The following is a 72,089-nucleotide window of genomic DNA, read 5'->3' on the forward strand; positions in this document are numbered from 1 at the left end:
TATCTGTTGTCTACATCTATCTATCTATCTACTATCTATCATCTACATATATCTATTAATCTTCTATCTATCACCTATCATCTCATTTGTTTATCAATCATCTATCATCTTTATCATCTATCATCTATCTATCTAACTTCCATCTATCTATCTACTATCCATCATCTACCTATATCTATTAATCATCTATCTATATTTATCAATCATCTATCATCTCTATCTACTATCTATCTACCATCTCTCTATGTATCTATGTATGTATGTATCTATCATCTTCATCATCTATCTATTAATCATCTTTATTATCTATATGCCATCTATCTATCTATCTATCTATCTATCTATCTATCTATCTATCCATTTATCTATCATCAATCATCTATTTACTTATTTGAAACAGGGTCACTCTATGTGGTCTCACTGGCTGGAACCCATGATATAGACCAACTTAGCCTCAAATTCACAGAGACCCATCATGTTTTGCCCCTGAGTGCTGGAGTTAAAGGGCATGCTACCATGCCCAGCATACTTCTTATTCACAGATAGTGGTGTCTGGTATGGATTGGAGAGCCAGTTCATGCTATCTGAAGGGGTGGATTCATTGTCAGTTTACCATTGCCTTATGAATTCTGCAGTTCTCTTAATTATCTCATTTAATCATAGTAGTAAGTGAAAAATAATGTCCTCGTTTAAGATAAAATGGAACTGAGGTTTGAAGGTTTAATGTGTCCAAAGGGCCACGCTGGCCTTCTCCTGTCTGAGTGGTTACTGTTTTCTGAAGATACTGGGTCACTGCCTGCTTTCCTCATTAACTACTTTCTCACACTACGAGGCAGGTATTTTACCTCCAGTCTTAGACTGGAAGCTCCAGAAGCCAAATCATCACAGTGGAGTTGTGGAGGTTGTGACTGGATAGCTGTCTTCTAGTTAGGCATCTCTCTACCGAGGAGTGCATGCTCTTCCCCTCCAGCCTGAGCCTTCTTCTCACCAAGGCACTTGTCTCTGCACTCTGAAAAGTCTGGAAGGCACAAAGCCTCGGTTAAAGGCGTGGTGGTTGAATGGGTGACTAGGATGTTCATGCAGGTGTAAAAAAAGATATCCTATAGCTTTATTGCGCTGTTCAACTGAATTTCATTCAATCCACTGAGTTTGAGGAGTGACTGTTTTATGTGAATTCTGCATGTTACCAAATGTCCAGCATTTTCTTTTATTTCTTAAAGAGTACCAGTTTTCTTCAGGACAACACTTTACTTAGGTGGAAAAAAAAAAGAGCATTTCCCATCTGTCCTTGAGCCAGGCAGTCATGTGACTATATTCTGGATGCCTCGTCCAGGGACTGTCCTTCCCCTTCTGCATGGCTTTTACTTAAACATGATGTCTGGAACTCCAACAGCCGTCTTGGCCCACGGAAGATCCTTGCAAAGAGAAATGTGAAGAACAGTACAAATGCAAGGTAGAGGGTACCTAGGTCCCCACTGACACAAAAGGGGCTAGCCTTGTCCTACCTGACAACATCCTGTGAAATACACTTTGATCTTATTTCAGCTTCTATTTTCTTGTGGGCTTTGTTGCACCCTCTAATTAATGAGGCAGGAAAGCCAAACAAAAGCCACATATGGGTCTCCAGAAGAGAAAAACACACAGATCACTAGTTGGGCCTGAGTATGATTTAATCTACTGGAAATATAATCTGAATGGGGAACATTCGAGAAAAGGCTAAAGTTAATCCTGAGAAGAGGAAGTGATCAGGTGGAGGAGGAAGGAAGGGGAAGAGGAAGGCCTGATAGGAAAAACCTAGATACCGGGAAGTTAATCGTGCAGTAGCAGCCGAGGACCAGGGGTAATGGACACTGTTGATCCAAGATGGCTTCCTTGGAGTTTTCAGCACATACTGAGCCACCATCAGGCATGGGCCTTGCCCCGTGTGACCTGATCTGAAACACACAGCAAGGTAGCGTGGGCCATTTGGGATCCTGTCTGCTAGCATCCTCTAGCCACTCTCTATAAGCATATCACTTCAGTGGGGATATTTTAAGCCATAGAAAATATTGTTTTATACTTGTGTGTTTGGTGATAACCGAATGGAAGATGGCTTTTTATAGAATGCAGGTTCATGTTTTCAGGCTCAGGATAAACAGCTTTCTTTGGTTCAGGTAGGAGAAGGAGTGAGGAGGAGAAGCCTCTGGAACTTTCTGGGTTATAGTCTAAGCATTTGCTGGTTGATCCATTGTAACAGCGGTTCTCAACCTTCCTAAAGCTGCAACCCTTTAATACAGTTTCTTGTGTTGTGATGACCCCCCCCCAAAGCCATAAAGTTGTGTCATTGCTACGTCATAACTGTAACTTTGCTACTGTTATGAATATGTAGATATGTGTAGATATGTGTAGATATGTGCTATGCAGGACACATGACTCCTATGAAAGGGCCATTGGATCTCCCCACAAGGGATTGCGACTTGCAGGTTGAGAAGCACTGCGTTATAGGGACCACGCTGGCTCCAACACTCAATGCAGGTGGCAGAAGGGCAGGAGGCAGAGAGATGAGCTGAAGAGAGGGGCCCCGTGCCAGAGGCTGATGAAGCCCATTTCCCAGCTGACCACGAGCCTTTCTCCTTCTAGGCTGAGTCCCAGAAGTGTTCTGTGTGGTCATATGGCCTCATCTCCCCACTGTGGTGATACTAGTTTTTGCATTTCAGATGTCACAGCTGCAAATCGAAAGCAGCTTCGGACCCATAGTCACTGCCTGGAGGGAGCTCTTGCAGAGGTTTGCCCTCAACGAAGGTGCCTTTCTGTGAAGGAAGCAAGTCTTGGAACTAAAGCATGGGATTTACTGCAGGGCAGGTGGCATTAAGCACTGATTCTGACAGTTCTCTCTGGCAAGAAGAATTTGTACTAGCCTTTTGTAAGGCGAGAGGCGTGCCTCTGTAATCAGGAGAGTGGGATTTGGTGTTGGCATTGTGACAGCTTCCGTTTGACTTCTGAGTGAGTTTGGGTAAATTTCCTAACCAACCAGAGCTCAGTTTCTATCTACATAATGGGAGCTACAGTTTTACCTCTTTGGCAGGGCAATGGTTTTGGAAATGTGGCTGCACAGACTGCTCACGTTAGAAATGGCTCCTGTACTGCTAAGGTCTGTTAAATGCACAGTGCTAGGTGTCCTGCCAGGAGATCCTGAACACAAATATTTATGAAATGGACAAGGGGACACAAGTCTGTACTAATGAAAGAATATATAAACAAACCGACTGTGTATACATGCATGTGGGAGTGTGTTTTTTCATGAGTGCCTGTGTGTGTATATTTGTGTGTGTGTGTGTGTGTGTGTGTGTGTGTGTGTGTGTGCACTTGGTTGCACACACGTCAGTCAACTCTAGAAGCCATTCCTCCAAAGTTGTCCACCTGATTTTCTGAGACAAGGTCTCTCTGTAGGGCTCCTGATTAGCCTAGTCTAGCTCCACAGGTGACCCCTGTGCTCACAAGCTTTCTGAGAGACCAGTTCAGTTGGGAAGAGGCAGTTATAAGAGATACTATGGAAGGGGTATCAGGGTTCAGGATCAAGAACTGAGAGAAATTATTTTTGTCCCCAGAGATTGCAGTGCTATAGATGTTAGCTTGCTCAGAAACTCGGTGGGCAAGCACATGAAAGGCAGAACACAGGGCCATCCCCCTTCTCTGAGCCCTTAGTGGAGAGGAGAGGGGAGCCAGACCGAACGGAGCCTGCTTCAACTCCAAAGAAGGCTGAAGTACTGTGCTGTGATGTCTTGTGTGTTCAGTGGCAAAACAACCTGAGGACAGACAAAGGAGGTCCCTTTTCCAGTAGCAAAACCCCTCATGACTCCCAGGCCTCAGGAAGGGAGGTGAGTGTTCACAGGATGATGGAAACTTGTTAATGAATGAGTGAAGGTGTGGCTGGAGGCAAACACGGCGCCCGGAGCTCTGCTGGAAATTATCGACAGCTATATTGCTTATTCCTGTAGTGGTTAGGAAATGAAATGCCTCAGTCTAATCAGGTAATTGCATTAAGAAACTACGAGGGACATGCAGCTGCCTCTCTGGAACAGGCAAGCAGTCAACTGTGCTGCAAGCAGGCTAACTGTCAGGAGGAGTTTGACTCAAATTTCTTTTTAGTTCAGCTAACATACTTCCGCCCTCTTGCAGATGCAAGCAAAAGTCTTTAAAAAAAAATAAGGGCAACTAACAGTCAAAATAAAACAGCATGTCTGTAATATGTGGTTCATGTTTCCAGAACAAAATTCAGCAAAATTCATATTTATTTATTTTTTTGAGCAGGGAGGTTAGAGGGTGGGATGTGGGTTTGGGCAACATTGAGCCCCAAAGTAAGCAGCGGATGCTTACTTCAGAATGAGCAAGTTCTCCAAAGGCTTAGGCAGGCAGCTCTGTGCCCAGGGTTCAGGGGTCAAGTACTTCATTCCACTCCAAGCAAATGGGCAGCCAGAGATAGGACAATGACAATTAGCAGGAGCTTTGAAATAAAAATCTAAGGAGTTCCCATTTGAAGTATTAGCCAGAGGAAAGTAGCGACCCCAAAGGAGGGGAACACACATAACAGAAAAATGGCCAGTGTGTGTTAGAGTTGTCCCTGAGATGTTTTGAGTTCTGTGGGTCTTTCCAGTGCCATTTTTAAATATGCACATCCAGAAGGACACAGCCACACAGTAGACCCAGTTAGTGAGCCATCTTTGTCAGATTCGTGACTGGTCCATTTGGCCACCAAATTTCTCAGCAAGTGTTGCTTTCATGCCACATCTCAGTCACAATGTTGTGAGAGTTTGGTTCTCTTGGCTGAGGCCAAGTGACCTCCTTCCTGCCCTGGGGATCTTGGCACAGTGGGTCTGAGTTGCTGGGACTTTGACGTCCCTCTCCTTGGCCTCCCTCCCTCCTGGGCTCTTACAAGCAGAGCTACGCAGTACAAATACATTACTGTACTGTGCATCTCAGTCCTCAAAGTTTGCAAAATTACTTCCGTTTGGGAGGTAACCTTGCTCTTTCCCCCTCAGCCTTGAATTTGCCCACCAGGCTTGCCATAAAGAGTAAACTTAACAATAAACTATTTCCATGTGGCTGGGCCCTGGGACCCCAACACAGACTGTACCACCAGGCCAGGCGTCGCACTGTTCTTGTTTGCAGGCTGGTATTTTGTGAGAGGAGTTAATCTGATGTCAGGGGAAGGTGACAGGAGACGGAAGCCGCCTCCCAGCCTCTGAGCGTGGTGTCATGATGCCTGTCCTGACCTGCGGCCTGCATTGTCTCACTTCAGTCCCTCGCGATGTGTGGATGCAGAGCGAAGTGCTGACTCAGCCAGGGCAGGTGTTATGAGTGCTTGGTAATATTCTCTGACTGCTTTGAAGATGAAAAGCACTAAGTACAATAATTATCAGTATAAAACCTCACACACCTCCTTGGAAAACTAAGGACAAACAGGCAGGAAATATAAACGCTTACGACAGGAGGCCAAGAGCCAAGGTGGCTTGTGAAATGTGAGGACGCAGTGTCATCTCTGTGACACTATGAGAGCCCAGGGATTCCTGGCATCTTTGGAGACCTGTGTTCTTCAGCACCAATGGGATTCTGGGTAGTGGGTACCTGAGGAGGACCACTTCCTGTGTAAGAGGGATGCAGTCAGAGCATGTGTCCCTCGGGTGCTGTGGAAGAAGTACCCATTCAGAGTTTGTCCTGGCTGCCTCCATCACCTCCCCCACCTCTGTCATAGTAACAGGGAGTCGGGTGCTAATGGGGACCTTTGGAACACTCAGATGCTCTCAATCCTCATTGTGACCACTGATGGTGACTCCTTGCATGGGTCCTAGAATGAGGCATAGCTTCTCTGGCTGTTTGATGGTGTTTACAAATGCAAGCCCTCTTATCCTGGCCACCTCTAACCTTTTCTGGGTGTCCTGGGGTCATTAAGCTTGTGCTGCAATTGGCCATTGGCTCATGCAGAGCAGGTGGTTCATTTTGTGGCTACCTCTGAGAGATGATAGACAAGGTGTCTACGTCAGCATTAAAGCTCTTTCTGTTTACGGCACCAGTGGACCCCGCGAGGGTCTAGTCTCCCAATATCCCAAAGGAAGATGGTAAAATTGAAAGTCCCCTCAGACACATCCTCTATCAAAGAAGGCTCTGAAGACACAACGCCATTCTGAACTAGGTCTAACTGGCTCCATCAAGAACAAAGAAAAGACTGTAAGTCTTGTGTGGGAGACGCTGGAGCCATGTGGCCTCCGCAAGGCACTTGGCATCTGGTGAGCACCGGCATCCCCTCTCTCTCTTCTTCCTAACTGCAGGGTCACTGTCACCAGCTGCCTGGCCCTCCTGCTGCCGCCATTTCCCTGTCACAACGCACAGTACCTTCATTCCAGAAACCTAAATAAACCCCATCCTCCTTAAATTGCTCTGCTCAAGCATTTTCTCACAGAAAGAGGAAGAGTAACTTGGGCACATTCTGATGGGGCACTGAGCCTGGAGCTAAAGACAGAAGCAGAAACAGCAAGAGTTGAGAAGTATCCTTGGTGGCAGAGCCAGGCCTTCTGGGAAATCTGCTCATTCCTAGGAGCCCATGAATTCTGAGGGAGAGCATCAGGGACTGAAGAGGGACATCATGTGAGTGGCAGCCGGTGTCACACACAGAAGGGGTCTCTGGAACCTGGGTATCAGAGAACAGAGCGGTAAGGACCAGGTGACCGTAAAGCTGGTTAAGAATGGAGGGGTCAAGGCGAAAGCTGGGCCCATGGATGCCAGTATTCACCAGGAGGAGAGTAAGCAGAGAGATGCAGAACAAGACAAACTGGAAGTGGGTCCTGAAGCCCAGACAGAGACCCAGAAGAGCAGGATCAGCAACACAGCTGGGGTGGGCAACAACATCTGGAGTATGTGTCACCAGAAAGGGCTCTGGATATCTTGAGGAGCAGAGCCTTCTGTGTGCGGCAGAGATAGAATCATGTGTGAAAGGAATCCACTTCCCGTCTCTCCTGGCAGGAAGTGAATGGGAACTGTCAGTAGTTACAAGGTCAGTTGTGACCAAACCTAGCCATTGATATATGAAAGAAATGGAGGCCTCATTCCAGCCTGGTCCCCAAGCCTTCCCTGTACTTTCTCTCCTTCCATCTTGGTGCAGAACAACATAGGGACTTTTATATATGGAAGAGCATCAAGATAGACAAAGCCCAAGTCTCTGATATGGTCAGAAAGACACGTGGGGGGGGGGTACCACACAATGACCCACCTAGATATGTGAATTCCTTTGATAAATCAGTTCATGTTATTTAAGCAGCCAGAGTGTAGCTGTGGTGAACAGGGTTCATCTAAGGTTAAGATCAATGACATCTTGAGATCTTCCTGGTCCGAGCAGCAGTGGAAGCCCTCTCATATTTGGCCACGACCTCGAGAGAGATGTCTGGTATATTACTCGGTCAACTGTGTTGAATTTTTACCGATAAAATTAGTTATGGGGATTTGCATGATCCCACTAGCTATAAAGCATTTAATGTGTTTGCAAGCACTGTGGAGCCTGCAGGAGAGAGTGCTAAGTGAGCACCGTCTAGCCGATGCCTTGGGGTTGGGGTGTGTGGCGACTGAAGGTGGAGAGGCCTGGCCTGTAAAGGAGCCATCTGATTCAGGAGATAGTTCATCAGCTAGGTCCTTCATGGCCTCAGTTGATGACTGTGAAGATAGCACAAGAAGCCATAAGCAGCATGGTCACTTGTGACCTGATTTTAACAAAACCTAACACTTTCCATGTGTACTTGAGTGTGTGCATGTGTTTGTGTGTGAGCTTGCTGTGGAGGCCAGAGGTCACAGTATCTTCCTCAGTCTCTCTCCACCTTATGTTTTGTGGCAGGATCTACCACTGAGTCTAAAACTGGCTGCCGACCACGCCCCACAGGTTGTCCTTTCTGTGGAGCACTGGAGTTTCGGGCACAGGCTGAAGAGCTTGCACTTTTACCTGTGGGTTCTGGGGCATCCAACCCATGCAGCAGGCACCTGGTTTCTGGAACTATCTCCCCAAACTCCAGCAAGCCTTTTAAATCAAGAGCATTCATAAAGTTCCCAAATGTCTTGGCTCAGCACTCGGGAGCATGATAAATTATGAGGCAGGCACGGTCTTGGTTAATTCTCCACAGCAGACTTTGAAGTCGAGTGAGACCCATTCACAGAGCTTCAGTCCCTGGGAAGTTGTGAGGACCAAGTGACTCTCACTAACTACCATACTGAAAGGACAGGAACAAGTGACTTCAGGACAGTCAGGGACAGCTCCTAAGAGTGACACATCTGATCTCAGCCTGTTGTTCTAGTTTCTAAAGGGTGGAGTGACTTTAGCCATAGATAATTTGCTTTCCTAAGCTAGGCTTCTTCGAGCAGTGGGAGGAGGAACGTGCCTCTCTGTCTTAAGGGTGAGCTCCTTTCTTGGTGAATTATGTTTCTGAGCGATGCTGCTATGCTGCTCTCCATCCGAATTTCAAAGCCCTCCCCCCCCCATTTTAATGGAAGTTCTATTTGTGTTTCTAAATTTATAGATTTTTTGATGTCTTGTAAGTTCACTGCACTTTTTTTCTTTGCTTCCACTAAACATTTTTTAAACACAGAGACCGTGTTTAGCCAAAGGCAAAAAGGGACCATGCTCCCTTCTCAACTTAAGAGTTTTCTGAGAACTCGAATGGGACCCTCTGTTAGGTCAAAACAAAATGAATTATCCACTATATATTCCACAGCTAACTTGCCACTTCTGATGGACCTGAAAGCCTGCATCATTAGACAGTCAGAAAGAAGACGGGCTAGAGAGAGTTGGAATCATGGGGAGGCAGTTTCCACACTTCTTCTAAATCTAGGGGTCTCTTGACAACTGATGCTCTTGTCATGCGGGTGTTTCCCTCTTCAGCTCAGGACAGCAGTCTGAAGCTGTGCTTGGGCCCAAACGGTTAAGCCAGAAAGTCTTGGCTGTGAGGTTCAGCTCTGCACCGTGTGATCCACACTGCTGTCGGCACAATTCTCACACCATTTTATCAGAAGTGACGGAGACAGCCAACATGATATTCCTTTGAAAGCTCATAGGTAACTTGACCTATGGTCATCATCCTCCTGCCTCACCAGCGCCAGTCTCCTAAGAATCTAGACAGTTCAGCTACAGGGATAAAATGTGGATGTAGATCCTTGCTCTTTGCTAGTCAAAACACATGCCAGCCCTGCTGCCCTGTAAGAGAGCTTACAGCAAGCGGGCAGAGACACCACGGCCAAGCTCAGCAGCACTTTGTGCTTGGTGTGGCTTAACTACTCCGAGGTCATCCTAACATGCTGACAGAGCCTATAGGACGCTGGCTTTCATGGCCACCTTCCATGTCCAGGCTTGTTGTGGCTGGGTCTCTGTGACACAGAAGGGATGCCCAGCACATGCCTGGCATAGGCAGGAGCTGGCCGCTCATTTCCTAGAAGCCCATTCTGGCTTCCCTAGACTCCAGGACACTGATATGAGAACAGCTGGAAGTCATGTGCTAACCAAAAAGACCAAAATTCAACTCAACTAAGTGACCTCATATGTGATTCCTATGCTAACACACTTGAAGCCATCTTTCTCAGAAAGTTATAAGGAAGGATGACTTAGCAACATCACCTGCTCTCTGGTGAAGAAGGCATCGGAGAATTAAGTTAGGATGGCGGGCACCCTCTAGACCCACTTGGATGTCCCTCTGGACAGGTGGGGAAGATCCCGAGGAGGATAATAAGGCCCAAGGTGCAGTGTGTGTCACCGGCTGACATCAGACCTGACAGAGGACGTTAGCATGGCATGGTGGGAGGGGACCTACACTCTGATTTGTTACCCAGCCTCTGAGGGGGCCCAGCTTTGTGACCAGGTGAACCAGCCCTTCTCTGAGCCTCTCCTTCCTCATTTGCGCTTTGAATGCAAGTGCATCAGGTCTCTGCTCTCTTCTCCGAGAGAACAGCATCTGGTCAGAATGGCCATGCCTACAGGGGCCTCAGCACACACAGACACACACTTACATGCATGTACATGTATGCTCTTACCCCAGGACATACACCCACATAGGCAGTGTTCCTAAATTCATGGATGTGCATACATGTATACAGATAGACAGGAGCATGCACATGCACTGACATGTACAGATACTCAGTCCTCAGTACTCTCTTGCACACACACACACACACACACACACACACACACACACGACTTCTTACATGCATGTGCAGATCTGCATGCCCATGCCTCTTGTCTTGTATGTATGCTCGTGCCCACACATGTACACAAAATCTTCTCACAGACACAGAACACAAAGACCTCAAGGCCAGCATCTCACATTTCATTTATACACTTTCAGAAAGCAGTAGCAGACAAGGCAGGAGCTAAGAATCAATGTTGTGTTTCCGTGCCAACCTGAGGCTCCCCCAGCCTCTGGGTTGGCCTCCTTGTTTGCCTCACAAGGCCTGAGACTCCATCTTCACCTAGATACTTCTCCCAGGGAAGGCATGCAATAACAGAAAAGGAGCTAAAGGAATGAAGTTTATCATAAAAGAAAAGGCAAGAAAAAAATGAAGGGGAAAAGCCTGTTCACTCCCATTTGCAAGAAAAACGAACTCAGAAAAGGGTGCATGCAAGTACTTCTGAATATCTGTATAAAGGATGGCGCGCTCTTGTTTACTCTCACTGGAGCCCGTGTTGCCTTCCTAGGATTCCTGGTATCATACTCACCAGTAACGGGGCTCATCAGATGAAAATCAGGGATCCAGAGGGTGAGCACACGCACACACACAGACACGACTGTGGGCAAGGCATTGCTGTGTGGGGCTCCCTGCATCAGGACCTTTTCCAGACCTTCATCTCTCTTGACCTGCTTCCACAGCTTCAGGAAAGAGCTAAAAAGGTCTTGGAGTGGGTGGGAGAGGGGTTTTCACACCACGGTGGACAGCTGGGAAAAGTCACACTGATAGCTCCCAGCCCTATTCCTGCTCAGGTCAGGGATAGCTAGGGACTGGCTACATCCCATGTGGGCCACCATGGAGCTGTCCCCATAGTGTCACCCTGATGTCCTCAGCAGAACTGTCATGTCAAACACTTGCCTTCTTTGACTTTATCTGCACATTTGCGTAAGTGACAGAGCCCCGTTTAATCAATATGGAGACTAAGGCTTGGAGGCTCATTTGCCTAAGTTCACCACAGCTGAGAGCAGGGACTTGCCTTACATCATCTATGCCCAAATATAGTTTGTTAGCTATGGTGGCAGGGAGAGAAAAATAATATCTAAAGACAGTAGATAATAATAGATGATAATGGATTTTCACAGAATGCCCTGAGCCATTTTAAGTGGATTTAATGTATCAGTTTGCTTGATTCTTATAGTCTTATGAGACAGGTATTTTTATTACCCCCCCCCCCCGTGAGCAATTGTGGAAATGAAGCCCCCAGAGTTAATGGCTTGCCAGAAGCCACATAGCCAGGGAAGGCAAAAGGGAACATTTTGGTCTACCTGCCCAGCTGTCCAGAGCCTGACCTTCTCATCTCTGCCAGAACTTCCAGGTGCAGTGACCCATGAACAGCACCCCACTACGGATGTCCGTGCAAGGCTTTACAGTCACCCCACTGAAGACCATTATTCAGATAAGTATCCAGTGTATTCCATAACCAGAAAGACATCTTAGGGACAGAATTGGTCACAGGTCCTCAAAAACAGAACTTTTTCGAGGCATGCCCAAGGTTCACCACGTCTGCTGTTTTAAAGATGAAAAGGGTATCCTAGCCCCATGGTGGTGAAAAGTGACAGAGTTAGCTTAGGATGTGAGGTATGGAGTGACGTTAATGGCTGGAGAAGCTGTGGACATGAGTCCGGGAGTCTCTGGGATGTCATAGCAGGCTCCCCCGCCCTGGCCATAAGGAGTGCAGGTGGAAGACTGGCAGGCCTACACTGGACTCTAAGAGGAAGGAGGCCACCTGTTCCCATCAATGGGACCATATAGTCATCTGTTTCATAGGGACAGATGAAACCTTGTTTTGGACCACTTGAATGCAGGTGCTGAGGGGAACTCACTACAGAAGCGGCAGGTGTCTCCCTGCCCCCACTCCTCCTTGCTCCAGAACTGGGCATCCATGCAAAGCAATGGCAGGCGTTCGGGGCTGCTGTGGGTCCGTGTCAGCCTCATACCCCACGCCCAACTTCCTGCAGCCTTCCCAGACTTTAGCATGCTCTCAGGACATATGCTGAAGAGTCTTGCGGTTCTAGGACAGCATACAGGTTTGCCCTCCTGGGGCTGGTCCCACACTTTGTGCGGTCCCATGGACACTTAACTGCTTTGGCCTTGGGATTCCCTCAAAGCAATGCATCTCAGCATAGGGTACAGGTATGCAAAGCAGCATGGGTTAAACTGGAAGGTTTGCTGGGACATGTCAGAAACGCAGGCTATGCTTGAAAAGGTTCTTGAATATAGCCCTACTGAGGCCAAGCCTGGACAGGACTCTCTAAAACTCAGTGACTCAGGAAGCCATTGGTATGGAGACTAACTGGGTGGGTTTGCTGTCATCCCTAAGAGCCACCATCCATGTTGGCACAGAGGCAGCTGCCTTTCCCACCTTCTCAGCTCAAGTGGTTCCTTTGTTGTCTTTTCAGTTCAAGACTACAACTGCCCAGGACATTCTTTCATCCTGAGTCCAGGTGCCAATACTGTAATAGATTGCACATTTATTATAGAGGGTTGATTTAGTGTGCCTTGATCCTAGACACTCCCTTGTTAAGGGCCAGGGGCTTCTAGAACATTCTAGCCCAGCTGTAGGAGAGTGAGTGAAGCATCCGTTCCAGAGTGACATGCCCAGCTCTGTAGAACACCTTAGTGACCAGTGGGAGTGACTGCCTGCCTTTTGTGCTTTGAATTGGAGATGCTGACAGAGAGCTTTGTCTCTTGTGAGATATAGTCTGCAGAGAAGAGGTGGGGGATGAATGCCTGAATTCTTTGGAAGCCATGTTTGAGTTCATATAAGATTACAGCAATCACACAGGCAATTCTGGAGTGACAAAATCAAGAACGAAATCTCCCCATTCACAAACTGGTGAGCAGCAAAGAGGCCTAAGTCAGGCTTTTCATAGTCCAGGCCTTCTGTGACAGGGTGATATGCAGTTTTCACTGAGCGTTGGAGCCTCTGGAGTACAAACCTATCTTGGCTTGATGGCCTGAGCCAGGGAGAGGAAGGTTTTACAGTAAACAAACCCAAGTCTGAAAAGACAAAAATACAATTTCTAAAACAAGTAAGTGTACCTCCATCTTGGCCTTTGCTCACCAATGTCCCCTGGCATGATTGCTGATATGAAAACACCTATTTCACTGTAACAGGAGAGGACACTGATGGCTTCCAGCTCCTCTACTTCATTGCATTACTCTTAGAACACTTTGTCAAGAAATAAAATGTGTGTGTGTGTATCTCTGTGTGTGCATGAGCGCATGAGTGTGTATTTGCATGTGTGTGCATACGTGTGTGGAGAGAGGAGAAAGAGAGACAGGATGAACAAGGAGGGGTGGGGAGAGGAGAGGAGAAAGAGAAGAAGAAAAAGAAAAGAAAAGGAAAAATCCTTTGCTGTTCAGTTTCTTCTCCTGCCTGACCCAATTATCAGATTTTGCATTTAAGTTTGAGACAGAAGATCAAACAGCAAGAGGCACTTTGTACTTCTGCCAGGAGAACATATGATATCTCTCAGTGACTCTCCTGCATGCCAGGAATACGGAACCATGCCTCTCAGCTGGGCCTACATATGGTGCGATGTGTAAAAAAAAAATAATAATAAAAGAAAAGAAAAGACGAAGAAGAGAAAGAAGGAAAGAAAAAGAGCAAAATCCGTAAGCGATTGTACTCATGGACCACGGCCAGGATTTTTAGCACGTTCTTACAGAAGAAGAAAAGGCAAAAGGCACAATCTAATTATAACTCACCACAAATAAGTCAAAAGCTGAATGAGGACTAAAGGAAGGACCACGGCCTGTGTCACGCTGACTTTGTAAAATTGATCATGTTAAGGGTTGTTTTTATGCGGTACAAAGCGTGTTACAAAGTATGGATCGGATCTGTTCTGGCAATGTCTTGCATGGATGGGAAAGGCTGGGTGCTGAAGCTGAGCTTCTCCCTTCTTGGGTTTAAGGCAATCCTGAGGGCGTTTCCGGAAGAGCACTCTGTGTGAGCGATGGAGTGGAATGGGCTTTCTTGTCTTATGAAGGCGTTACAGCCAAATGAACGAAAGGGATGCCTCGAGAGGGCCACTTCCCAGAGTCAGGGAGTCACAGCAAGGCTAGCAGGGTAGGCACATGATGAAGGGGTCCCACCCTCTGCCATGACAAGAGTGGGAGCACTGTGGCACCCTTTACGAACAACAGCAGAATTCCGTTAGGCTCAAAGCACACCCAGTCCCTTTAGGGTTTTAAAAAAACTGAGTCCCCTTCTTCTAAGCACACAGGTGTGGCCAAGCCTGCTTTGTTTTGACACTGACTGTTGGGTGCTTTCAGGTGGCCTTCCTAGCTCTCCTCCAGGTCCTGGTTCAGGTCCTCCCTTCACCTCTGGCCCTCCACCTGAAGGAGGCTCGCTTCCTTCATGACATTCCCACACCGGTCAGCGGTCCTGCTGCGCCTTCCGTGGCTCAACGCGTGGGCCCTGTTCTTTATGTCCCGGAGCACGTGCAGTCCTCCCACTAAGGGCAGGGCCCATTTTCCTGACCATTACAAGTCCACAGCCAGCTCACAAAAAGTCCTGAGTGCTTGTGGAAGGATGTGGACAACTGGCCAATTGGAATGGAGATAATCTGCATCGTTATTGCAATTTCTCTGTGTGTTCAGGTTATGTCAAAATGTAAAGAGAAAACCAGAGATTGAAAGACTTAGGTAATTCTGGGTCCCAGGACCAGATCAGCCGCAGACTGGCTTCTGGTAAAGTGAGGGGCGTGTGTGTGTGTGTGTGTGTGTGTGTGTGTGTGTGTGTGTGTGTTATGCATACACACCATCTGTGTTATCATATATATATTTATGTGCCTATTCAATCACTGCAATGTCATAAGATTACATAAACAGTGTTTATCACAACTGATTACACCGGGACATGGGCTCAGAGAGATTAAATAGTATATCAAAATAAAAGTCTTAGGCCAGTGAGATGGTGCAGTGGGCAAAGGGCTCTGTCACCAAGCCTGATAACCTGAGTTTGGTCTCTGGGCCCCACATGGAGAAAGAACCAACTCATGCAAGTTGTCCTCTGACCTTCATATAGATTCACACCACGGTGTATGTGCTCCTATCCCATACACAGAAGTAAAGAAGTCAATAAAAAGTTTAAAAGTAAAAATACGAGTATGTGCTTGTATGGTCTGTGTTGAGCTAACCCACAGCTGGAATATACATAAAAATATAAATATACATAGTGCTGAGGCCATAGAGCTGGGAAGAAATGCGACATTGGCTCTGCTCTTCACAGCAAAGGAACTTTTGTTAGAAAACATTATAGCTGCCAATCAAAACCGAGGCCTTGGAAGAGGAAGCATGGAACTTGACATTCCTTAACTTCACGTAATTGATTTCTGAATAACAAATAAACAATAAGATGAGCGTGGCGAAAGGCTGAGATTTGGAAGTGTGTTAATGTCAGGAGGCTTGAAATCATAATAACGTTGTTTTCCTAAATTTGTCTTAAGATGGAGCTGGAGAGATGACTCAGCGGTTAAGAGCGTTTGCTGCTCTTGTAGAGAATTAAGGGTTTAGTTCCAAGGGGTTCTGACTCCCCTCTTCTGGTTTCTTCAGGCACTGCTTGCACACAGTGCCCAGATGTGCATGTAGGCAAAACACTCATTTACATAAAGATAAATCTTATGAAAAGTTTATTTTAATCCAGACGCAGTGGCTCGTGCCTGTGATCCCAGCACTCGGAGATAGAGGCAGGCAGATATCTGTGAGTTCAAGGACAGCCTGGTCTACAAAGGACTGCCAAAGCTACACAGAGAAACCATGTATCAACATTTCTCCCCCCCCCCCCCCAAAAAAAAAGGTTTGCTTTAAGAGAGTATATTGTCTTAGTTATTATTCAGTTGCTATGAAGAGACACCGTGACCAATACAACTTGGGGCTTTGCTCACAGTTTCAGGGCGTGAGTCTACGATCATCACAGCAGGCAGCAGGCAGGCGGGCAGACAAGCATGGTGCTGGAGCAGGAGCTAAGAGCTTACATCCTGGTCCACAGGCAGCAAAAAGGGGGCGGGGTGGGTCTGCTGTGGACTTTTGAAACCTCAAAGCTCAGCCCCCCCCCCCCCCCACTGACACACTTCCTCCAACCAGACCACACCCCCTTATATTTTCCAAATGCTTCACCCACTGGGAGCCAAACATTCAAATATATAAGCCCATGGGAACTATACTCATTCAGACGGCCCAACCATCTACCCAACCCTGATGCAGAAGCTGCTTATATCATATATCAGAAGGTAGAGCTCAGTCAGCAAAGGAGCAGGAGACGAGAAGATCAGAGCCGGCAGCAGGGCGGGGAGGTGTACCTCTTCCCTGAGGCCCAAGATTGCAGCAATCAAACCTCAAGCATAACGACACGCTGTGTGGTTCACCAGTGCTTTGTGAAGGGTTTCTGTGGCTGCCCAGATGAGGCAGGCCCTGAGCCGACGGTCTCCCATGAAAAGGCCACGCCTGGGACAGCATCAATGACCCTTAGCATGCTTGCAACTGGCACTTACAAACCTTACTTACGATGGCTTAGGACGTTTTCTCCTGAGCTCATTAACAATCTACCACGGAGTGTCATGTGACACCTCCATACCCACTGCCTGGCTCTTCCTGTGGCTCCTTCACGGTAACAGTTCATTCTCACTGGAAAAACCAGAGATTTCATGGTCCACCGCTTAGACTCAGGTATGACCTGCTGACTTAGCCCAATGTTGACCCCATGGGGGGTCGGGGATTCGTGTGTGTGTGTGTGTGTGTGTGTGTGTGTGTGTGTGTAGGGAGATGTCCATTTGGTTTCGGACCCCACATCAGTATTCACAAAACATCTCCCTATTTCACCATAATTAAATAAATAGAAGTTCTTACTAGGCTCTGTGCCAAGAGGCCTTTGGGAGTGAGATCGATTCTATTTGCTGGCCCCATTTGACCCTCTTTATTCTCTCCATAAAGATGGTTGTCACACGCATTGCCCCAAAACCAAACAAATGAAACACCCAAAGCAGATGCATGTTCCTCAAAAATGCTAGGAAAGTGAGTTAGCTCTGTTTGCTTCCTGGTGACATCAGCTGTGTGTCCTCTCACCCAGACACTGGCTTCTTGACAGGCTTCCATGGCAAATCTATCATGGAAATAAAACACTACCCTCGGTCAGTCTTGTGTAAAGCAGATGTTTATGCATTTGGCTTATTTATTATAGACTGCAGACTTCAGTGGCTAGTCAAGACATGACTTTGTACTTAACAGGGAAAGTGGTATGGGATTTTGTATTGATCAGCTCTGCAGAATGAGAATCGCCTTCCTGATGGTGGAGAGCAGACCGGAGCTACGGCATCTTTCACCGACCCTCCCCTTGCTGCCTCATGTAGCTGAAAAGATTAAACCTGTGGGTCGAAGAGCCTGGGGCTACCTTTGACCCACTTCACTTGTACCGACTTTTCTGGATCCTGTCATTAAATGGGACTTTGCATCAGTTCTCATCTCCTGAGTTCTAGCCTCAGACTTCCTGACTTAGATTTCTGAAAGATCGTCAAACCTTGCCTTTTCCATGAGAATCCTCCAAACTAGTACAGCTCAGACTGAGCCCTGGTGTGGACAGATTTACTAGCTGGCTGGACAAAGGTCCCTCGTAAGGCTTTCTTCTGAGGTTCCTTTGCGTGGATCAGCCCAGAGGGAGGTCACACATGTGGCATCTTCCATTCACATCCTCATGTTCCAGAAAGATATTCCCACCCTGGCACATGTAACCATAGAGTGCACACGTTGGTGAAAAAGACAGACAGATGGCCAATATCTGCAGTTTTCAAGCTCCCTGGCCTGGCCTGGCCTGGCCACCTCACAGAATCTCTCTGGAAACTGCACCCAGCATGTGGGAGTATTTGTGCCTGGATTTTTACAGCAGCATGAGAGGCTGGGATATTTTTAACCAGCCTTTCATTTTCTCTAGAAGGTTTCCATGTAACCAATGCCTTGCTGCAGAGTCTACCTAGTCTTTCCCAAGTTTCTGGACAATGGTGCTCTGTAACTCCTCTTGCAAATTCTGAGTACTAGTTTACTTAAACAAGAGAACAGTGATGGGCTCCCTTCCTGTCTCTGACAATTCAGACTGGTGGCTGTAGAAATCTGTCTCCTGGTTATGTCATGGCTGTTGAACTCTCAGTACCTGTGGTTGCCAGCCTTGAGAACTGCACATAATTGAGAGCCAGTGGTTCTGTCATGGTGGGTGAGGGGATCACAGGTCCCGATCCTCTGTGAGCATGTAGATATGGCTGGCAGATGCTGTGGCATTGTAGCCACTCTAAGTTGCCCAGGCTTCTGTAAATGACCACAGTTAAAATTACCTGCTCGCAAGGCCAGGCAAGGGTGGAATGGTTCCCTTGGTCGGTCACTGATGCCCTTCCTAGGGTGGATCAGCATTTGTTCATACTCCCAAGAGAAATCTGTAAGACCAACCCAATCCCAAAAGTCATCACCACTCAGAGGGCAGGGCTGTGTTAGCACTGTAAGTATCTAAGGGACATTTTTCTCTTTGCCAGGATTGCCAAGTTTACATATGAGTTATAGCAGGCATCCCATACAAACGCAGAATGGAATGTACCTGATACCAGGCTGTGGATGTATGCCCAGTGAGGGGCTGGAGAGATGGCTCAGTAAGTAAACTGCTTGTTGTAGAAGCCTGAAGACTTGAATTCAATCCCCAGGATCTACACAGAAGGCCAAGTGTGCTGGTATACACATGTGATCCTAGCACTGGAGACATGCAGATTGAAAGCTGGCTGGCCATCTAGCCTGGCCTACTTAGTGCCGTGTCCCAGGCAGAGAATCTGCCTCAAAAATCAAGCTGTGGTATCTCTGGAAGAGTGACATCAAAAGTTGACCTCTGGCCTTCATGTGCATACACACACACACATGTGAATCTATGTGAATATTCACCCTTCTGCACACACACAAAATACTTCCAGGGAGGGGAAACCAGTGCTGAGTTCACCCATGTCTATGTGGGCTCCTAGTGTTCATATGTCTTCATTGTCTCTAGATTCTGAAGACTTGGGGTCCCAGCCTATATTATTCTAGGAATTACTGCAAAGATCTTTGCTTCCTTGTGATTGTGGTACTTTTAGGACAAGCTCCTCTCCTGTTCTGGTTCATTGTCTTCCATTTTGTTGTTGTTCTTGGAAAATCCAAGAGCAAAGAGATGGACTAATTAGTGGTGCTTCTTGTTTTTATGCCTGGTGTTTTAGCCACGTAGAGCATTGCATAAGCAAGGTTGCTCAAGAGGCAGAGGCAGGCCTAGAAGCCCCCTCATGCTGGCTGACCTGGGGTGCCGATGAAGCAGAGTCCACATTAGCTCAAGATGTGCCCAAGCTCTGCCAAGGAGCACTTCTGAAACTGGGGCAGACTTTGCATGAAACCTCATTTTCAAACTGAAACCATGAATAGAAAAAAGGTGGTTCAGTGTGGTTTTTACTCAAAACCAGGTGAAGCTTTGTGGTTCAGCCAAGTTTTGACTTGAAGACAGAGAGGGCTCACTGTGTGTGGCTGGGTCTCATTTTACCTTTCATGTTCCATTTGGTTCTATTTCCCAGACCTGAAATATGAGGGTCAAATGACGGGCACAACATGAAAAAATGTGGTTGGCCTGAGATGGGGTGCAGATAAAGACAACTTCAGCTTTCTAGGGCCATGCTGCCCTTTCTGGGTTTCTGTCTTCTCTTCTCTCGATACTCTTTTTGGAAGGATCTTTCAAACAGCAAGACTTTAAAAATTATTATTAAAGGAAGAGAGCTATTAACACCATACAAAAATGGCAAAGGTGACCGGACTCTTGTTTATGCTAGTAAACCCATTAGCAAATCTGTTTTTGTAACTCCGTTGTTGAATCTGTAGAGGAAAATATGTTAAAGCAATGGACGGCGACATTACACACGCACAGATTTCCATGCTTTAAGTGTCAGTTGTGTGCTGAGCACGTGAACTTAGCACAGTCTTAGAGTGAATCATGATATTTTACAGACAAGAGAGTTGTTAGTAGTGTGATGGCTTGCCCGAACACTAAGAGAGAAGGCACGCAAGTGTAATACAGGCTAACTCTCCTTATCTGAGACACTTGGAAGAAAAAGTGTTTTGGATTTCAGGAGTCTTTATATTTAGAGGGTTTGTGTTTACATAATAAAGTATCTAGGACTGGCATAAGACCCAAATCTAAGTCTGACTTTCATGTATATTTTCCTTGTACATATATATGCTAATAGAAATTTTATTTTTGTTCTAGTATCATTTTTAATTGCTGTGAAAAAATACCCCGACCAAAGGTGACTTTGAAGAGAAAAAGGTTTCTTCAGCTCACAATTCCAAGTTATAGTCCATCATTTTGAGAAGTCCAAGGCAGGAACCCAAGACGCTACTCATAGCATATCCACAGTCAAGAGAAAAGCCAGAAAGTAGGCATTCTTGCTGTTCCCAGTCATGTAGCTTCTGTTCTGTCTTACATAGTTCAGGACCCTCGATCTAGCGAATGGTCCTACCTACAATGGCTGACATCAATTCACAGCCAAGACAACCCCACACAGACATGCTCAGAGGCTCAGACAATTTCTTAATTGAGGCTCACTTCTCAGTTGATTGATTACATCCTGTCTACAATAAATAGATTACTAGTCGGTCAGTGGTAGAGGAAAATGTCTCCAGGTTTTGCCCTCATTCCTTCTGTTTGCTAAATTTCTATCTTATAGAAACTGTTCAACTTGTCAAGCATAACACAAGATACACCTCGAGCCATGACACATGGGTAAGAATTTCTGGGTGCCCTGTGCTCCCATACAGGCAGCTGTATGGGGAAATGGGGGTAAGGAGAAAAGAGGGGAAAGGAGGAGGAACGAAGGAGATTAAAGAAGGGGAGGGGAGAGGAGAGATGGTTTCCATTTTTGAAAGGCAGGTGAGTGGAGGTGAGGGAGACTGTAAACATTTTTTGTAATGTAGCGACATTTGGGGCTCTGAAGAAAGAGTCCTGGAACTCAGGGAGAAGAAGGATGGTCCTGGAAGAGACACGGGTAATGAAAGCAGAGATGTGCTGGAGTGGAGAGTTTATAGTGAAAAATTGTAGGAGGGAATTTTTGTAAGATAGTTTTGGCCTAAATCACAGAGGAATTGAGTGTTTCAAAAGTATAAATGGCCAAGTTTTCTATTAATATTTATTTTAGCTTTCAAAATGAAGTAAAATATTGGAAAAGTTATAGGATCCATGTGTTGCTGATTGATCCCAAAGATCAATCATTCATCATTCCCAAGGATGGAGATTTGGTTGACAAGAGGGCAACTGGCAGGAATGTTACTATTTTTCAATAATCTCCAATTGGTTCTTTGAACAGCTACTGATTTTGTGTGTACACTAAAGAAGCTGTCTCTAGAACACATTCCTAAAGGATAATCTTTGCTTTTGAGCTGAGGATATAAGCCAGTAGCCAATTTCCCAAGATGTCAATTTGGTCAAATCATTGAACCCCATCCTATTAGTCAAAGTTCCAATCTGATGGTTCATTGTCCCCAAGTTATTGCCAGCAAGCCCTAAATAGACTTTGAGCCATTATTACAACCCACACACTGGAGAGCGAGATAGTTAGGTACTTGTTGTGGGTTTGAGTATATGTAACTTCACACTTGAAACACGCTGACTTGGCAGGGCCATAAACCTGTAACTAGATAGCCTGGGGTCAGTGTCCTCATGTGACCCAGAGTTGTGTAAGAGATGCTGCCAATCCCTCATTGACACCTGTAGATCCAAGAGAAAATACCCAGCATCTTCATGGACTAGGGAATGCCCTCCCGCCAGTGCATTTTCTGTGAAAACTTTCTCCTGCAGGGACTTACTGTGTGAGGGTACTTCTCCACTGATTTCCTACACAATTCAAAAGTAAGTGGTTCATGTGGGCAGAGGAATAGGAATGCGAAAGAAATGGGCATCTCTTTCCCTTTGACTACCCTTAAGCATAGAACACAAGACTAGCCGTGAACTGTCCTTATTTATACTTTTTCCGGAGGGAAAAATATTGACAAATTTAAGCATTCCTGTTTGTTTTTTTTTTTAAACGTGAGTAACAAGATGCCTGGCAAGCATTAGTATTTTGAAAGAAGACTGGTTATTTTCTTGTACATGTATGGTGTTTTGCCTGCAGGTGAAACTGTGTATCACATTTGTATGATGCCTACTGAAGGCAGGAGAAGGTGTCAGATCTCTGGAACTGGAGTTACAGACAAGTGGGAGCAACCATGTGGGCACTGGTAAGGAAACCTGGGCCCTCTGGAAGAGCAGCCAGTGCTCCTTGCCACTGAGCCATCTCTCCAGCCCATGAGCATTATTTTTTTCCTTATCATTTATCTGCCACAGTTTCACTTCTTTCATAATTGTGTTTCCCAAATGGAAAGCACTGTTTTTCTTTTCTTTTTTTCCTAGCCCTTGCGGCTCACTTGTGAGCCAGATCCGGGCAACAAAATCCCAGCATTTATGAACAGTCATAGAAGTAGCTTAAGGGATAGACGGAGATTCTGTCAGTTCCGATAAACTGTGAGCTGTGCTATTATTTAAATCTCTGTCTACTCGAAAGCTCATTTTTCTTGTACAGAGACATGTTCTCCTGAGCCACCTGGATGCAAAATTAAAAAGAAAGAAAGAAATATTTCAGTGATCTCAGACTCTCTCTTGCCAGAATTCTCAGACAGAACAGGACTTTTGTCTGAGCTGGGCCAGCAGGCTCCTATGTCTTCTGGGAGACAGATTACCATTGTCTGTACTGAGGAGGGTCAGGATTGCGTCCTCCTGGACTGAGCCTGAAGTTCTGAAATCTTCAGCCACGCATGGATAACTGGAACTGCTGAGGGTCAGGACAGCTGCAAATATTCTGGGATGTCTCCCATGACCCTTCAGCCCCAGGGATGACAGAAGATCCCAGAGTCTCTGCTTCAAGACACACTCCAAGCTTTATTTAAACATTGGGGAATCCTCTTGGGTCTTTCCTTGAAGTCAGTGTCTTACTAGTCAATACAATTTGTTGTTGTTGTTGTTTGTATAGGTTGATAACTCAGAGGTGAGTGGCAAGCATTCTGTGTAATTATAATTCCAAACCACCCTTATTCAAAAACACCTTTATTATGTTTAGTCAAGTGATTTATTGGTGCAGGACACAGGCATATCTGTGGCTTGGAGGTGATGGTTTATTTCAGACAGATCTGGACAAACAGATGCTAACATCTAGCCACCAGACAACATCCAGTCCTTCCTGGAGGTGGACATACTGCTCATTGGATGGCTGCCTTCCTTGCTTGTATGTTATATACCTGTTCCTTAATATTTTTATTACATTCCCTGAAGACATATGGAATAATGGGCCCCTTCATAAGAGGGATTTGTTCTCAGATATGTGCTCTCAGGAAATCTCATTCTTGTGGGCGTGGCACAGGGTATAGTTACAAAGGCCAAGACAGATTTGGCATTGCTGGGTGATGTACAACCTCAAGAGACCACCATCACACACACATGATCTGCTGTTGACAGAAACAGAGTTGGGAAGCACATGACCCTCTATCACCTGGCTTCTGGTCCCTTCTGTTGTGAAGTTCATTTGATCATAGTGTGATGATGTGTTTTTGTGACACAAGAACATGAGATTGGGAAAGGCAGGCTAAATTGCTATTTGCAACCTTTGCTTCTCTTTCCTTTGAAACCACAGAGACTGAGCAGAGACTGCTAGTCATACCTCTTAGTGCTCTTGGGACTCTGGGGCCGGGCTACCTCATCCGGAGCCCAGTTCTGCCTCTATCCATCCCTAGGCTAGGGTTCTGCTTGTGCTAGGAAGGGCTGACAGCACTTACTCAGTAGCTGTTAGCTGTGCTGACTCAGCACAACATAGTGTGTGCTCTGCAGGGAGAGGGAGCATCTAAGGGCCTGCAGCATCACTCTGACCTTGGCATTGCTGCTGCTGAGAAGCTCTGGGCCTCTCTGGACAGCACTCTTCTATGAACTGAAGAGTAAGTGCTGAAACCACTTATCAGTTATTACTTTGTTTGTAGATAAGGATTCATGTAGCCACCTAGGCAAAGCCACACTAAGGAAGAGACAAATATATACCGATATGGCAATTGGAAAGGCTGAGCTATCGTGACAGCTGAACCTGTAGCTGGATTGTCCGGGGCCATATACAGACAGGGAGTGGGAATTCTTCCTGTAATGATACGAGGGGAAGGTAGTTGGTTCATAGTCTAACTGACACATTGAAATGGTGCTGCATTTTAAAAAGCCATTCCAGGTCAAAGGCCATGGTCTTCCTGTCTCACAGATTAGGATCACCATCAGCGTGATGTGATGGTCACTCTGCATTGTCTAATTGATGCCATTTAAAGTCGCTATGGAAACACATCTCAAGATGTGTCAGTGAGAGTGTTTTGAGAAAGGTCTAACTGGGCAAAGGCTCAGGCTTATGTGGGCAGCACCAAACAAAGTGTAGACGGGAGCTGTGTGCTAGCACCCACAGCTTCTGGACTGCGGACACAGGCCACCAACTGCCTTTAGCTCCCGCCACCCATCACTTCGCCACCATGACTTCCTGTCGTGACGGATTGTACTTCAAACTGTGAGCCAAAATAAGCCCCTCCCCCACGTTGCATCTGTTGGGCATTTTGTCACAGCTACAAGAAAAGGAGCCAATACGTCCACTGAGGAAGGAGCCTTGAGGTAAAACCTCAGTTGCACAGATGTCATTCCTGCTGACTTTTTCTTGTGGAGTCACCTCTGTTATCCTGAGAGAAACAGTTTCCCTGTTACTGATGGAAATTTAAGTCTCTCCCAAAGAGGACTTCCTTTCCAGAAACTCCAAACAAGAGAAAAGTATCAGACCATGTGATTCTGTGTCAACCCGTAGCCTTTTCCAAAGATTCGAATGGAATAATTTGTTTTTCATGGTTTATAGGTAGTAGATAAAACTTACATGGAAAAATGGGCAGGCAGAAATGGAAAATGAGATGCAGAACCTGGAATCGTCAGCTTAAAAAGCAATTTGTTTCATTTCAGCTGAGCCCAGAAATAACTTGAGGTTAACAAGTAAATATTTCTACTGGAAAGATCGGCTACAATTAGGTCACCAACTCAGAAAAGACGTAGGCGGAAATTTAAACCAACTCTATCATTAAGAAGGTACCCCGTCAGCAGAACTGTCAGCTATGGATATGTTGACTTAAAATGATGACGAAGCTAAAATATCAAAGGAGAACATGAGGAGGTTTTGGAAAGGCCCCCTTCAGATCAACAGCCACCCAGGTTCCAAATATGGCAAAGTGGCTGAAATAACATCTTGGGGGACTTGGGTTGAACTCTTTGCCTTCCACACCAGTCTAAAATGAGAAAAATAGATGCTTCTTTTGGGGCCCATGTGCTGCCAAAGGCTGCATAGGTTATGGCTTAATTCTGGCAGTGGCAAATGTGTTATTTTTTGGATACTGAGAAATGTTAATTTTATCTTGATATCATACTGTGAAATGAGCAGACTCGAGGACCTGTAACAATACTTTTCAAGCTTACCTGAAGCGATTGGCACCCCACAAATGAGGGCCTGGGAAGTAGGGGGCTATCTTTAATTGCTACAGTCCTTGCTGTGTGGGTATGAGAGCCTCAGTTCAATCCCCTTCACCTGTGTGAAAAGCCTGGTGTTATGGTGGACACTGAGATCCTGGTTCTGGACAAGTGGATATAGAAAGAGCAGACAGCAAGTCCTGGGTCCCTTTGAGACACCCAGTCCCAAACAAACAAACAAACAAACAACAACAACAACAAAAGCAAACCCAAGATACATGGCTCTCGGGGATGCATGCACACAGGAGTAAAAAGAATGAAGACCTGTCTGAGTACAGGACAGACAGACAGAAAGACAGCTGTGCAGATGGGCTCAGCTCACCCAAGAACAGATTTCTGTTCTCTTGGACTTTTATCGGAGAGTCTGAAAAAAAAAGACTCCATTATTTGATATATATTTCTCATGTTACTCTGAGAGTTTACTAATGACTAGATTTTGCTGAGACTTAGATCCACCTAAGCCATGGAATTTTGGAGAACACTAACTTTTGCTTTGCTAATCATTGATTTCTCACAAGAGATTTTACTCGACAAGTCATATGATCCGTTTGGCTTAATTGTTCACATATCCAACCCACCCATCCGTGGGCTTTTTTGTTTCTTTTTCTTTTTTTCCAAATCTCCTTTCTCCACAGCAGCCTTACTTGCGTTATACAACGACTCTATTTCTTTAACAATATAAAGTTTCTGCGACTTGTGCTTTTGGGATGCACAGCCTCACACACAGGTAGGGGCCCTCTATAAAGTCTCCTATAAAAGGGGGGAGGTAATGCTGAGACAAACTCCCCACAGAGTGGGTCCTGCCATAGCTACCCACGTTGCCCTAAAGACAGACTCCATGTTGCTGTGAAGTGAGATGAGGCTCCCAGGGCAGGTGGCTTGGGCCACGCCAAGCAGTGGAAGTCAGCCACAGGAGGAGGAGGACCTCATTTTCCTCTGTTCCTTCGCCTTGGTCCCTTCAACACATGTAAGAATATTTGTGTCCTCTGGTACTGTAACTCCAAATTTCTACATCTTTTCTTTTTTAATAAAAAAATTATGTTTATCAATCTCTTAGTCCTTGGCAGTTTAAAAGTGCATATGATGAATTTTAGTCCTTACTCCTCTGACCCCCAGTCTTCTCCTTCCTCCTACTGAAACCCTTTTTCTTCCCAACATCCTTTTCTATTTTCATGTCTTTGATGTGTGTGTGACCCATTGACCTTACGTACAGTTGTCTAATGTGTGCGGTGGTTATTTACTAGAGCACGTGACTTATCAGTTGGTTACACCACTGAGGAAAGTGACACTCTTTCCCCCAGCCTCCATCAACTGTCCATAATCCGTGTGCACTCTGTGCCTTTCCCTACTTCATGAGGAAATATTGTTGGGGCCCAAGCTAATGCAGGTAGCAGCACCGCTGCCATTAGTTCATGCTATACCCTTTCTCACTCAAGACGTGTACTCTCTTCGGCTGTATGCATACCAGGCACCCATTTCTAGGAATGAACACTTAAGTCCAAGATCATTATTTTACTACCATTCTATCACATGCTAACTCAAGCAAAGAAGATTGCCTGTTGCAGGAAGATAGCTCTTAGTAGGATCCTAGGGTCAGTGACAGTTAAATTATAAAGTCAGAAGGTGTGTGTGTGTTGTTTGTATGTGCATGTGTGTCATTTGGAATGGGTGACCAGGCCTTATGAACCCTTAAAATTGCACAGCAGAATATAGCTTAGCTGTGGGAGAGACCATTGCCTTGGTTCCAACTCTCGTGTCTGCAGAGGGAAAACAGTTGGACACAAACCAATCTTTCAGAGGAAAGAATAGGAGAAGGGAGAGAATAAAGATGAAGGCCTGAAGGAACATCAGAGCCAGAAAGAAGGTATTTCAAGGCCAGAGCCATGCCTAGTTGACAGAGAAATTTCAGGAAGGAGGGGAGACAAAAGCATGTGGAACAGATGTCTCCTCGAAGAAAGCAGAGGTCTCTGGGAAATGGAGCCTATGGAATGTCACTGAAAGAAGACATGAGGCTGCAGAGAAATGTGGCATTGATGTCATGCTTGCTACTTTCCTGTTCCTTTGCTACTCTTCTCAAGTCTTCCCAGTGCTAACTCCTCTTGGAGATGGGGGTTGGGTGCAGCCAAGGCCAGAGTTGGAAACATCCCCAGAAATTTAAACTGAAAACACAATTCCATCAAAGTTGTTTTTGCAACTCCATCAGTTCCTAGAAGACTGAGTCAGACAAGGGAGGAAGTGCTAGCATTTGCACAAAAAAAAAAAAAAAGCAGCTTGCAGCACCCAATTCTGAAAGAATCATTCAAGAAAGTAAAGAAGCCTGAAGGAAGATGGACATGGGTTGGTTAATAGGAATGTTCCACAGAAAGGTCCTTTGAGATTTCATTTTCATTTTCCAGGCATTGTGGCTCTTGACAGAGTCATGGAGCAGAAAGCTACATGTTGGACAGCTGGGAAAACATGTGGCCATGCCCAGGGTTCAGGCCCATCATGGCTGAACAAAGATGGTCACAGGTGCCTGTGCATAGAGACCACACAGGGATGGAGACAGCCAGCAGGAGTGAAGGCGGGAGATGGGGAAGAAGTCAAGTGTGAGTAGAGGAACATTACAGAATGTGATATAATGTGGACAGTACAGCCTCTGCTCCGAAAGCCCTTAGCCTACTGTGAGCACTGAAACATTCAAGGTCAGCCACATCCTCACCCTTGTCCTGCCCCAGCTTTAAATGTTGGAGTGGGAGGTCCTTGGTGTCCTTACCACACTCCCATGGTCATCCTCAGTGGGTTGGTTTTCCTTTCTCACATGTGGGAATCATCTCACTGTGTCATACGATTGCAGCCATTTTACCCTACCCAACACTTCCTTCTCCTACAATGTGGCCTCAGGTATGAAGTGTAGTGTTCTAGAAGTGTCTGGTGGTTTCTGTTAGAGAACTCTTTAACCTGACTCTTTGGCTCCGTCACTCAGGTTCTTAAAATCTGGCGCTATCTCCCAGGATGCATTGCACTAACTTGCACTGCTTTCTTCTTCGACTCCCATTATCCCTCTGGCCATATATCAAAGGCTGCCCCAGCCTCATCATGAAAGGGGAAAGGTCAAAATTTGGCAGCAAGTACCATCATGTAACCTGTGCTGCTACCCAAAATTGAGGACAGCAACTGCTAATGCCTAAAGATGGACACATGAGGACCTATGGGTGATGCAGCAGAATTGTTGGGGTCCTTGTCATCTCCCACAACATTCAGGTCTTTCCAGGGCTCTTGGCTTAAGGCTCCTTTTAGGACAAGGTCTTCATGGTTGTGATGTGCTAGGAAGCAGTCACGGGGCATCAGGGTAGGTGCTAAAGTCAACGACCAGTGTCTTTTCTGAGGAGACCCACAGAGGCTCAAAGGAAGATACATCATGAAGACTGAGGCAAGGCCTAGAACCACGCAGGCAGCTAGAATCCAAACAAGGAGTGTCAAAGCTGGTCTGGACCCCCAGACCCACAAAGGAGTAAGGGGGAACTATTCTCTACTTGAGAAGGACCCCAGCCTGCAACACCTTGGCCTGGAGCTGTCACACCCGAGAACCGTGAGAGAACAAAGTTCTGTTATTTTCAAACACCCTGTTTTGGCCATCTGTTGCAGCAGTCCCTGGAGGCCCTGGCTACCCAGTTCTTCCGTGCCTAGTCAGGAAGCTCCACCCCATGGGCCACACTGTCCCCGGAGCCAGTCCCAATGCTACTAACATGATTTAGAGGCCCCCCAAAGCCTCACTGTGAGGCCTCATGCCCAGGTAAGCATGCTTCTCGGGGCCACCCTCATTATTACTGACTTCCATCTGTGTTCCTTTGAACTTCAATCAATGGCTGAACCCAGAAGGTTGTTTTGACTGCTGGTTTCTAAACTCCCCACTGTGTGGTTTTTGGGTCAGACAGTCAGGCTTACTTCGGTGAATCATCACCCAAAGATTCAATTAGCTCTGGCTTCATCCACCTTGTGGCTGGGCCTTTGGGGACTGAGCGAGAACAGGAGCATTTAGGCAATTGCTGAGGAAAGCCAGGCATGCCAGGGGTGCAAGGCGCTGACATAGGCAGGGAGCAGGCAGATTAGGGTGTTGGGACAGCAGGGAAGAATGAAGTCACCAGGCTCAGTGGCTGGCACAGGGACAGCTGCTCTTTCCTGACAGTAATTTAGGGTGAGAGAAAGTGAAAGGGCTTTGTTATGTGAAGAGGGGAGACAGAGGCCAGACTCAAGGGGAGTTGAGACACATGTCAGCCACACAGTCCTTTCAGCAAGACAGGAGGCTGAATCCCAGGCTCAAGTCGGCTGGGATGTAAATGGTTGTGAAGCTTCCTTTGAAGTCTGACATCATTAACAAAAATTCACATAAAACCAGAAAGGGAGAAGAGAGGGAGAGAGAAAGAAAGGGAGGGAGTGAGGGAGGGAGAGGTGGGGAGAGAAAGGGGAGAAACTGATTTTTCATCTCAAAACTTTAGAAACAAAAGAAGGTAACAAAGAATGAACTGAGAACCACTCATGATTTTCAGTACACACAGTGATTCAGTTAAAGCCGTCACAAAGGAAAAGTCAAACAAATCAACAGCAAGGTTTCTTGAATGGGCTTGGTCCATGAGGCAGAGCACTGAGTCACACCACAAGGTTCAGGCTGAGAAATGGCTTCCATCCTGAGACCGGGTGGCCCTGAAGTCACAGACCTGCATTTGGTTTCTGTTGAGATGGGATGGTTTCTGCTGACCCCTTTCCGCTCTAGCAGGAGTTTCCCCATGTCCTCCCAGGAACTTCTGGTGATTAATTGAATTCTCTAAACAAGGGTGTTTAGTAAGCACAGAGACGCAAAAATGATGCCTTACAGTGGCTGGGCTTGGGATGCCCTTGAATGCCACCGACTCCTACCCATCCAGGTCTGAGCCGCCCAGCTCTATAAATCACCTGCTGCTTTCAGAGTGTTCCTGCATCTCCCCCACCCCCTCCCCAGTGGCTACCAAAGCCCTGTCTAGCCCTGAGTCCTGCTGAGGGACCACCTGCACCAGGAGGCTGAGAACTTTCCTACTTCTCCCTTCCCCTATAGAGGTAAGCAGTGAAGATTCAGCATCCATATCAGCTTCCAGACAGACTTCTCCCACACCATCACACTGTCCATGCCTGTGACCCTCTGCATGCGACAGTCCCTTGAGGACACATTTGGGTGTGTTAAAGGATGCTGTGCACTCATCTAGTAGTTGACTGTAGGGAGGGCACCATCAGGATGCTGGAAAAGAGGCTTTCTAGCTTGGGGACCCTCAGACTCTCAAAGAGGATAATAGCAGTAGGTTTTGTTCAGAAGAATGAGAAGATTTTCCAGTTTGGTTCACTCAAAGATTTATCATTCTATATCCTATTTGGGACAACCTCTTAGTCATACTACGGCGTGCAAGACTGATAGTTTCACCATTTGTAGTATAAGGGGCAGCTCCAGCTATGTGGAGCAAAAGACAAGAACCTGGGCCACATTCCAGCAGTTGGGGGTGGCCAAGTGGCGTCTTAATTTCTCCTTCTAAAAAAAATGAGGCCCATAGGCAAGCTGGAGTCTGGTGTGGCTCCAGACACTGGGGATAGGTTAGACAGAAAGCCTGATTGCAGCCTGCATTCGATGCAGATACCATGTTACAGAAGGAGGCCGTGTGTTCTTCAACAGATAGGTCACAATTTTAGAGAGTAATGGGGCAATAAAATCGGGTTCACTTTCCCAAAGATGATGAGGAAAATCAAACACGTCAAAGCTAGCACCGTTGAGTGGCCATGTGGTCTGGCCATGTGATTGGTGGTCGGTCACATGTGCAGACTCGTGTCCTCTTGGCAGCCTTACAGTACCTGGCTGGTTCTCACTCAGCCAGGTTTCTGAATATACATCTGGGGTTACAGGACAGGCCAATTTGTGGCTAGAGGGGCCACTGCAAGTTTGGTTTCTCCATCTCAAATCCCGCAATAAAAGGGATGAGTGTGCCCCGACCTTGGCAGTAGGGAACCTGGAGACTCCCTGGTGCCTGGCCTCTGGCAGCTAGGCCTAGTGTTCCCCGAAAGGACTATCTTTTTGTTCCTGCCTGGAAAAGCTTCTGGAGGCTGATGGAAGTGCCAGGGTTGGTGGGAGAGGGGCTGGTTGCTTCCATGCCTGTCTCAGATCCCTAAACCTGTGTGTGTTTCTCAGGTGCTTCTTTGGGGAGGAGACATGTGGCAATTCTAGGGTGTGACAGACCTCTGGGGGACCCAGGCAAACTTCCCAAACAAAACCTCTGTGTTTTAGTGGTTGTCACTGGCAGTATTAGATGTATGCAAAGGGACCTAGTGGTAAGGTAGGGGGATGGATATCAAGAACCATGGGTTTAAAAGAACAATTTGGGGGTGATCAGAGAGTCTAAAAGCAAATAAAACTGCCCCTGGTGTGGTTACCTGTCCCTCCTTGAATTTCCTTTGCAGTTGCCTGAGTTACCTAAGCCAGGACAGGAGCCCAGGGGAGATGATTTCATGTGCTGGTCTTCAGGCATGCAATCTCTCTCTCTCTCTCTCTCTCTCTCTCTCTCTCTCTCTCATTTCTTTCTCTTCATCCCCTGGGACTGTTTTTCTGAATATTTCTAAACAAACAATGCCTTTCCTCCTATCCTTTGTAGCCAGGAAAGTGGCTTTGGAGAAGGCCATAGCCTCTGGAATGGCTGGCCACAGACTCCTCTTCTTAGCTTTGCTAGCACACAAAAAAAGCAACTCCCTCTGAGGGGAGGAAAAAACAGAGGTCATGACACCAGGCAAGGAACTCATGTTGACAGTTGTGAGATTGTTTCAGGGCTCCAGAACATTCAAGGAAGGCCGATGCTTTCTTGCTTTATTTACAGTGTCAATTCAATGTTTAGAAATCAGAATAATTATTGAAGAAATCTCATAAGCTTGCAAAAAGCATGAAACAGACTGTCAACGCCCTGATGGAAATGACTGACATTTTTTTCTGCTAATGAAGACTTTGATGATGACGACGACGTCCTGGGAAGTGAATCAGCATGTGTGCATGCTAAGCCAGTATTTTACCACTGCACTCCCTCCATATGCTGAGGTTCTTAATTTAAACTCCCTCTGTACCTACAGCCTAACTAACCAAGAGCTGCAAGCCACCTCAGAAAACAGGCATGATTTCCAGCCTAAGTACTAACTGGTCCCCTCTGCGCTTGTGCACCCTGAGCCCTCAGCCAACTTCCAGGGAAGTGATTGGTTTCCTGCCTGGGATTGTGACTTGTCCCCTGACTCGCCCATGAGCAGGGTGCAGGAGGTACAGGATGGCATGGGTCAGCGCTGGGCTGGTGCCAGGTGTCCTTGGGCTGGAAAGGAAGCTTGACCACATTAGGTCCATAGGAGGCTCTGGGAGAGCTGTGTAGGGTTGGGTGAGGAAAGGGTTGTAGCTGGCTCCAGGCCTGTCTGGGGACCACAACTTCCCAGGGGCTCACACACCCCGCGCTCCACCCTTCCCGGCAGACTTTCAGCTCTTCCAGCTGTGACCACAAAGGGTGGAACCAAATGGCCTGGGAACCAACTTCTTATTGGTTTTGGTAAATTCAAATGACAGACTGAGTAACACATTGGCATCATCATATGAAGTTATAATACAGAGCTGGGAATATAGCTCTGTGCTAGAATGCTTGCCTGGTGTGTATGAGGTCCTAGGTTCAATTCCTAGCACCACTCAGACACACACACACAGACAGACAGACAGACATTCCTACACACACACACATACACACAGAGTAATCACAGCTTTCTTTGAGGGGGTGACCCTGACCCACTAAATGTTGGTACTGGTTACTTTCCTGGGTATAATTTGAGATTTAAATGCTGTAATTTTCTTGTACTCTGCTATCATGATGTTTATAGGATAGTCCATTGGGAGCTAATGGTTTTCTTTCCCCCTCCACTTTGTTTCTTCCGTGTCCTCTGTCTGCCTCTTGGAATGTACACATTGAGGTTCAGGGACCCACACTCTTGCTCGTATCATTCTTCCACTGAAGACTCCCTTACCCACATTCAGGCAGGATTCTTTTTCAGAAGTTTGGAAACAGAGACTTGTGTTAGAGAAACATGGCTGTTTGATGCTTCTGCATCTTCTCTACAGGTATGTAAGATCATGCAGCGTCAGGCCAAGAGGAGTTGCCCTGAAGTTATGGTCTCTCCTTGCCACAGGGCTGGAATTGTCCCAGGCAATGCCATCTTTAAGCTCAAGTCTCATGTTCCCCTGAAGCAGGTCTGAGCTCCACTTCAGTCCCTCAGCCCAGCCATGAGGCTCTGACAGGAGTCTGTGTCTAGAGAAGAGGAATGGAGTCCAGTTGAGGGGACACAGAGAGAAGCCTATGCTGGGGCACGGAAGAGGCAATGGGGAAATGGGAAGGCTATCACTTGGGAATCCGGGTGTCTCAGTCCCACCCAGGGTCTAAGACCGCAGACATCCCTTCTGCAGTGTCCGCCAGGTCACACGTCTGGCCTTTGGTGACTCTTTCTCAAACCCTGAAGACATGTTTATGAAGCAGACCACGAGCTCCTGGGGGAAGGTGAAAGGGAGGGCAGAATCTTTGGCCTAAAAGCAGAGTTCCTGGAATAGTGTTGACACTTCTCAAATGACAGCTAGCTTTAAAAAAAAAGTCCCAAACTCTTTCTCCTCTCTGTGCTGTCCAAATGGTCTGTCCGTCCTCATAGATTGTTCACTGACACAGTCGGAGGTGTGTATGTGTGTACCTGGCTACAGAAAGTGTTGCTGAAAATGATGTAGGAACACTGGTGTTTCTGGGTTCCTCTCCCCAAGCTTCTTGCTTTCCTTTACACAGTGAAGCCAGGGGGTTAAAAAGAAAACACAGCGCTATGGGATGGCTCAGGAGGGAAGTGCTTGCTGCAGAAACATGAGGACTTAACTTTGATCCCCTGAACCTATGTAAGTTTAGATTACAAACAAATGCCTTGTCATCTCAGGCCTGGGGTGAGGAGCAGGGGTGGAGACAGAAGGATTCCTGGGGTTTGCCACCAGCCTAGCTGGGGAGCTGTAGACAAAGTACTGAGCAGCTGAGGAATCACCTCCAGCCTTCCCCTCCAGTGCCCCATGCACACGCTCATCCCACAGCAACATGCACCCATGCACGCACAGGCACTCAAATATAAAAACTGAAAAGACATAGGTGTACACACAATCCCACCCCATTTTAAAAACACACATGTAAGGGTTTAGGTCTTAAGCAACAGGAAATAGATACCATCATAATATTGTTGCATAATATAGAAATATTGGCACGTTTTCCATGAGATTTACTTTTGAGATAAAGGGTCTCTTAGATGAAGTGAAGACATTTTCTTGGGAGAAGAAAATGGCTAAGCTGTGGCTCTCACAGTGGTTGTCCTGCCACTTCCTGTCACCACAAGATAGGCTTCAGTTACACTCACACATAACTCGTCACAAATGTGAACAAAATCTTCCAAGGAAGTGCCAAATGGCCAATGATAGAGCACCACATGGTGTTGGAACCAAGACTGCCCCCTCGACCTGAGAGCCCGTGTTTAAATTTACACTGAAGTACAAGCTTAAATTTACAAATTTAAATTTGTCCTTCCCAATCTAGAAAATGTAGTCTTCTTGCCACTGTGAGATAGGGCAGAAGGATGCCCTGAGTGGATCTCTTCCTGCAGTATATCTGGCCTTGAGTTCTCAGACTCAGCTAACATCAAAGGAAACACAAGAATTGGAATGGGGACTACAGATAGCTGGAGGCGCATTACTAAAATTAGAGGTGAGGTAGCCTGGGCTTTCGTAGCCTGGGCTCTGGTAGCCTGGGCTCTGGTAGGGATCCCGCTGGTCATCTGCTCACACAGAGAACAGGCTCTTACTCACTGTCTGACCTTCAAAGAGAAAGGCTCTTGCTCCACAGGCCTGTCTTCCAGAACTGCATAGCACTATGGCTTGGGGTCCCTCCAAACTATCCTAAATTCTTTGTGCTGATACTCAAATCCATTGCTTCTTGCTGTGTAATCCTGAAGTTGACAGACGTGCCTCTCACCCTGCAGATGTTCTAAGATGGTTTTCATCATCGGAAACTGTCCCCCACACTCCCCTCCCTCCCTCAGCCAGGGTATTTACGGTCCTCTCTGCATTTGGGGTGCATCTGGTGAGGGGGGTTGCAAGCTGGAGTAGAAAAGTGAGGGGCAGCCTGTGTGTGGGCTGGGGGATCACCTGGGATGTGTGGAGTGTCTCTCTCTCTCCCTCTCTCTCTCTCTCTCTCACTCTGAACAATGTTCCTGGCTACGGAATCTGAATGTCTACCCCTCAGGATTTATGTTTTGGGGATAACTATCACATCCTAGGCTGAGCCCTTTAGAAAAGGGTTGAACTTTTTTTGTTAATATCTTGGCTTCCCTGATTTCCTTTTCAGAAAGCATTTAAGGACACAAGAAAGTTTGAGAGAAGGGATGGAGAGAAGGAAAGGGCTTAGGGAAAGTTTGCCCCAAGTGGGGACCACAGAGATCAATGCTATTTCCCCAAGAAAGCCCATGTGGCTTCCTCAGAAACCTCACATGTCCAGAGACCACCATGGGACTTTCAGAGATAACAGTGGCAGTTCCTGTTGGTCTTGGCTTCCTCCTTTTCCCTGCTATCCTCATCTTCCTCCTAGGAGATCTTTTTTAGACTTTGGGCACCAGAGGCCTCAAATTTGGAAAGCAGTGAAGGAGCCAGAGAGCCTCTTCCACGTAGTCAGCTCTGTTTTCCCTCTGACCTACATAAACCACAAACTCCCTCACCCTGGCATTTATACCACAAGCCCTGGCCCAAAGAGGGTGTCCCTGCCCCACCCAGCACACGCACCACTAGGACTGCCCTGGAGTGGTCATCCCAGAGTACAACTCCTTCCTCTGAAGGAGCCAGCTACCCAGGCTCTTTCACGAAGGAGAGGGAAGAATAGACTGGACTCTAGTCTGGTTACAGTGGCTGTTAGCACAGAGGCCCTGGAATGCAGGCCTGGGGGTGAACAGGGCATGGACAGCTGGGCAGAGAGGGCCTTTATCTGCTGCCAGTTGGACCCAGACATGGCTCTGAGGCTCTGAGGCCGGAGTGCTCTGCCTATTCCTGGCAGATGTTTCTCAAGCAACTCTGGTGGCTGTGGCTCCAGGCCTGGCCCAGAATAACACACTGTTAGCATATGTTAACAGTCTGCCTCTTCCCCAAAGATCACATACTGCTTTCCACTTAGTGTCTGTCTTGCATGTGTTACTCTCTGTTTTATGGTCAACAAAATCAAGATACAGTGAGGCTGGGGAGCACCCACATCTGAGTGGAAGGGGCTGGGGGTTGACCTGGGAGAGCTGTGCCTCCCGACTCTCAGCTGTTATTCACCAATTGCCCTCCTCGCCAACTCCTGCCAGAGTGGTCTCAGGATCTGGTAGGAGTTAAAAGGAACACATGTGTTCCGAACTCCCTGAGAGTGGTTTCCACACACACACACACACACACACACACACACACACACGTGTTTAGCATGTGGAGACAGATGAAAGAGGAGGGACGCTGTTTCAGTACTGGGTTTTGTGACCACACGTGGTTTCCTTCACCCCAGAGGAAACATATGAAACTGGAAATGAGCACAAGGGCTGCCTGCCTCTCTTTGCTCCCTTCTCTTCCTCCATTTAAAAGGTGACTCCTTCTGTCCCTGAGCTTTCTTAGTAACGGGCCACTGACACCATTCCACAGAAAGAGGAACTGGGCTGAAGCTAAGTGGAAACTTTCAGATGGCTTCAGTGGCTCTGAACAAGGAGAGTCGAATCTCGTTGGGCTAGGAGACAGGCTTGCCGGGAAGCAACCCTTCCGGCTGCCCGGCCAGACTCTGAGGTGCAGTGCTCCTTAGCTCTCATTCAAATGAAAGCAAGAGCTCTCCGGGGCGAAAACCACCAACAGAAGAGCTAGAACCAGAAGCCCATATCCCTAGGAAGTTAACTACAGAGCAAAAGGCGCCAACACCGAGACCATAACACACAACCAGCAAATTAAAGACCCAAATGAATAGAAAGACAGAGCAGTGAGTGACAATGCTCCATGCTATTGAGATGACAATGCCATTCCTACTGCAATCCCAGTGGAATTTCTCTCTCTCTATGTGTGTGCCTGTGCCTGTGTGTGTGTGTGTGTGTGTGTGTGTGTGTGTGTGTGTGTGTGCGCGTGCGCATAGGAGGAGGAGATAGAGACCCTCACATACTGGGCCACTGGTTTTTGTTTCCTCTTTCTTAGACAGGGTCTCTCAGCAGCCTGGAACTTGCTGAGTAGGGGAGTGTGGCTAGCCAGCAGGCCTTGGGGGCTCCCTGGATCCTCCCCAAGGCTGGGATTTCAAATCTGTGTGATTGAGGGACTAGACACCAGACAGATCCAGGATGAGCAGACAGATAGGGAGAAGGGCTACAGATAGATAATAAAGATGGCAGCCTTGGGTTTCCTCCTTGTCCTCCTGACCTGAGTCTAAGGCCTGGCAAGGTTTTCTCCTGCCAGCAGGGCCCTTGCTGTGGCTGATGAGTCCAGGCTGGTCCAATCGTCTTAAGGGTGCTCCTGACGTGTTTACCTGAGGCTGTGGGCAGATTAACTCCATTACTTTGTCTAAGCTGACTTAGCCAATATTCAGGAGGAGCCTGCCCTACACCACCATAGACACATTTGCCTGATGCCTGAGCCTATGGACCCATCAGCCAACTCCCTTTCCTTTTAATAAACTGACAAACCCACAACCCAGGGAAGGGGACACATCCAGACCACCAAAGCCACCCAAGACCCCCATTCGCCAGGACAAAATGGATTTCTAGTCCAGAGAGTCCGCTCTGTGTGCCTTGCCATGTGTGAGCTTCTTTACTGGTGACGAGCCTTGTTACCTGTCGCCACCAGCTGTGCCGGAGATTTTCCCACTTTCCCACCCTTTAACTGGCAGAAAAACAGCCCTGATCCAGACACTCTCTACCTGTGGGAGAGTTGTGACCCCTTTGGGAATGGAACGACCCTTTCCCAGGGGCCACCTAAGACCATTGGGAAACACAGACCTTTACATTATGATTCATAACAGCAGCAAAATTAGTTATGAAGTGGCAATAAAAACAATGTCCTCACAAGAAGAGGTTCGGTATCAAAGGGTTGTGGCATGAGCCCTAGACATGCCCCGTGTATTCTAATTGGGTTCCCATGCTTGCAAAGCAATAGCTCCATGCCCAATGTATTCATGAGTGTTCGTGTGCTTATAAGGCTTCACCAAGCACTCTCCTGCCACTTAGAAGAAAAAAACTTAAGCTAAAATACTAAGTCCTTTTCTAACGGGGTTCTTACTGGGTTCCCCCTAGCTACTCTTTGGGCCATGTGGCCCTGCCATACTGGTCACCTCATAGCTCCCTGCCCCACTTCCTCCCGGTGGAGACGTTCAGCTTCCTGGTCACATGCCACAGTAGCACCTCACCGTGACCTGCCTTCATCACCTTTCACATCCTCAGACATACCTCTGTCTCACTCTTTCCTGCTGCTCTGTCTCTGGGCCCCACTACACTTTTAACTCATTAGATTTTCTTTTCTCTCCTAATGTAACTCCCACCATTAAGGGTTGCCAGCTCTGTTCATTGTTATATTTCCAGGGACAGAAATGTCCCTGTGCATAACAAGCACATAGACAATACTCAAGATCACTATTTATTGAATGCACACATGGCTGATACCCTGGAGGAAACAAATGTATCTGCACCTTTACTTTTTGCAATAAAGTGAGTGACTACGAAGGGGATTTTGGCCCAGCTTAGTGCCTCAGGAAGCACAGTGTGGCAGACAGTGAGAGGTTACCCCACACCGGAAGCAGTGCTGAGTTCTTCCACTTCCTCCTGTTTGAGAAGCAGGTTTGCTCATCCTGGGCTGTTTTCAGGCCCACTTCTTCCAAGACACAGCACCCTGGATCACAATCCATGTGAGATCACTTCCCCGTCTGAGAAAGTCATCAAGGAATCTTAATCCATCTTAATCACTGGTGGCAAAGGAGTTCTGGGAGAGGAGATGCAGTTATAACTGTGTGGGATGCCAGCCCTTGGCCTCATCTGGATGAGAGAGAGACTCTGTAGCAAGGAGCCGACAGCTGGCAGGAATATCGCAGAGCTGTCTGCGAGTGAGTGAGGTAGATGAGCTGTAATGGGAGCCTTAGTGCTTGTAGACGCGACTACATCCAAACAAATGTTCGATTCCGTGCCTAACTGATGATTTCCGCTTTGATGACACCGAGTGACCAACGAGAAAAGCTGTCTGTTAAGAGATGACTCACCCACTTGAATCAGTCTTGGGAACACTGTTCTGGATTACATCACTGACCTCCTGAAGTCGGGTAGTTTCTGAGAGAACATCAGAGAGCCGCAGAGGCTTCCTTATGAGGGTCAATACCTCATGAGCGTGCCTCTGCTTTCTCAGGGGCAGCTGTTAAAGGAGGAAAAGGGGACTGAGCTGTCTGTGAGATCAGCAAGAAGCATTTCCTACCCAGAGGATGAACAGACAGAGGTGCCTAATCTGAACACGTGGCCAACTGTCTTCAAAACTCCTACAAAGCTAGGAGATAGCTTTTGCCTTGCAAGCATGAGGACCTGAGTTCAAAAGAGACCCTGCCTTAGAAAACAAAACAAAACAAAAAGCTTAGAAAGCACCAGCACATCCCTTTTGTATGTATTGTTAGGCTGTGGAGGGGAGCATGCAGTGATACATATCTGGAATCCTAGCATGTGGGAGGCTGAGGCATGAGGATGATGGATATGGGGCTAGCCTGGGCTACTTAATGTGTTTGAGGCCAGCATAGGCTACCTGGAAAGACTCTGTCTCAAGACAACAAACAAACAAGAAACAAACAGATCAGCCAATCAAAAAGAACCAAACAAAGCAAAAATAAATGTAAGAAAGAAAGAAAGAAAGAAAGAAAGAAAGAAAGAAAGAAAGAAAGAAAGAAAGAAAGAAAAAGAAAAAAGAAAAAAAGAAAGACATAGATTGTTTTTCAAGAGTAGCCATTGGCATGGCACTGGCAATTAGGCTTTAGTCTTAAAGTGCATCTCAAAAGCCCCAGAATGCAATCGGCTCCCATCTGTGCCAAGTTTAAGATAAAACAGGGCTGAATCTTGAAAACAAAGCTCACAAGAACTTAGGCTCACTCACTCCACCTCCATTTCTTCCTTCATAGCTGATGGACCCTTTCAGTCTCCTGGGTGGGACAGTGATCATGTGAACTAGGACCTCAACTCCCCCACCCCCGACTCCCAGCTCACTGTGTGGCCTCCATATGGGCAGATTTCCTTCTGTGATGAGACTGTGCCTCTGTGGAGACGAAACATTGACTGTTCAGGCTCCGAAGAGTGGGTGTTCAAAGTTCAGACTCCTGCTGTAGTGTCTTGGGGAAGTGACTGTCCTGTTCCTCCAGTGGACACTCAGCCCTGAAAGACACCAGGCATCCAAGAACCCAGCAGGTGTGCCTAGGTGCCTGCCACCATATTGCTGTAACTGAGCAACTTTTCTCTGCATCTTCCCAAGGCCCCAGGTTGGGACATTTCAAGTTTCAGTTTCAATTTCTGTGCTTCAGTGTTTCAGGACCAACTCAGATTCTTTCCCACCTGCCTCACAAACCCCCACACTTGCAGCCCTACTGGATAGAGAACAGTAAAATTATAGTCAGACCAGACTGACCTACAGAGTTCTCAAAGGATCTATTCTTTGTTGGGGTTGTTTTTATTAAACATGCTAATCCTGCTCAGTAGAGTGGTGGAAGAATAGGGGAGATGGAGACAGAGGGAGTACATAAACAGATGGATGGACAGATGGATGAACAGATAGATGGCTGGGTGGGTGAGTAGATATATAGACAGACATAGATGGACACACAAGGTACATTTTACCCTACACCCCATACACTGTAGAGTCCTATAAACATCATCTATAGAACCCATTTTATGCCCCAGGAAAGAGTACCTTTACCTCTAGAGCACCATGTGTTACACACCAGACTTGAGTTAGATGCCTTCACACCCCCAAGAGTCTACTCAACGCATTACTCTAAAACATTCCACCTTAAATGTTTCATACGGGATATATTCTCCATCCATCTATTCTTAAGCCTAGGAATTACCTGTTTTTCAAGCATTATATATATCACTTAGAAGAGCCTCTGAGGTTCCATCCTTATCCCCAACACTTAATCACCCCCTCTGTAAGGGACTTTGGATCTCTCTCAGCCCCTCTTCAGCTCCTGTGGGAGAGCCTGCCCACGAGCATGGGGCCAGCAGGACTCAGTGCTCTGTGCTGCTTGTGAATACTGAAGGCGGTGGAGGAGAAAGCAGTGTGACCACAGCTGGTCATGTCACTGCCAGGGACTGCGGATGCACATCGTTATGTTATTTCCTTTCACACTTTGCAGGTTTGCAACACGACCTTGACACGTTCACACTTGCTTTTCAGCTTGACTGTGGTGTCCCCCCCCACCCCCGGCTACCCTGGCTTTCCTCAGCTGAAGTGTCTGAGGTTGGATTCTGCTGGACAGCAGTGTCTCGTCTTGGAAGGCACACTCCTAGGCCCCACGTTATTACTGGCAGACACATCCCCGCCTGAAGTCATCCATCCTCTGAGACAACTGCACAGAAAGGCGCATCTATGATCACCCCCAGCTCCTTCGGTGCTAGGGAGCTCAACTGCAGCTTGACAGCCAGGGGCTGCATTGACCGCCTTTCTGTGAGTTGTCTTGGAGACACAGATATGGGGAAGGAGGCAGGGCACACACGCATCAACAACCAAAGGTGAAAAATTCAATGTTCCCAGTATATGGACAGAAAATTTACCTTGCTTCCACAAAAGCCCCAAGTGAAAGCTTATGTAAACATTCTTTACACAAACTATAAGCAGGGCATTGTATGTGGTTAGGATAAAAGCATAGCCCCTCTCCATCCACCCAACTTTCCACGGCAGCCTCCCTCTAGCAGGCACAGCAGAAACCTCAGGGGCTCCAGAGATAAAGAACATGGTGCCTTTGGGATGTGCCTTAAAGGGTGGCTTTAGGTAAGTTAGGTGAGCCCTCTGCGCCTGTGAAGATATTAATACCAGTATTTTGGTGATTGCATGTGAAGTGCTGGGCACAGTACTGTGTCAGTGTGTGGCCCATCCTAGGTGATGCTAAGACTTCGAATGTCCCTTTATGTGCTGAGAGACGGAAGCATGGGCAGACATTTCAGCAAATCTTTTAATCATGAGGCTGAGGCTGGTGTGCTAGAGAGGCCGTGGCTAGGGACATAATCAAATGCTTCTGGCACTGATTACTTTTTTCTTATCTGTAACAAAATGTGTGGCAAGCCAACTTAAGTTGGATGCCGGAGGCCTGGGTATAGTCCATCGTAGCAGGGGGGTGTTGGCAGGGGGAGTGTGAGGTTACCAGTTACCCCCAACTACAGGCAGGAAGTGGGAAGCCACCAGCCACTGATGCTGGTGCCCAGACCACCTTCTCGGCCTGCACAGCTGCACAGGTTGAGGGTGGCCTTCATAGAAGACCAGATTAGAAACCCTATCTGACCGTGCATGCTAATGACCTGGATGAGAGAGTTGGGAAAAGGGAGGCTAGGACACCACTCTTCCTGGGTGCTCCTGGAGAGTTCTTGCCCCTCTGTTGTCATAGACTCTACCGTTCTCAGAAGCAGGCCCATGAAGGAGAACCAATCATGTGACCACCTGGCCTATGAGTTACCTTGTTAAACTACTGTAGCCACCGGCTAATGAACGGTGGCTGGTCCGAACTGAGACAGCCTCTGAGTAGTAACTAAACACCATCTTGGAAACAAGTACAAAAAAGGAAACACCATAAACTAGTGCATTAGCGACTGGTGTGGAGTACACACAGAAATGGAAACATTCAGCCATAACGAGTTAAATGAAATAGAAGCAAGATCCATCTCCCATGGTGATGAGGAACCTTGACTGTCAAGGTGACAGGATTGAGAACCTCCATGGAAACAACTTCTGCACCTTTCTGTGAGGGCTTCCTCTGGCTGGAGACTAAGACTGAGAAGAAAGGAGTGAGTTTTCAGGCTGAGCAGCAGGGATCAAAGGTGTACACCACCACACCCAGCGGGTACTTCTTTTTGGCTACAGAAACCAGAATCGTACTACTCATGATTTACCTCACTTACTTGATGGTGGCTGCCAGGCACGTGGGCCTGTGCTATACACAGGCACAGTGTGATAGCCCAGAGTTTGAGCCTCAAAAGAGGTTTCTCTAACTTCTCTTCATACACACCTCCAACCTTCAACCCAGAATTGTCAAGTCCCAGCATTAAAGAGCATCCTTGAGCCTCCGTGATGTTGAAATTCTTCATCCTCCCAATCCAAGCTCTGTGGACTATGCCTTCATACTGCACCTAGATTCATTCACTCTTATCACCTCTTCCTCTGTCACATTCACATCCCCCCAGCACGGCCTTGCTGTTTTCAGTGAACACTCACTATGCTGTTTTATCTCCATGTCTTTCATTGCTGGAGCTTTGTGGTACTAGTGCCATCTTATCTTCCTCTTGTGCTTTGGGAAACCATCCAACTTAGGGGAACAGTTAAAATCCCATCTAAAGCTCTGCAGCCATGACGTTCATCTTCCCACAACTCCAGCGTCTTCAATATGGTACCATGAGGACACAATCAATTTGGTTCCACATTAGCATCCTCCTAAGAGACTCTCTTCCTGCTTAGAGAAAGAATCCTTTACCACATGGTTATTTTTCCATTGCTCAACCCTTCCTGGTCACTGGAACTCATGCAGGGAAGGAGCTCCATCCACATACGACAAAGAGCTGGATTAATGATAAATAAGGAGCCTCATTTGCTCTTGGAAGGCTAGCTGCCTGGACTTTCCTCAGCATTGGACTGAGAGACTTCCCAGCAGACTGGAGACTGAGGACCCCAGGAATATTTACGAAGGGAAAGAAGAAAGTGCATTGTGTACCATCGTTCAGGCAGACTTTCTGCCACGGAGCATCGAAATGTTAGCTGAATGTGCATGGCGAGAACAGCTATGTCAAGGTCAGAGGCTGCAGTGCTATTTCTTCCCTCTCATCTTCCCCTCCTCTGACACAGGTAGGATCTGAGGTGGCCCTACCTCTTCTAACCACACCAATTACAGAATGAACATGAGGAGTACAGAATATGCACGCTTCTGGAGGAGATAAAATCACATCTCCATTAAGAAGTCACATAAAAACATTCCTGAAAAGAGCTATTGATCCAATGGGGAAAACAGGAAGGAAGAGAAAGAAAACACAGAGGCCCACTGGTAATGGGGAGACCACCACTTGGCTTTTGGTGGCTGGCTGAGCACTCGTGCGTGTGTGTGTGTGTGTGTGTGTGTGTGTGTGTGTGTGTTGAATTACAGGCAATTATCGGGGGCTCCCTGTTGTCCCTAATGTAAAGCCATGTGTCAAAGGGAAACCTGATCTCTAGGAGGGAAGCCCCACAGCATCTTTTAATCCTGTGCCAACTCTGCTGGGTCCAAGCCCTTCCATGGTGCGTTTTATTCTTGAAATCCGTCTAATAATTATTGGTACGAGTTGACATGAGGTTAAGAGTCTCTACCAGATCATCTGGTTTTTAGAGGCTCCAACTGGAGTCATGAAAATATGCAACTTTGAAGACTGAAATAAATCCCACTTTATGTCTTCCATACTGCCGATCATTCTATCTCCAGGCACTGTATGCTGCTCACCAGGATGGTCTTTGTTAATTCTGTGTGTGTGTGTGTGTGTGTGTGTGTGTGTGTGTGTGTGTATGTATGTTGGGTGCGTGTGCATATGTGTGCAGTAGGGTGTGGTTGTATGGAGGTCAGTATCTTCCTCATCCCCTTGTTCTTTGAGACAGAGTCTCTTATTGAACTTGGAGCTCACTGCTGTGACTCAACAGGCAGGGCACCAGGCTCCCAGCATCCCCCTGTCCCTGCCCTCCAGTGATAGGATTATAGAAACATGCCCTGGTGTGCCCAACCTTTTAAGTGAATGCTGGGGATGCTAACTCAAGTCCTCCTGCTGGGCCGAAAGTCCTTTACCTGAACACTGAGCGGTCTCCCCAGCACCAGCAAGGTGCTCGTGAGGTGCTATGACACTTTGTGGCTTAATTCATCAAAGAGCAGAAGTTGGGTTAATGCAATTTAATCATTAGTTGTACTTCTTTATATTCCTGGGAATTTTACCACTGGAGTTCATTAGATTCCTGAGCACTGAAAATAGGACTCCCAGATGGCGCAAATGGCATGCAAAGCTAGGCCCACTAGATAGCAGCTGGTACCTCTTCTGAGTGCATCCTGGACTGGTATGAGCCATCTTGGCTCATCCCAGGCCCCTCTATAACCAAGACACATGCCTCTGATCTAGAAGGAGAGTTTACTGGGTAGAGTGAACGGAAGCCCATTGCTTCAAGGATGGCTCCTACTAGGTCACACTGAACAAATGGAGTGCTGACTACCTGGCTTCAGATTTCTGAGCTTTGGTTCTCAGAAGTGCAGAGGGTGAGTCCATGGGTGTGGCCACTTCCAAGCTTAAGCATCCTATCAGCTTATGCTACATACAGCAACTATGCAAACCACACTCTTCCTTAATATTCCAGATAAGGGCTGTCCTCAGACAGAGTCACTCAGAGAAAGTCCACGATGACCAAATGTTGTTAGTTGATGCTAGGTGGGGCTCTGACCGTGAAGCACATGGCAGCCACATCCCACACCCTGGCTCCTCATCAGCAAAGAATTAACTCAATAAATCCTGGAGTTACTTAAATGATACTTTCAATACCATAGGCAATGACAATCAGAAATTTAATTTTTTTTCTCACTCTTATTTTGTTTTTGTTTTTGAGATGGGATCTGATGGAGCTACAGGCAGCCTAGAACTCATTACACAGCTGAGGATGGCCTTGAACTCCTGATCTTCCTGTCTTTACCTCTCAAATGCTGGTATTACAGGCATGTGCCATCATGCTTGGCTTGGGAATTTGCTGTTATGCCACTTACCATTGGTTCATTTTGAATAAGCAGCTGTCCCAATGACTGAGACTCACCAGCTATGACCCCCTCCCCCCCACTAGCCATGCCCTAGTAAGGTAAGGGCTGATGAGAATGTTTCTGTCTGTTTGGGTTTTGGATTTTTTTTTCTATCCTTAGCCTCGGGAACATGGCTTGGTGTGTTATGGTTAATAGAATATTGTTCAACTAGCCAACAGGTGAACACTACAGACAGCCAGGTACCCTGTCTCCAGGAGGGTACTTGCTATCTGATTCTGAATGTGTCCTATGGAAGAAACAGCCATATGCCACTGACACAGAGGGATGAGAAAGACACCCCAGGTCTCTGTCTATTTCCCAGTCTCAGGCCCAGGGCACACATGGCACCTGATGACCATCCTTCAGAGCGATGCTGGAAGGCCAGCACTAGGCATTTGGGTTAGGAGCTGGGGTGAAATCAAGTCCCAACCCCTTCTTCCTCTGATGATGAGTATGTTAACGTATGCAGATGAGAGCTCGGAAGGGAGAGCTGTCACAGAAGAGAAGAACGGAGCATGGCCTGGCCTTGGCCACAGGCATAAACGGTAATATGCGATAAAACTACAAGAACTACAGGTCTGGAGAATCAAAGTCAGGAAACATGCCCTACTGAGCATCAAACGTCCTGTGCGGGGTTTCATCATTTTGACATGACTGGGGTAGAAGAGCAGCTCCAGCCCTTAAGCAGGAAGGCTACATACAATAGCACTTTCGCATTTACCACTTCAGTTTTAAAGCACAGTGGGATTCTGAACAGCCCGTCCCTCTCTGGCAGCTCTGCTCCTGGCCGTTCAGTGGACAATGGTTGCTGTAATTTTTCTGTCCAAATGAAGTCTATAGAAAGCCACAGAAAGATGTGGACCCCAAAGCTCAACGCCCTGGCCCTTGGGAGGCAGCTGGCCTGTAACAGGAGCCTGGCTTCCTTCTTTGTGCATTATGCTCTGGCCTTAAGAATGGGTTATTGGATGTCTCCTGGCAGGTGCTGTGGGATTGAGGAGGTCGCTGGTCAGAAGCAAACTTTGAATTAGGGTAGTTTAGCAAAAAAGTAGGTGACTAAAGTAAATACAATCTTTAGCTTAATCCCCCACAGCTAACATGAGGTTTACATTTAATAGCAAGGTTTGAAAAAGTGGTTGCCCTGTGTATTTGTCATCTGTGTGTGTGTGTGTGTGTGTGTGTCTTTGCACTGCAAGCCAGGAATTATCATGTAACTCAGTGAGGAAATCTGTTTACTAGGCCTAGCAATCTAAAATGCGCAGTGCGTCATTTTTCCTCGTTTGTGAGACACAGCAATGTGTAATACTGAACAGGGTCTGGAAGCTTACTTTTTAAATAATTTTTTTTTCGTCTGTGCTAGGGATGGAACCCAGGGCCCTTGGGCTTGGTCAATAAGCACTCTGCCTTTGAGCTACACTCACAGTCCTTCTTTCAATTTGTAGAAATTTGAGACAGTAACCCACCCACTCATTTGCTAAGGTTGGCCCTGAATTTGCTCTGTAGCCCATATAGGCTTTGAGCTCATGATCTTCCTGTCCAGATCCCCAAACAGCTGCAATGGTAGCATTTCATCATCAGCGAAGCTTCAAAGTCACTTTTAAAGAATATTGCGAGGTCTGTAATTTTCACTCATACATACATGAGCCATGATAAATGACAAATTTTTTAAATGTAATCACCCTCATACATTCCTAAAGATGATTCAGGTTTCTGAAGAAAGATTGACCCCAGGCCTGGGATGTCAGCTTCATTGGTATGGTGCTTGCCTACCAAGTACCATATAAATTAGACAGAAATTAATTTACACCTCTAATCCCAGACTTTAGGAGGTACATATTAAAGACCATCCTGAGCTACATGAGACCTTCTGTCAAAAACAAAAACGAGACGTCAAATTTGAGGCGGGTGGCACTATGTCTATTTTAGTGGCATCAATTTTCTTACCACAACCAAGCATTAAGTTGTCCACCTCTGCGCAGCGTCCTGTTTCTCACATACTGGACGACATCTGCTTGTATCTCTTACTGCCACCGTCACACTAATGTTACCCAAGAGAAGCAACCTATGAGGAGAATCTTGGAAAGCAACAGTACACACTAGCTGACCAACAGAGACAAAAGCAAGGCCCCAATACGGTGACTTCTTGTGTGTAGAAACCCTAAGATCCCAAATCCGAGGTTTCCAGACCTAACGTCAGCTTTGCATTTAGCCTTAAAGAGGTTTGTCTGCCTCAGGCCATGCACACACCCCGAACATGGATCTGTTTACCAGCTTGCTCTCTCTTCCTCTCCCCTCTCTCTTTCCCTATGTGTGTGTGTGTGCTCGCTTATTGGTGTGTACGCGCACACATACAGGCGCCAGAAGTCCGCTGGATAAGGAGACAGACACCTTATTCTTTTGGCTTTCCCCACTTACAGCAGCTTCTCAGTAGCAAACGCATCTGGAAGTGACAGGGCCCGGGGCAGTGTGGGGAAACTGAGAGGGCTCGGGGACCAGAGTGATTCACAAGGAGGACGACTGCTGTGTAGATGCAGGGAGACTGAAGACAGCACTATAGGCACCAGAAATTTCAGGGTGTCTCAGGCTTATCTAGAACTGAGGTATCTACCTCTATCTGAGGTATTACCTCTATCTGAGGTAGTGTTTCATGTAGCTCAGGCTATCCTAGAACTTGGTATGCAGCTCATAATGACCTTGAATTGCTGACATTGTGTGCTGCCAATTTATGTGGTCCTGGGGATGGAAGCCAGGGCTTCATGCATGTCAGGTAAGCATTCTATCAAATGAGCTGCATTGACAGCCCCAGATTACTTTTTTAAACAAATAAACACATAAACAAAAAACATTAAATTTAAAATATTTTTAAAAATGCATGCACATAAATGAATTTTTTGTATATTTACATTTTATTACATTCTCACGGTTATTACATTATATGGTCTGCTTTTTTACGATATACTACATTTGTACTGAGTATGCATATATATTGATATATTAAATAGATATGTTTGCAAAAACATTTAGCATGGGACAGCTCCTCAGTGGAAGGTTACATTTCTCAGCCTTCCTCACTACTGTTTCTGGGTTTGCTCAGGTTCTGGTCAATGAATTGTGAGCAGATTCTGTTTGTACGGGGAATAACATGTGTTCCCTTCAATATTCTCTCCTTTGCCTGAGGGCTAGAGGTGTGGCTTTGGGGAGTGCAGCAGCCATCTTGAATGATGTGCCAGGAGATAGGCATGACAGAAGGCAGGCTGTCAAGGTAGAAGAAACCTGGTTCTTTTGTCACACTGAAGATGACATGCCAGGTCTACAAAAAAGAGAACCAGACCTCACACCTCTGTCTTGCTTAAGGCCTAATACTTTGTCCAGCTATTAGTAAAGGCCAGAGCAAGTCAGTGATAAAAGTGGATTCTAGGTGTTCTCCAACATCTTCATGAAGGTTTAATTCACTTTCTGCATCTGAGTTCCTTTAACTTCTCAAGCAGTGAACCTTAGTGCCGTGGTGAAGAGCAGCATTTCCTGCTTTTCTATGGTCTTTTCTTCCTGTGATTCTTGTTAACCAAAGTTAACTGCAACCTGAAAATTCCCGAAATAGACATAAGTTCTAAACTTTGCACAATTTTAAATGGCCTGATGAAAATGCCATCCACCTATCCCATGCCTGGGAGATCATGTTTATCCAGAGTATCCGCAGTGTGTATGCTACTCTCCCATCAATTCCTTGGTGTCTGTCTCAGTTACCAGATAAACGGCAGTACCGCTCCCATACTTAGGTCGAAGTAAGCTTTCTTTTACTTAATATTGGCCCCAAAGCATCAGTGTGGGGTGCTGGCTACTGAGAAACATCACGACCCAAGAAGGAGAAAAAAAAAAAACTATGCCGAGGTTGCTAGCATCTTCAGTAAGACCCAACCCATCTATGAGACTATGAAGAAAAGTAAAGAAATCCATGCTAGGCTCCCTGTCACTCCTAAACTACCACAGTTATGGCCTCGTGGGTGCTAAGTTAGGAAGAATGAGGCTGTCAGTGAGAGTCTTGGTTTCAAGCAAGACGGGGGGGAGCGGGTTGAAAGCATTCCTTGGAAGAAGAAAAGATGACTGTCCATCATTATTGCTACACCAGGCTGTGTTCTTTTCCTTTTTTTTTTTTTTTTTTTTTTTGTTAGGTGAGGGTAACCTTTTGAACAAATAAATACTCTACAGCAATGTTGATGATGCCAGCCTTTACCCCAGTCATCTTGCAACTCCATATTCCGTTCCCAAAGATGCAGAAGCCCCCATATCTACTAGGGATTCATAGTATGGATCATGTTCTCTGCAATAGCAACCGTGCCTGATGAGGGATGGGGTTGAATTAGAAACGGCCAGAAGTCACTGAAGACAAACATCTATGGAAACCTAGCAGCACTCGTCCTTCTGAAAGATAAGGTGGGACCAAAAAGGAGAATAATTTTTCCCCTTTTCACCAGTTCAGTGACTCAGAGGAGCAGATCCAGAAATGTTTAAAATAAAGACACCATAGGAATGTTTTGCACCCTCCCACCCCCGCTGGCGACCTTGGAAGATACTGTTAGAAGTGTGGAAACTCTGACACGTATCTTTATAATCAGCCTCTCATCTTACACACTGTCACATGTTTATGATAACATTTCACTAGGGAGGAAGCCCACTTGAGTTATTCATGAAAATTGCTGACAGTAAAGCATCAGTTTGGGCAGTTCCCTATAGTCCATCCCTGCACGAACGTCCTTACAACTGGACTCTGTGTGATCCGGAGCATCTAAGCGTCCTACAGGCCTTCCCCTATCTTCCACTCATCGCAAGAGATAGCTGGGTTAACCTAGTGGACCCCATCAGAGTCAGCAGAGCTGGGACTTGCTCTCCTCCCACTCCTAAGACATGGACATTCTTTGGCTGTAATCTTTACTCCTTCCTCATTATCAAGTTGGGCTGTTTATTACCAGTGTCTAAAGGAGTGAACATATGGAGATGTCTGGATATCTGGGATGGACACAGACATCTCTACAGAAAGCAGATGAGAAGAGCCACTCCAGAGTGAGGCCATGGGAAGAAGGACAGTAGGACAATACCAAAGATCAGACAGGCACTCAGAGAAGAGCCAGGCTGGGTGCACACCCACACAGGGGACCTGCTCAGAGGGGGGTTGTCCAGTTAGAGGAGGTTCCCAGAGGAGGCGATGGGGAAATCACAGGGTTCTCTGGAAATCCTTGAGCACAGGCTAGCCCACGATCCTCCCCTAGCCAAGAATGATTTATTTTTATTTCATGTGTATGAGAGAACACCAGCATCTATGTGTGTGGACCACATGAGTGTAGTGACTGAAGAGGCCAGTAGAGGGTGTTGGGTCCCCTGAAGTGAATTACAGGCAGTTGTGAGCTTCTGAGAGAGCGCTGGGAACTGAAACCATGTTCTCTGGAAAAGTAGCACTGAGCCATCTTTCCAATCCCTAGATTATTTTTTGTTTTTGTTATTAATCTTTTAGTTAGCATACAAAATATCGGGTTTCACTATGAAATTTTCACATATACAAAACACAGACACCCTATGTCACCCTCCAAATCCTTTTGCCTTACTGCCCTCCCCCACGGTTCCTCTTGTGTCACCAGGACACGGATGGAAGCTCTTATTTACCTTTGTTGTGTTCATGAGGCACAAACGGTGATGAAGCGTAAGGACAGGTTTTCCCCTGTGTTCTTGAGAGTAACAAAAGTGAACTTGAAACTCCAGTTCAGACGTGGGTATCCAGGGGCCTTCAGAGTCTGCGCTGAAGGCAACCCCATCATGCAGCTAACCGTGTCCCCTTCCTGGAGGACTGGCCATCAGCCACTTAGGAGCTACTTGCTGTGACATAGATGCCTACCGTAGTGAGTGGGTGAGTGTATGTGTCCACTTTGTAGCCTACCATGGCCTCAGAGTCGTGGCAATCCTCCTGCCTCAGGCTCCTGAGTGCTGGGGTGATAGGTTTGAACCACCACCCCTGACTGTGCTTGCTCTGAGTAGCAGAGAAGCAGGTCTCCGGAGCTGAGCACAGCCTGTAGTTTTCAGGTTGATTCTCAGTCACACCCTTTGTCTTGGAGGGTCAAGCTGTTTGGTTTCCAGTGAATTTGTGGTTGTACCTGCGGTTACCCGCTGACTTCTCATCTGCCTAGCTTATCTGATAACAGGCAAATGGGGAAAAACTTTTAATAAGCCCCCCCCCAAAAGGGGAAGAAAGATGGGCAAGCAGTTCTTCACAGCGTGGAACAGGCCAGGGCACCTTACTCCAAGAAGGGAAACAATCTCCATGCTGTGCTCTGGGGCCTGCTTGTCTTTTGAATGTAGTGTTTTAGCTCTCCATCTCTCTCTCCATGTCTCCCCCCCCCCCGCTTTATTTAAACTGGGTCACAATAGCCCATGACATTGAAAGACAAGCGACTTGTCTTGCTTCTAACTGTGTCATTTTCAAGACAGTTTAGCTCAGGACCAGGGTCTGTAAGCCTTGGCCCCAGGGAGTCAGCAGCAGATTAGGGGGTGAGGCTTCTCTGTCACCCTCTATTCAGCTTCCCAGGCACTCAGGAGTTCTTTCAGGAAAGCAATGGTCCTGGTGGCTGAAGGGGTGCAGTAAGAGGCCTTAGAGTGAGCATGGTTCGATGGCGGGGACAGGAAGGGAGGCGGTGGCCTGGGCCTGCGTGGGGCGCTGCAGCTCGGAACTGCTGCAAAAGCAAGCTGCCAGCGTTATCAGAGGCGCGCAGGCCTGCGGTTTTCTCGCTCTTGCAACCCAGCTTCAACTGCCGGTTTATTTTTCGACAAACAGGATGCTTCCATCTGAGGCTGTCAGCATCCCAGGCTCTTTGAGAAGAAAAGAGGTAGTGAGGGCCCCACCCTAGAGCCTAGTCTGGAGGGGCGGGAGGTCTTGTTTCTAGATGCTTCCCAGAGAAGTGAGAACCCCACAGGTGCAGCTGCTGGGTGGCAGGAGAGTGTCAGGAAGGGCGGGGGTGAAACTTACACCTCCTACCCCCACCAGGGCTCATATGGGCTTCTTGGGCCCTACCTCTGCGTGGGTCCCAAGGCTGAGAGTCCCCACTGCAAGGGGATAGACAGCTTGGGCTTGGAGGGGCGTGCTTTTGAAGTTAAATAGGTTGCAAAACATTTGAGGTTCACCAAATGCTATCCTGCTGGCCCAAAGGTCTAGGCCTAGGATGGGGGAACCTTGGACAGCCTGCATTAAAGTGCTAATGGATGTGCAAAGATGTAATGGGCGGGAGTGGGGCATGTGTGAATTTACTCCCTAGGCTTATGAGAACTACTTTGTTAATGGAAAAGAGAATTTCTTTATGTTCTAGGAGGAACAGGAGTCTGAAACAGGGGAGGGATTTGAAAAATCCCAGCTGAGAGATGACTCAGCTTCCAGGAGCGCTTATTGCTCTTCCAGAGGACCAGAGATCTTGTTCCTAGCATCCGTCTCAGATGGCCAAGGCTGCCTGTAACTCCAGCTCCCGAGCCATCAAATGATCTGGCATCTGAGGGTATCTGTAGGCTCATGCAGGCACCCCTCCCCCTGCCACCACACTCGCACACACACATCCACAGATACACACACAGAAACACACACATACCACATCCACATACATACACACACATGCACACGCACAAATATTAAAAAAATAAAATCTTTAAGTAATATCAGCTGGGAACACTTCAAAAATTAGGGAGAATATAGATCAGGGTTTTAGCCAAGAGATGGTGGAATATGACAAGAATACACTAAAAGATTCCCAGCCCAGCTAGAGCCCTGTCTGTCCCTGGAAGCACTGTCATCATGCATTTGAACCTTCACGGATGCATTTTTCAGAAATTAGGTCATACATAATGGTGCAGAATTTAGAGTCCAAATTTCAGAGCCTAAGACTTAACCTGTTCTCAAATTACACCTAGGACTGTGGCATGAACTATGAACTTTAAGAATGCATGCTCTTGAGCGTCATGTAATCAGCAGTGCTCTATGAGAACTGAGAAAGCAGAATAGGAAATCAGCTCTGAGTGGATTTCTTACCAAGGAGAAGGCACAAAACCCATCAGACACTCCATGTCGATGTTGCGTTTGCTACCTTCTGCTCAGGCCTGGAGATGCATCAAGTTTCCATTTTGAGTTCACCAAAACCAGTCAAGACTTCCTGTTACAGACTATCACTCAAAGACCTTGAAGGCTACTGGGTAAATGTGCAGAGTTTCAGGTTCTCCCACAACTTGGGGTTTCCCAGGTGGGCTTTGGAAATCTGAAGATTTGCTGTAGGGGATTCATGTGTACTGCCAGGCTGAGGACTCCCAGGTCTATAAAAGCTGGCTGAGGAAAGCACAGGTTACCCCTGGCCTGGCCTGATGCCATTCTTGGACTGGTGATGCCCTGCTGAGTTATTTTTTGTCCATGGAGTGTCTGGAGCTTAGGCTTTGCCTCTCTGACTAGGTTGCAAGTTCTTAGAGGCAGTTGTATGCAGTCTAATGTTGGCCTGGCAGGTCGTTTTGTAGCATAGAGTCACATACATGGGCCACCCAGAAGATGTAGGATGCTCATGAGTACTAAGCAAGCTACGAGCAGCATTGCGCGTGACGTTGGGATCAGAAGAAGCTGGGAAGAAAAATGGGGTAGTGGGTGGGGAGAGTTTTGTGGGAACTGTTTATACGGTTACGAAAGATGTTCTGTAGGTGGGGGAAGGAGACTGTGGACTCTCTGCTCAGCTGTCAGCTGTGTGCACTATGAAGGGGATGACCTCACATGCTTTCCGTCATTTTTAGCTTCAACTCACCACCTCCTTAGACCAAATGATGGGCTTTTCCTCTATACTGTCACCCTCCAGTGGTAGATGTCTTGGATGGCCTCTTCCACTGTCTTTTCCTCCTTTTTACCCTAGCTGGCCTCCTCCCTTTTCTGCCTATTTGGTGCTCAGCTCAAACCCTCACCTCCAGGCCCAAGTTAGAGGAGCTTTTATAGCTAGGCAGATTAATGGCATGCTTGTACATTGCTGTATCAGATTAAAGCACTTTTGGGACAGCAACAGAAATACCCCATCTTATCCCAACATGGCTGCCATTATTGGCTATGTGACCTTGGGTTTCACTCTTAACCTTCAGTGGTCTTGGTTTGTTACTGACCTCTGAGACTCAATGTGTTTATTTCCAAGTCAGCATGACCACATCGGCTCATGAATGAGGCTTTAGATGGTGCATGGCAGGCATTTGATGACCTTTTGAGAAAGCCAGGTAGGGTTAGCCTAGGGTTCTCAGCCCCTCTGTGCAGTTTACTTCCCAGAGGAAAGTTTCCAGGTGTCCCTGGCCCTTCCTTTACTTGCGTCCACTGCGCTCCAGTCTTTAGCTTCTCCCTGAAGGGACTCTTGGCTTCTGTAGGAACCTGTTCCTTTTGGAAGCAAGGATATTCCCATTTGTCGTGTGGTCACTCAAAGCTCCTCTGTGCTCCCAACTCTGCAGCTAGGACCCCTCCCTTCCCTTTATCTTCTTCCTCCAGCCTTTGTTCTTCAGTCTCAAAAGGCGTCCCTCTTTATGCTGGACTCCCTTGTCTCCTCTGATCATCGAAGCCCCTGTGAGAGCCTGCAGACTATGCTCACAATGGCAGCTCTCATCTCTTCTGCAGGATACAGGGAGTAAGATGCCTGTATCAGTGTAACAGTGCTGAGATCTGCCTTCCACAGATAATAGGCCACGAAAGGGCTGAGTGCCTCCACTGTTGTCATTTCTAAGATCTTTGAAGTTCTGTGGCTTTTACAGGGAACTGGGCTGTGGTCTGAAGATATGCCCAGTTGCTTTCCCAATTTTGGTGGTGGCCTGTGTGCGTGCGTGCATGCGTGCATGCGTGTATGTGTGTATGTATGTGTGTGTGTGTGTGTGTGTGTGTGTGTGTGTATGCAGGGCTGTGTGTGTCCGTGGGGGGGTGCTTTCTAGGAAATAAAATAGGAAGAGTGTGAAGGATAAATTTCTCTTTCGATTCTGGTGAGAGTGTGAGGTTGTATTTCTCTGCCTTGTCCTCCTTTGGGCGTGAACACTCCTTGTTTGTGGTGTCCCCTGAACTGCTGTGTGTGGCAGCATTTTGGACCTCACCGACTCACTGCATAGCTAATATTGTCCTCTCCTCTCTCTCACCTGAGTTGTGACCACTACAGACAACACCTGACATTGTCCTCACATGGCTTCCTTCCCCTTCCTATAAACCATGGATGGGTGTATAACATTCTCCTGGTGTAGAAGAAATCTGATAAGAAACCTTATTCCAAAATCCATTTAAGTACTCCCTAAAGAAGTGAGAAGGAGGCTGAATGAACATATCTGCTAGAAAGACAGAATCTTAAGAAAAAGAGTGAAAAATTGCAAAGAGATTAATCACAGCAGATAAAATATAGGTACAAACATCCTGAAGCCACTAAAAAAGAAAAAGGAAAAAAACACACCTTTGGTCTGGACAAAGATGTTTCATATAAGACCCTAAAGGTATGGGTAATAAAAGTGAAAATAAACAAATTGGAAAATCCTCCTGGGAAAGTGAATAATCAGAGGGTAAGAAAGGCTTCCTATGGAGCCAGAGGCCATATTTGAAATCATGTCTACAAAGGGTTTCACATCCAGGGTATACAAGAAACCCAATAACTCAACAGCAAGATAAGAAATAACCAGAGTAAGACATGCACAGGGGACTTGGAAAAATATTTTCCAGAAGCAAATGAATGGCCAGGAAGTGTATTTAAATTTTATGAACACCTCTAACCATAGGGGAAATGCAGAGTAAAGCCTCCGTAAAGAGTAAAGAGTAAAACCTCAGACCCTTTAGGACAGACAATATTAACAGCCCAGAGACTTCAGAGCTGGTAAAGATGTGAGGGAAGTGGACCTACTGTGTGCTCCTGGTGGGAATATAAGTTAGTCTCGCCACCGTGGAACTCAGTGTGGCAGTCCCGTAATAACTGAAAATTGAGCCTACCCCACCTGACGGTTGTTGTCAACTAGACAAGTGCTGCAGTCACCTGGAAGTGATGGCATGTCCACCAAGGGCTTTATAGATTGAGTCATATGAAGCAAGAAGTCCCACCCTGGCTGTCACCAGCGTCAGCCCAAGGGCTTACGTTCTGGACTGAATAAAAAGGAGGCGGTGAAGCTATGTACCAGCACTCACCTCTCTGCTTCCTGACTGTGGTGGGGCAGCAGCTGGGGCTCAACGCCTTCCCTATGTGGTGTACTGTACCCCAAAGTGTGAGCTAAACACACCCTCCCTTCCTTAGGTTAATCTTGTGAGATACTTTAGCTCAGAAATGAGAAAAGTAGCCAGCGCACGCACACAGACATACATATAGGTACACACAGAGACACACACATGTACACACAGACACAGACACACAGAAACACACACAAGACACATACACACAGGCATACATATACAGACAGACACACACACACACACACACACACAGAAAATAAAATTTCCATGGGCTATTTGCACTTCTCTATTTATAAATGCAATATTCAAAATCATCAAGATAAGCCATCCACCTATGGTACATCAGTGGACAGGATGGGTAAAGAAAACAGCATATTCACACAATGGGATAATATGAAGTCACGAAAATCCTGTCACATTGGTGGCCTGGAGGATGGTGTGTGACATTAGATGAGCCAGGAAAAGAAAGACAGATGCTGCATGTTCTCATGTATACACACACACACACACACACACACACACACACACACACACACACATATATTCACATCCTTAAAAGGTGAGCATAAAAGCTTATACCATAAACATAGAATTTTACAACATATACAATTATGCATCTGTTAATAATGATGTTAAGAAAAAAAGACTCAACTACATATTAGGACAAAGAACCCATTTAAGACTCAGTATGTGTGTTACTGAGTCTTGAACCTTGGGCTTCACCTCCTCGAAGCAAACACTGTACCAATGAGCTACATCCTCAGGCCTTTAACAATTGTGTGTGCGTGTGTGTGTGTGTGTGTGTGTGTGTGTGCTTGTGTGTATGTGTTTGTCTGTGTGCATGTCTAAGGACATCTTTTGGGAGTTCGGTCTCTCCTATCATGTGAGCCATCTGTAGTCCATATCTTCTTCCTCAGACTTTTTATTTTTTAATAAAAAAAATCTTTTATTTGGTGTACTGTCTTGCTTAGTTGCCCAAGCCGGCCTTGAACTCACTGTGGCTTACCCTAATCTTAACCCACCCTGAACTTGCCATCCTCCAGTCTCAACCTCATGATTAGCTGAGATTACAGGCCTGACCTACAAGCCTTGCATTCTGAATTAGACAGAATCTCAACTGTGATTGTTGGCAAACATGGCGGCTTCTAAATGGCCAAGGGCCAGGCCTAGTGGGGGACAGAGGGGATTCTGGGAAAGATCAGAGGTTACCAGCTTCAGACCCAACTCGCAGAATGAAGGTGTGCACATGCCTGCAACACATTCTGGCTCAACGCTCCACAGACAGGACTTCCTACCAACTGAGAGGCATGGAGAAAGACTGCCCTATAGTTTTACTGTTTTAGTCAAATTCTGGTTCCTGTGACAAATGCTGGACAGATACAACGGAAGGAAGGAAGGAAGGAAAGAAGGAAGGAAGGAAGGGAACAAGAGAGGGAGGGATGAAGGAAGAAAGGAGGGAAGAAAGGAAGGGAGGGAGGGAAGGGAGGGGGAAGGAAGGAGAAAGGGAAGAAGGGAAGCTTTCTTTAGCTCATGGTTGTGGGTGCGGAAATGATGGCCGGGAAGGTGTGGCAGCAGGAGCCTGAGGCAGCTGGTCACACTGTCCACAGTCGGGAAGCAGACAGAGGTGGAGGCTGGGCCCCGGGTCACTAGATCGTGCTGGCTACACCCAGGGAGGGCCCTCCCTCTTTAGGTAAACATTTCTGGAAACAGCCTCATAGTCCCACACAGAGCTGCAGTTCTATGATTGCTCTAAGTTCCCTCAAGTTGACAGTGAAGATGTGCCATCAGGGATACAGACACTGATTTTTCATATAGTCTAATTTAGAATACAGGCCAGTTAGTCCAGGAACAGAAAGACCCGGGAGTAGCTGTGCTCCCTGGAAAGCCATGACCGGGCTGTTTAGTCTGACACTCTCTTCTAGACAGAAGCTAAGCCAGCCTCACGCCAGGTCTGCCTCCATTCTAATCTCCAAACCATGTGTCTTTCCTTGATTCCAGGAGTTAAGAGCAGAGGCAAGGGGCAGGTGGAGGTTCATGCCAGAGATCAGCTTTGTCTGGCTGTCAATGCGCGTGCATGGTGTGTGTGCACATGCCCACGCCTACCGTGACCTCCATGTCTGTGAAGGAGCTGGTAGATTGTCTCTGTCCTGCTTTTCAGTTCAGAGACTGCCATCATGGGTTGTTGGGAGAGTCGCAGTCAGGTCCCAAGTCTTAACTGAAAGATGCCACTGTGAAGGAACAGGGAAGGCAGATGAGGAGGGCGGGGATGAGGAGGGCGGGGAGTTAGGCTGGCCTGGCCCTGCAGTGCACACAGACACGTAGAAAGACCATAAAGAAGCCCAGCAGGGTTGTGAAGCGCCTTCCGTAAGCCTTGGGTTTTGATTTCCCAGTCCTTGCACAGGCAATGAAGGTCCTTGACCTTCTCAAAGGAGTGTTATTATTTTATTACTGTTTTTTTTTATTATGGGAGAATAATTAGCTTGAGCATCTTTTAATTTCTTCCCATCAAGATGTTTGCACAGCAACAATTAAAGGCTGGCAGCGCCTAGCATCCACATAGGGAGTCTCTCCAGAGCCAGCAGGTGCTGGCATAGGGACTCATCACTACCATAGCCTCCCTTAGGGCCCAGCAGAGGAGGTTAGGGAATTGGGGTGAGTGTAGTAATCCCTGGCAGGAAAATTAGGTGAGAAGTGCTTTTAATACAAACACAGGCTATAGGAAGAAAGCAGGCAAAAACCTCAAACCCAGCGAGTGACTGAAAGGACAAAGGCCCCACCGACATACTGGAGGATGGGCAGCACAGATGTTTGAGGTGAAGCGTTTCTAGAGAAAGACCTACCATGCTCAAAGGCATAGCTCTGCTTGCTTTGGGATTGGCAGGTAATGGCAGGAAGGTCCCATTCACAGGGTCACTTCTTGCTGTCACAGCTGAGTCAACTGCTTCTGGCTAGAGTCTGTATTTCAACCACAGAAACAATGATATGAAGTGTTTGGGGTGAGCCTCTGCCCAAACCCTGGTCAGGGTCAGAGGTCACAGTCAGGGTGAGGGTCATGGGGGTGCTGGCTCCCAGAGACTCCTAGAGCTCTGAAGTATGGTCTATGTAGTGGAGCATCCTGAGGACTTGTCATTACCTGGGTCTCAGTCTGGGTTATGATGGAGTTGAAAAGAGCCTCAGACACAAAGCTAGGGCAGTACCCCGTGTCAAGGTCATGCAAGCGCAGGGTCAGACAAGCACAACTTCAACAAATTCCTCTTTTAACATTTTCGTGGGCTATGCCCAGAAAATTACAGACCACAAAAGAAACCACATGAAATAGACACAAGAACATCCATATTAGATATCTCTTTGGTCACAAAGATGTCCAAAAGGTCACTTCCTTCTATGCCCAAGGGATCTCAAGACTGAGGGAAAAAAAAAAAAATCACCAACTGCTACGGAAGACCGAACAGCTGATTGTCTCCAGCATGCATATATGGCCATGATGGGCATGCTGGCTTGGGGGAGCATAGGCCCCTTCTGAAAAGGTTAAGGAAGAAAGAAAGTCTCCCTCAAAGGGCAGCTGTGGTGGGGAGGAGAGAGCAAGTGAACACAGTAAGAAAGAAAATATGGTCAACCAGTTGTGATAACATAAGGTCACTGAATGCCGCTAGGGACACCAAAGATGTCCAAGATGGTGGACATCATCCTGATAGAACCATCTTTACTGTCACTTATGATTCAGGAGCTGGGGCAAGCACTTGGCTCTGAAAGTCTTGACTTCCTTGAGTGTCATATCCATTACACACACATATATGTATATATACATATGCATATGTGTGTATATATATGTGTATACATATACATATATATATGTGTATATATATGTGTGTGTACATATACATATGTGTGTATATGTGTGTGTGTGTGTGTGTGTGTGTGTGTGTGTGTGTGTGTGTATTCAAGACAGGGTTTCTCTGTGTAACTTTGGTTGTCCTGAACTGGCTTTGTAGACCAGGCTGGCCTCAAACTCACAAAGATCCACCTGCCTCTGCCTCCCTGAGTGCTGGGATGACAGGCATGGGCCACCGCTCCCGGCTTAGATGGTATTTTTATTTTGTTCTGGTTTTGAGACAGGTTTCTCATATAGCCCAGGCTGGCCTTGAGCTGCTGGCCCTCCTCTCTCCACCTCCTGGACACAAGGACTACAGGTGCGTACTATCATACCCAGTTTTTAAAGAGCTGGGAATCGAACCTAGGACTTTGTGTATGCTAGGCAAGCACCTTATCAACTGAGCCACAGCCTCACATAGATTTTCTTAAAACTCACATGTGCATACTCTCTGTAGGAAGACCCTGGGGTCTGTAGCATGAGTGCTTCTATTTGGACTTGGCCGAAATGTCCATGCAGCCTGAGCACAGGTGATTTCCCTTGTTTCTGCATCTTATGCACCCCTCAGCAGAGAAGGATTATCATGCAAACACAGTTCATGGGGTCACGTGAAGGATTCAATGCTCAAAGTGCATTTGCCTCATGCTTAGTAAATGCTCCAGGAATGCCTGCTACTCTGCGCTCAGTTTGAAATGGTTCAATGCTCAGCTAAGGGCATTCAGTCTACTATAGGTGAAGAAGAACAGGCTGTTTTCTCCTTCTCAGGTGCTTGGCTCCAGGAAAACCACCGACCGGCTTTCTGAAGCTAAGAAGTGGCCCCCAGCCTCACATCCACGGCAGCCTCCACAATTGCTTCTCACTTCTTAGCTTCCTCTGTGGGTCTCCCACCTCATATGTTTTATCTCCAGCCTTTCGACAAGTGTAAAAAGGTTGAGTTGTTTTCTTACTCTACAAGTAGGACTCTGAGAGGTTAAACCAGTTAACACTGGTGCTAAATTATGGTGACAACAGTATGAACCAATGGTGTTCCAGGTGAAGGACTGAAGTTCAGAAGGGAGGCGAAGTCTCACGAGGACTGTCTGATTCGAAACGAGATGCCCATGGGAGGGCGGGAAAATGTATCCCGGCTTGTCTTTGCAGCTTGTCCGTGCCATTTGGGACGTGTTGTATAATGCATAGTCTACAGTAGTCTCCACCGAGGCGTGCCCACATCACAAAAAAAGGCCTGTGGGAGGATTGTGGCCTAGGGTCACAGTCTGTAATGATCGGTAGCATCACTGAGCCCCCGAGACGGCTGATACTGCAGCTGCTGATGGAGAAAGCTTTGTCCAGGCCAGTGGGCCCTGGGAGTCTCAGTGGATGCCCCAAGGCCTGTGGGCATGGGATTTGAGGGGAGAGCTTCGTTTCCCAGAGAGAAGACATATTTCGGCCTTCTCGAATCAGGAGCCCCGAGCTTTGCTCAGAGTCAGACACATCTATTCCTGGTAGGAACTGCAGGCTCGTTTCAAATTTTCTACACCAGCTTCTCTTGCTTTTCAATCCCCCCTCCCCTGCCCCCGGAGGCTATCAGCCTTGGTGATGCCATCCTCTGTAGCCACGACCGCATTCAGAGAGCTGCTTCTTTAAGTTTCACCACAGACACTTATTCAGACCCATCTGCTCAACTGCAGAGTTGCCCATATGGCGGGTGCTGAGTTCATGGGAGATGGTGACTCCATAGGATCCAGGTTTCTGTCATGACCGAAGGACGATGTTGATGGCTCAGGGCATGCAGATAAATGCCGGGGCCCTGCGAAGGGGTCTGACCAAGGCAGAGGATTACTGCTAGCTGCTAATTCTTTAGACTCTAGAGTTGTATCAGCCACACTGGTGTAGTGTCATCAGAGCTCTAAGAGACAGAGGCTGAGGGGACCTAGTTTTAGTGTCTGACTCAGAGGAGACCTCAGATAAGCTCTGATAGAGGAGTTTCCTAAAATGACTCTAGCCAGGGGCTGGGGAAGTGGCTGAAGAGTTGAAGTGTTTGCCTTGCAAGTGAGAGAACTGGAGTCCAATCCCCAGAACCTACATTAAAAAAGCTAGACACTGTAACACTGCCTGTGAGCCCAGAAGTCTGTGGAGGTGGGCTCCTGGAGGGCCAGCCTTGCCTGCCCAGCAAGCTCCGGGTGGTGTGTCTGAGGAAGCACAGCCGGCATTGTCCCCTGGTCTCCACATAAGCACTTCACTCACATGCGTGCACACTGCCCTTGCACACACAAGAACACACTTTCCCATCCCCCACCACACACATAGTTACAGCTTTATAGAATAGTGATGACCATCAAAGGAAACCATGTAGAGCTACTGTGAGGTCACACACACACAACTGTGTACATGAAGCCTACACGTACGCATGAAGTGTCACCATGCTGGGACAGCATCTCCCAGGTCAGATGTCTCATGGTCATTTGGATTTTAGACAGATTCATCTAATTCTGCACCGCAGTTATTTCTTTATGTGGACAATGGGCAACAGGTGGGAGGCAAAAACATTTGAAATGGGGAAAAAAAGGTGGTGTGTTTGATTGACAGTTGAGGTTGGCCTCATCCTGGTATGTGTCCTAATGTTGGTCACAGCACTGCTGGCAGCCTTTCTTCCCTAGAGATTTGAGGGGGCATCCTTCCTGATCTTTATGGAGCAGCAAGCGGCCTGTCTTCATCCCTGTCAATGGCCGCATGGTTTTATCTTCACCTATGCACGCCACAGGGCAAGGAGGAGAGAGAAGGAGGCTGACTTCCATGGATCCTTGCATGAGTTTGACACACATATGTGTTCTCAGATTTCATAAAGTGTCTTTTCTCAGGATGGGTTAGAGGGGATTAGCTGTGACAGTGAGCATGGTCCATGGTGTGCAAACTGCAGATAGGAACTTCGAGAGAAGGCCACATGCAAAGTGGCTGCTGTTAAAATTGCTCCCAGAAGCCACGGCTGCTGGGCCAAGGCCTTTCATGAGCCCGTACTCTCTGTGGCTGTAGTTTTGAGGCTGTAGTGAGGAAATGAACATGGACGGCTAGGTATGTTCTGAATGTCTCACAGGAAAAGGCAAGTGTTCCTTCACTGTGCTGTGTCAGGCCTGCTTGGCATGCTTATAAGAAACTCACCCATGAAGGGAAGTGGCCTTGGCAGTTCATACACAAACACACGCACACATGAACATACATACACACACGTACACAAACACATACACACACACACATAAACACACATATACATATATACATAGACACAAACACATATACACACATGAATATACACATACAAATATATACAAACGTTCACACAAACACACACACACACACACACACACACACATATACACACATACATTTTTCTCTTTCCAGTATTGGTGACTTACCCAAAGTCTCACACACACACACCAGAGTAGCTCTTGATCACTGAGCTGATCCCACCTCTTCTTTTTCTTTGATTTTAAGACAAGAGCTCACTAAATTACCCAGGCTGGCACCAGACTTGAAATACTCCTGGCTCAGCCTCCCAAGTGGTTGAGAGGAAAGACCTGAGTCACTGGTGTGGCCTAGCTTCCTTCGCTCTTCATCACATACCCCAATCTGGCATGTTGAATACCAAAGCATTCTCTAGATTTTCCTGTGGGCTCTCTTGAGGAAGCCCCTCCTCCTCATGTTTTCCGAATATTTGCACCTCCTTGACCATGACATACTTGTGAGGAGAAGGGATGCTGCCTCCTGGAACAGCTTCCTGGTAGTCTGGCTTATGGCACAGTCTTATTTCACTTTCCACTCAGAGTTCCTTCCAAAGAGCCCAGAGCACGCACCCAAAGGCTTGGGATGGAAGTCTGCTGGCTGGCAGAAGAGGGAAAGCAGATGCTGTGCTCAGTGAGAGAGAGCTGCTCACCCCTGGCTGCCCATGCACACACCGACACACACAGACAGGCTTGATTTAGAACCAGCAAAATGTGGCTTCACATTTGCACACACAGTCTTGAGATCAGCAGAATGCTCTGCAAACCCAAGGAGGGGCTGGGAATGGAGGGTAGCCTATGGAGCCAACAGTCCTCAGAACGATCACCGAAAGGTGTGCATTCTTTCCTCTTGCAAAGGAAACCTGAGTGAGAATTTACTTTCTTTTCTTTTCTTTTTTTCTTTAAATGAGGCATCACTCTCTCAGCAGAGATAGATTTACATTCGAACTCTGGAAGCCAACAGGGCCAGTAATTACCAAGCAAAATGACCTTCCCCCTTGCAGTAATATGAGGTATGAGTGAGAGCCGTCCGAGATAGAAGGCCATTTTCTGGTTATTGCTTGCTATGTTTATTTCTGTGAAAGATAAAAACATCTTTAAATAAGTGTAAGGGAAGTCATTTAAAGCTAAGGTTCCCTTGATTAGGAGATAGATGGCTGGGGAATAAATCAGTGCTGGGGCATGTGCTGAGGCCCTGGGTTCCATCACTACTACCACGGGAAAAGTGAAGAAAATAAAAAAGGGAGAAGGGAGAGAGGGATGGGGGAAGGGAAAAAGGAAGAAAGATATAAAAATACTTCTATAATAATTATATAGAAAAGAACTCTATAAAAAGCAAAAACAAATTTCTTTAAGATACGTTAGCCCCTGGCCAGTGGAGTGCTGTGAGGTGAGGCTATTTCTTCGGAGCACTAACAAATTGGGGATTAAGCATAATTTTGAATTTTGATGTTCTAAATTGCTATGGCCTTGTTTCCCATGGAATCAGCTCCCCCACCCACCCAACCATATACCCTTTGTCTTAGTGACTCAAGTGTAAACAGCCTCTCCAGTATCCACCTGCCACTTGTACGGAGTACCAAGGAGGAACTTGGCAGTTCTGTGCACAGAGCCACTTCTCAGCATCCCAGAGAGGGAAAGGTGCCAGGCATCTCCAGCCCCACGGAGGACAAAGTCCCTCTTACAGTGGCATAACATTTGCATAGAGCCTGCGTACCTCCTCCTAGATCTGTGAAATCACCTCTGGATGCCTTTCATATCTGATACTATGTAAAGGCCATGCAAAGGAGGCCACACCATATTGCTTAGGGAAAGCGGATAACAAAACTCAAGTCTGATATTCAGTTCCAATGCAATCCTTCCCACAACATTTTTCCCTTCTGTTGTTGGCTGCATCCACAGATGGCGAACCTGGGGAGACAGACTGCCAATCACATTTGCAGAGCGTCCGCTCAGAAGACAAGGCTACAGGCTAGGAAGGTCCACCTGCCTGGAGCCCACCCACCAGTAACTGTGCTACCCTCAGACCCCGTCTTCTCTACCCTGCTCCTCTGCTACGCAGGCAAACCCATCCTCCCTGGTGCTCTCCAGCCAGACACTGGCAACATGGCGCTGGCCCCCACCATACAGAAGTTACCCTTTCCTTGCCAAATGCTCATGTCACCAAATGGCCTTCTAAATATTTACATTTCTGTCCATAGAGCTGGGTGTCTCCCAAGGCCTGGGCAAGAAACGTCTCTTTGTGGTAGAGAGCACTTAGCGCAGAGACTCAGAACTTCAAAGAGTGCTGAGCACCAGTGACAAATGAGTGTTCATCCCTAAAGGGACATTTTTATCAGCTCCCTTGCCCACCACCTCAGCCCCACCAAGACTCAGGGAACATGGGTGTGGGGGGGGGAGGAAGCAGAAAGAATGTAAGAGCCAAAGAATGGAGAAGAGTGCTGTTGAATACTTGCTGTCTGGATATGGTGAGCCACTGCAGATGTGGGTACTTGGTTTCCTGCTGGAGATCCACCCAAGATCTAGCCAGCTAAAATCCCCACCCAGAAAGGGGAGGAGCTAAGGGCATCCAACCCCTAACTGGACAACCATTTCCAGTTGATGGATGATGAAGAGGGAACAGGCTTCTTCTTTGGGGGTGTGGTCATTGCTAGTTACCCATACACTAATAACTGGACTCAGGAGGTTGTTGGAAATGACAATAAGGGCTGAAGGGACGGCTTGGTGTTAAGAATTCTTAGTGCTATTTTGGGGAACTGGGGCTCAGTTCTCAACACCCACACAGTGAGTTACAACTACCTGTAACTCTAGCTCCACGGGCTCCTGCTCACACATACATTCAAGCATACACAAAAGCATATGCATTAAAGCAATCAATCGCTTGATCAATCAGTTAAAGAAGAGGACATGAAGTTGGGAGGTGGCATGTTTGGGGGCAGATATAGGTGCAGTTGGAAGGGGGAAAGGGGGATGGATTTGACCATATTACATTGTATATGTATGTATGAAATATTAAAACTATATGAATAAAAAAGAAGATTCTCTTTCTGAATAAAAAGACTAGCCTCATAGGATTAAAAAACCTGCCAGCTCCTTTCTGTCTACACAGGCCCTTGGGTACTCAGCCATCTTGGTCCTGGCCCAACATGCTGGGACTCAAACCAAGGATGTCTGTGTCCCTGTGCACCAGTTCTGGGCTGCTGGCTCCAAACAGACCAGCCGTCTTTGCAGGAGCTACTGTGGTTAGCTTCTCCTCACCGAGAAACACATCACTGCAATCACCCTCCGGTACAGTACAATGCTCATCTTTCTGTCCCTGCCCCTGGGGCACCATTCTGTGTTATTGGGGCAGGAGACAGAAAGATAGAAAAAGGTGAGGGTAGACGATGTGGGATGAGGAAGCTAAAGGAGTGCATAGCAGGAGTCTCTGAGCTTGCCCGTCTGACGTTAAAGGCTTTAGGCGGTTTCGCACCCGTTTTATTTGAGATATCCCTGAGTTTCATCATCACACTTCCTGATTGTGGACATGGGCTCCAAAGACCTCAAAGAAAGCACACAGTTCCCTTTTTCTTTTCTTTCTTCCTTTTCTCTTCTTTTTGTTCTTGTCCTTCTTCCTCCTCCTCTTCTTTTTCCTTTCCAGAGACAGGGTCTCTGCATCCCAGAATAGCCTCAGACACTGTGCAGTTGAGGGTGGCTTGAACACGTGTTTCCACCTCCCAAATATGGGGATTGTGGGGTGCACCCACCCTTCCCAGTTTCTGAAGTGTCACAGATGGAGCCCGGGACTCCGTACATGGCAAGCACTCTCCAACCAGCCTGGAAATACTCCTTTAGTGTGTGTCAAGGGGCATCTTGGTTGCATTTTTGTGGGATTAAAAATGTCAAAAAGACATATCATTTTGTCTAAGCTTTCGGCTTCTTATAGGCAGAGGGATGTTGCTTGGTGTAACGTGATGAGGGAGGAGAGTGGGGCCAAGGGGCAGGACTTGCGGGAAAGAAGCGGGATGGTGCCATGTTTGTATACTAAAGCGGGTTCAGTAAATTTCTCCAGGAAGCTGGGAGGTAGAGAAACACTGAAGTGTCTGAAAATGTCTTCCATGCATTAAATTATACAAAACTTTTCATATGAAAGCAAAACATGACGACGACAACAACACCAACAAACCCCCTTTTGTCACTAAGCTGTAATATGTTTTACGGCTTCTGAGGAGTGCAGAGATTTCACACCGGAACCTGGTCACTGGGCAGTAGGCTCTTCTAGAATGTCACTAACCCTTTTGCAGAACTCAGAGTAGACAGCGCGACATTACTGACTCATCTGGGTCACTGGGAAGTTACCTGAGAAGCGCCTGAGTTTCCTGTGTGGGCCTCTCCGCCTGGCCCCAACCAGACAAGAACTCAAGGCGCCTTTATCTCTGAGCTTTGACAAGGATGTGTCAATGACAAATGTTGAGAAGAAGAGGAAACTGAAGGCCTTAAGAGTTCCTGCATGTGGTTCAGCAGGCAAAATGGCTTTCTTTGTAAGTGGCAGGGTCTCAGGACAGTGCTTCTGCTCTTCCTCCTGCTACGTCCTGACCTGGGGCCGGGCCTCCGCTGTTAGAAACTGTGCTGGTGTACTGCTGAGTGGGTTTGGCCCTGCCTCTCCCCTCCTGTGGTCACTGATGAGGAGCAGAAGGGTGGGTGCCGAGTGCCACCAGAGAGCTGGTTAGCTCTCAAGCCTCTGTGTCTCTGCTGTGTGCACAGGGCACTCTGCAGCTCTGCTCTGGGCCCTCTGCTGGACCAGCCTTCCCTCCACTCTCTGTCTTTACTTCCAGAAATCTCCAGGGAACCTTCCCAGCATCCTCCATAGTGTTGTGAGCACTTTATTTCCCTAGTGGACAGAGGTTGGCCAACTTACTGGCTGTTGTCTTAGAAAACTGGATCTTTGCTAACTTGCCACTGTTAACACTGCTTGCATGGAGAGTAGCTAAGCTCTTCCACAAGCCATGAAGTACTTTAATGGTTTGCAGTGCAAGATGAGAAAATTGAGGTTTAGCTGGGCATGGTGATGTATGCCTTTTTAAAAATATGTATTTTTATTCCTTCTTTGAGAATTAAATAAAATCTATTTTGATCACATTCACGCCAACCCTTGCTCTTAACTCTTTCCAGATCCACCAGCACATACTTTAATGCAATGGTTCTCAAACTTGCTAATGCTGCAACCCATTAATACAGTTTCCCATGCAGTTCTGACCCCAATCATAAAATTCCTTTTGTTGCTACTTCATAACTGTAATTTGCTTCTATTATGAATAGTAATGTAAATATCATTTTACTTTGTAAAACATTTTACATCATTTTACAAGTGTTTTCTGATGGCCTCGGGCGACCCCTGTGAGATGGCCACTAGAGAACCGCTGCTTTAACGCCAGTGCTTGGAGGCAGAAGAAGACAGATCTCTGTGAGTTCCAGGCCAGCCTGGTCTACACAGTGAGTGCCCAAGGGATGCCGTGAGACCCCGTCTCAAGCAAGCAAATAAACCAACCAACCAACCAACCAACCAGCTTCCAAAAACCAACACCTTAAGTTAGCCAAACAAAGAAGAAACGAAGAAAAGAAAACTGAGGCTCTTGGGAGCTCTTTTGCTTATATGAAAGCCAAAAAGGGGAGAGGAACGAAACACCCCTGAGGTATTACCTGCGCACGCTCTGACCTCAAACCCCATCCCTGCCTCTGCTAACAGCTGCTGTGCTTAACCTCACTGTCTTTTTATTTTTTTATTTTTTTCCTGCAGGCAGACACCTGGCGTCTCTCTGCAAGGCCTTATGGGCAGCAGACAGGGCCCTGCTCTGTTCCAGCATTAGCCAGCCCAGCCCTGCTGCCTCACAGTGAGGGGCTATATCTTCCCTCAGGGCCCTTTCCAGTGTGTTTCCACACTGCTCTGGGAGGCTTTTCGCTGTTTAATTGGTTGCTGATGGTCCTCCAGTCAGCTGTCACTTCTTTATCTATTCACGTTAACCATTGTGTGCGCCTGTGTGTGTCTGTGTACACTGTGTTTCGGTGTGTGAGTGTGTACATGGGTGTGCCAGTCTCACTGCTGGGGAGGCCACAGGCAGCCATGGCTGCTCACCCTTCTGTCTCACCTTCCACATCACAGCAGGAGCCCAGAGACTGTAGACATGAGCACCTGCCCTTTTACGGAGGGTCTGGGGATCGAACTCAGCTCCCTGCGCTCTGTGACACGTGCCTTACCCAGGAAGCCATCTGTCTAGTCCCACCAGCTACTTCCTGTCACGTATTTAATGTGTGAACTGTGGTAGGTTCCCCCGCCCTGCAGTCACTTGGCCAGGGCTGGTAGGGTGTCCTTGGGCTCAGTCTGAAGCACAGGGTGGTCCTGATGGAGGGACAGGGCAGAGGTATGTGAGGGGGGTGTCTTTGGAGAGTGCCGTGGGCTCTTCAAGTTTGAAGCTGCCATTAGGTCACTGTCAACTGTTCACCGGTGTACAGAAAGAGTGTGAGGCAAAGGCTATGAAGATGAGTTCAGATCGTTTTAAAAACCGTTTAAAACTTAGTTTCATAATGCATGGGCAGCCTCAGAGGTGACACTTCGTCTCACAGGGAAGCCACCATGTGAGGGGATGCCCTGCCCCACCCCCGCTCCGTCCATACGTTCAACTTTTAACTGCGAGTTTCCCAGAATGTGGCTGCATTGCAGACAGAGCGTTCTAGAAGCAATGAAATAGAAGACGTGCCAGAGTGCTCGAGCCTTGCAAGAGTCGGTGAGGAGCTGCATGTGGTAGATCTGGCCTAGTCGAAGACTCTGGAGCCTGGGGCAGGAAGACTGTTT

The sequence above is a fragment of the Psammomys obesus genome, unplaced genomic scaffold, assembly GCF_907164565.1.
Source record: "Psammomys obesus unplaced genomic scaffold, mPsaObe1.curated_primary_1811, whole genome shotgun sequence".
In the NCBI taxonomy this organism is placed as follows: domain Eukaryota; kingdom Metazoa; phylum Chordata; class Mammalia; order Rodentia; family Muridae; genus Psammomys; species Psammomys obesus.